This window comes from Balaenoptera borealis, assembly GCF_965194805.1.
Source record: "Balaenoptera borealis genome assembly, chromosome: 17".
In the NCBI taxonomy this organism is placed as follows: Eukaryota; Metazoa; Chordata; class Mammalia; order Artiodactyla; family Balaenopteridae; genus Balaenoptera; species Balaenoptera borealis.
This window is the reverse complement of record NC_138876.1, coordinates 40,819,478-40,891,566: the sequence shown is the minus strand read 5'-3', so window position 1 is coordinate 40,891,566 and position 72,089 is coordinate 40,819,478. Positions and strand designations below refer to the sequence as shown.

Genomic DNA, 72,089 nt, shown 5'->3' with positions numbered 1-72,089 from the left:
ACACAAATGCTGAGCTATTTCATTGCTGGTACTTCTGAGTCATCTTGCTGACTTTCTGTGTATATTTTCTACCACCATTCTGTAATCGCATTCTTTCGTTCAGTGTATACAGGTGAGGATTATGTTCTTACCTTCTCCTACATTCTTCTGTGAGATCACAACAGCAACAACAAAAAAAGGCAGATATGGTTTTCTTTGATATTTTATGGAGATTTAAAAAACTAACCTTGACACTAAGGCTTCAACTTAGATCTGAAATTACAAGTAAGTTAATGCAAATGCTCTTCTGAGATTTGTAACAAGCAAAAGTGTATATCAAGACAGTCTTGGACTTCCCTGGTGGCGCAGTGGTTAAGAATCCGCCTGCCAATGCAGGGGACACAGGTTCGAGCCCTGGTCTGGAAAGATCCCACATGCCACGGAGCAACTAAGCCTGAGCACCACAACTACTGAAGCCTGTGTGCCTAGAGCCCGTGCTCCACAACAAGAGAAACCACCACAATGAGAAGCCTGTGCATTGCAACGAAGAGCAGCCCCCGCTCCCTGCAACTAGAGAAAGCCTGTGCTCAGCAACAGAGACCCAAAGCAGCCAAAAATAAATAAATTAAAAAAAAAAGACAGTCTTGCATTTGATGGACCTTATGAAGTTGTGTACCCATCTTGCCAAATTGCTGTCTTCAAAAATTCATTTTTACGTTTAATGGATCTGCTTTATCCATCATTACCACAGAAATCTAAAAAGTTCTCCTTGAACACCTTAATATTTGTCAACACCAAGAAGGAGAGAGGAAAAAAATATGACCCAAGAAAAGATGGATTTGTATGATGGAGAAGACCACAAACCATGTGTTTCATTCACTGCATTATCTCTGGAAGGTCTCCCTTGGCAACTTTTATTTTGTTACATCATTCTATCTTGGAGGCTTCTCTCTCTCCTTTTTTAAAAAATATTTATTTATTTATTTGGCTGCACTGGGTCTTAGCTGTGGCATGCCTGATCTTTAGTTGCGTCTTGCGGGATCTTTTAGTTGCTGCATACAGGCTCTTAGTTGTGGCATGTGGGATCTGGTTCCCTGACTAGGGATCGAACCTGGGCCCACTGCATTGGGAGCGCAGAGTCTTAACTGCTGGACCACCAGGGAAGTCCCTTGGAGGCTTCTCTAGTTGCTCAAATGTAGTGAGAAAACAGAATTATATATATGAAGGGAAGGGAGAATATGGCTCCCCGAATTAAAAAATGTTCCTCCATTTCCCCTTTTTATGTTACCCTGAAGCCTCTCCAGTTGACTCAGCCACATTGGTTGCAGCTGTGTTGCATGTACTCAGACTTACCCATTCAAATGACCACGGCAGGAAGTTAGAAGCACACCTTTGACTCCAGTGGAGTTTTTCTATTCGCATGCTCTCCATACGGAGGAGTCATCAGGCCTCGGGTGAGGTCTTCACAAGACGCCAAGGTTTCTTCTCAGCGGCGCCCGACCTGATTGCTCAGCAGATATTTTTGAGAAAAGCTGGGAGCTCAGAGAGCTGCCCATGGTCATTTGTCGAGCCAAGTGCCCTAAAATTGCAGATGCCAACCAGTCAACCCTTAAGGACGGGCACTTCTCCACAGCTGGAAATCTGGAATGTTCTCAGTTTTAAAAATGTTTTCTAGATGGTGCAGATGGTGATTTTGTTCGTCAGCTAGCCAGGTTGTGCTTTTTATGGTGATTACGCTTAATACATTTTGAGCTCAGTTTAACCATAATTTGAAGTAAAAATACATGTATTTTAGTGACTCAAGGTGGCTGGGTCATAGTGTTGGTACTATTAATTAGGAGTCTCTTGGTTGAAAGCAACAGAAAATCCAGCTTCCACTGACTTAAACAATGAAGGGAACTCAACCCACCTAAAAAGGCCAGAGGTTGTTCAAGCTGTAGGTAAGGCTTGTCGGCGTCAAGGTCTCATTTCTTTTCCTCTCTCTGTTCTGGCTTCCACTCTGTGAGCTGCATCCTATGGCAGACTTCCTTTATGGTCCCAAGATGGATACCAAAAGTCCTGAGGTTATATGATTCCTTGTTCATGTCCACAGGAGAAAGAACATCTCTTTTTTCAATTGTTAAATAAAATCCTGGGCTTCATTCTTTTAAAAATTTTTTTTAATTTTTATTTTTTGAATTTTACTTATTTTTTTTTATACAGCAGTTTCTTATTAATTATCTATTTTATACATATCAGTGTATATATGTCAATCCCAATCTCCCAATTCATCCCACCATCACCACCCCCCCTCACTTTCCCCCCTTGGTGTCCATATGTTTGTTCTCTACATCTGTGTCTCTATTTCTGCCTTGCAAGCCGGTTCATCTGTACCATTTTTCTAGATTCCACACATACGCATTAATACACGATATCTGTTTTTCTCTTTCTGACTTACTTCACTCTGGATGGGTCTCTAGATGCATTTACAAATGACCCAATTTTGTTCCTTTTTATGGCTGAGTGATATTCCATTGTATATACGTACCACAGCTTCTTTATCCATTTGTCTGTTGATGGGCATTTAGGTTGCTTCCATAACCTGGCTATTGTAAATAGTGCTGCATTGAACATTGGGGTGCATGTGTCTTTTTGAATTATGGTTTTCTCTGGGTATATGCCCGGAAGTGGGATTGCTGGGTCATATGGTACTTCTATTTTTAGTTTTTAAAGAAACCTCCATACTGTTCTCCATAGCAGCTTATCAATTTACATTCCCACCAACAGGGCAAGAGGGTTCCCTTTTCTCCACACCCTCTCCAGCATTTGTTGTTTGTAGATTTTCTGATGATGCTGGGCTTCATTCTGATGGGACCAATTACTGTATTTAGGAGTATGGGATAACCTGGTTGGTAAAAACCTCCTTGGAGCTGAGGGAGGGTTAATCCCATCCAAAACATTTTGTTGAGAGTGGGGTAGAAATGGTTATGCAAAACAAAACTGGGATGTTGTTTTACCAAAAGAAGAGTGCATGGATGCAAAGAGGGAAAATAACCAGTATCCTCTATTGAGTGTGTTGGGAGGAAAACTGTAAGTTCTCCAGAAAGGGACGCTGAGGAGTGATAGTGAGGGGCTCTGTTAAGGAGTCTGAACTTGACATCTTTTAAAGGGTTGTAATCAGTAATTGTTATCCAACATCCACGGAAAGCTCTTCAGGGGCATTTAATGTCCAATTATCTTTTTAAAAATAAAGCTTTTCTGGGACTTCCCTGGTGGTCCAGTGGTTAAGAATCTGCCTTCCAATGCAGGGGATACGGGTTCGATCCCTGGTTGGGGACCTAAGATCCCACATGCCCTGGGGCAGCTAAGCCTGTGTGCCGCAACTACTACTGAGCCTGAGCACCCTAGAGCCCGATCGCCACAACTAGAGAGAAGCCTGCACTCTGCAAGAAGAGCCTGCGCACTGTAACGAAAGATCCTGCATGCTGCAACAAAGATGCTGAGGGCCGCAACTAAGACCCCAAGCAGCCAAAAAAAAAGAAAAGAAAAGATATTCAGTATTTTCCAGATCAAAACATCCTTTCCAACCCTTAAAGAGTTTTGACTCCAGCTTAGAAACAGTCCTCTGCACTAAGTCCTATGGTCCCTGGCTGTGAGCCTATATCTCTTACCTCTGTTCCTTGTTTCTTGGCTGCTTTGGCCACCTTGCCACTCAGTTTCATTTCCAAATTTGGACTTCCTTATGCATGAGTCATAATGCAGTAAGCAATGATTGTATGTGCTGAGGCCCAGCTGCAGTGGAGCAAGAAGTTTGGACCTTTTCTCTTGGTCCAGCCACCTTGCCTCTCTTCTAGAACCAGGTGCCCTGTTCCACCTGGCCTGCCTATCCCAGTGCCCACCAGGCCTGGTGGCTGAGCTTGAGCTAAGAAGTAAAGAAACCTGTGGGTAGGTGTGAGCAGAAGTAGGGGCTGGAGAAGAGTGTTGGGGGTGGTTCCATACAGAGTCAGAGGGAGACCAGGTGAGGAGTGCAGTTTGGTGGTTGCAGCTGAATGACCACTCATTACATAGGATTTGTGCTGCTTATGAACATTCCTTGTTTGTTCTCAATTTCAAGCGTACAGAGAGGCACAAATATGGAGGAAGTCTCTTTGCAAGATCTGGCCAGGGATCTGTGAGTCAGGCATGTCAAAGTTTAATATACTATTTCCTGCCTTTTCACATAAGTGGTAAAAATTTGTATTTTATTAAAAATTTCAATAGCAACAACATTTTCCACTACAACTATTACCACCACATCCACTGTTTACTGAGCATGTGCTATTTGCTATGTGCTTTACTTATGTTACCCCTAATCTTTATAATTCTAGGGAGCAGGGATTATTTTTCCAATTTTACTAATAAGAAAATTGAGGTGCAGAACAGTTAAACTATTTACACAAGGTTATACAGCTAATAATTTGCAGAATCAGATTTTGAACTCAGGTCTATCTGGCTCCAAACTGTAAAAGTTTTAATTTTTATTTGAAAATGAATTTTTAATGAAATCATGCTTAAATTTCTTCTCTTTACATAAAAGTATGGACAACCTATTTATACCAGTATTCTAGAAAAATATATTGCTTTAAAAAATAAATTCCTTTGGGACTTCCCTCGTGGTGCAGTGGTTAAGAATCTACCTGCCAATGCAGGGGTCACAAGTTCGATCCGTGTTCTGGGAAGATCCCACATGTCTCAGAGCAACTAAGTCCGTGTGCCATAACTACTGAGTCTGCGCTCTAGAGCCCATGAGCCACAACTACTGAGCAAGCCCGCAGGCCCATGCTCCGCAACAAGAGAAGCTAGCTCAATGAGAAGCCCTCACACCACAACGAAGGGTAGTCCCTGCTCGCCTCAACTAGAGAAAGCCTGTGCACAGCAACGAAGACCCAATGCAGCCAAAAATAAATAAATAAAATAAATAAATTAAAAAAAAATTCCCTGATAATATGTGGATTTAAAGTTTCTGTTCAATTTCATTTAATCTGGCACCAATTTTGAAAACCTTAATACAGTGTTCTAACTTTGCAGGTTGTATACTTATTTTGAGCTAGTTTTATAGATGGTAAGCTTACTCAATAACTGCTTGTTGAGGTTAATGTTTTGTCATTTACAGAAGTTAATGTTGAGAAATAAGGCATTTGTTGTATAATTTCCTACCACTGGCAGAGAAGGTAATATGCAAATCACTTAGGGATTTTCTACCAAAGAAAGCAGCCATTGTGTCTTTTTGTGTATGAGTATTTGAATATGATTCACGCTTCATTGAAAAACTTACCCATGACTATGCCTTGAATGTTTTTTACAAAAATAAAACAATATGTACTTATTATAGAAGATTGGTAAATTACAGAGAAGAAAAATAATCATGCATAATCCTACCAAAGATAGATACATATTTTATATGGCTTTTTTATACAAAAATTTAAAAATTTTACATTGTAATTCACTCATATACCTGGAATTTATTTTAGTACAGGGTGTTAAGCCTTATGTTTCTAATAAGACACAGATGAGCATAAAACTATTTCCTTAGTTTCCAATATGATAAATAAATGATGTCCCTGTTAGAAATATGTAAACTTAGTTTGAATTGAGGCAAATCCCTGATCAATTTTTATCCATTGTTGGGAAAAGTTACAGGATTCTTGAAGTGTACTAGGTTTATATGATAAAGTTTCCAAGATCAAGATCAAATTTCTGCCAAGAAAACTTAATTTTTAAAAATATGGATAAACTTCTCTGTTCAGATTTAAATGTCATTTTTTGATGGTAAGATAAGATAACTTGACAGATGGTTAAAAGAGCAGTAGTCTGAGAAATACAATTTACAATAAATCTTTCAAGAAATAAATTTAAATGCCTGCCAAAAAGCTTCTCAAGTAAGTCCCCAAGGGGCTTCCCTGGTGGCGCGGTGGTTCAGAGTCTGCCTGCCAATGCAGGGCACGCGGGTTCGCGCCCTGGTCTGGGAGGATCCCACATGCCGCGGAGCGGCTAGGCCCGTGAGCCACAACTACTGAGCCTGCGCGTCTGGAGCCTGTGCTCCGCAACAGGAGAGGCTGCGATAGTGAGAGGCCCGCGCACCGCGATGAAGAGTGGCTCCCGCTCGCCGCAACTAGAGAAAGCCGTCGCACAGAAACGAAGACCCAACACAGCCGAAAATAAATAAATAAATTTATTAAAAAAAAAAAAAAAAAAAAAAAGTCCCCAAGCTTAAATTCCAATCTCTCCAAGGAATATATGCAGTAACTTTTTTTTTTAATTTGGATAGATTTTATCTTTTAGAGCAGTTTTAGGTTCACAGCAAAATTGAGGGGAAAGTACAGAGTTCCCATATACCTCCTTCCCCCCCAATATGCACAACCTCACCTACTATCAACATCCTCCACAGATTGTTACAATTGATGAACCTACATTGGCATGTCAATATTATCTAAAGTCTATAGTTCACATCAGGGTTCATTCATGGTGTTGTACGGTATATATTTTGCCAAATGTATAATGGCATGTAGCCCACCATCATCCTATCACACAGAATAGTTTCACTGTGCTAAAAAGCCTCTGTGCTCAGCCCTGCCTCCTGCCAACACCTGGCAACCACTGACCATTTTACTGTCTTGCAGTATTTTTAAGGGATACTTCTATGTCATTTAATTGGGAAACTTTTCTTTCTTTCTTTTAATTTTAATTTTTAACTTTTTAAAAAACTTTTTATTGTGAAATAATTATAGACTCAGAAGAAGTTGCAAAAATAGTACATAGAGTTCCATGTGTCCTTCACTCAGCTTCCTCCAATGCTGACATGTCATATAACTAACTGCAGTACAATATCAAAACCGAGAAACTGACATTGTCTAACACCATTAAGTAGCTTATAGGTTACAAGAGGTCTTACTCAATCTTCACCATTTTTTACATGCGTTCGTGTGTGTGTGTGTGTGTGTGTGTGTGTGTGTGTGTGTGTGTGTAGTTCTATGCAATTTTATCCCTTCTATAGATTCATGTAACCACCACAACAATCAGGGCATAGAACTCTTTCAACACGACAAAGGAACTCCCTCCTACTACCCTTTTATATATGAACCCCTTCCACCCTTTCCCTGTCCCATGGCAATCACCAATCTCTTTCCGAATCTGTAGTTTTGTCATTTCAAGAATGTTATATAGAATCATCCAGTATGTAACTTTTTGTGGTTTACATTTTTCACTAAGCATAACGCATTTGAGATCCAGTTTTTTGCCTCATTAATAGTTTACTCGTTTTCATTGCTGAGTACTATTCCATTGTATGAATATTCCAGAGTCTCACCCCCTGAAGGACATGTGGGTTGTCTCTTTTATTTTTCTCTCTTGCTTTTACAACTAAGGCTGCTATGGACATTTATGTACAGATTTTTCTGTAAACATAAATTTTCATTTTTCTGGGATAAATGCCCTGGAGTATAGTTGCTGGGCTGTATGATAGGCGCATATTTTGTTTTGTAAGTAACTGACAGATACTTTTCCAGAGTGACTATACCATTTTACATTCACACCAGTAATGTATGAGAGATCCAGTTTCTCTCCATCCTCACCAGCAATTGGTATTATTGCTCTTTTTTTTTTTTTAACATCTTTATTGGAGCATAATTGCTTTACAGTGTTGTGTTAGTTTCTGCTGTATAAAAAAGTGAATCCGCTCTACATATACATATATGCCCATATCCCCTCCCTCTTGTGTCTCCCTCCCACCCTCCCAATCCCACCCCTCTAGGTGGTCACAAAGCACCGAGCTGATCTCCCTGTGCCATGCAGCTGCTTCCCACTAGCTATCTATTTTACATTTGGTAGTGTATATATGTCAATGCTACTCTCTCACTTCGTCCCATCTTACTCTTCCCCCTCCCCATGTCCTCAGGTCCATTCTCTATGTCTGTGTCTTTATTCCTGTCCTGCCCCTAGGTTCGTTAGAACTTTTTTTTTTTTTAGATTCCATATATATGTGTTAGCATACAGTATTTGTTTTTCTCCTTCTGACTTACTTCACTCTGTATGACAGACTCTAAGTCTATCCACCTCACTACAAATAACTCAGTTTCATTTCTTTTTATGGCTGAGTAATATTCCATTGTATATATGTGCCACATCTTCTTTATCCATTTATCTGTTGATGGACACTTAAGTTGCTTCCATGTCCTGGCTATTGTAAATAGTGCTGCATTGAACATTGTGGTACATGACACTTTGAATTATGGTTTTCTCAGGGTATATGCCCAGTAGTGGGATTGCTGGGTCGTATGGTAGTTCTATTTTTAGTTTTTTAAGGAACCTCCATACTGTTCTCCATAGTGGCTGTATCAATTTACATTCCCACCAACAGTGCGAGAGAGTTCCCTTTTCTCCACACCCTCTCCAGCATTTATTGTTTCTAGATTTTTTGATGATGACCATTCTGACAGGTGTGAGATGATATCTCACTGTAGTTTTGACTTGCATTTCTCTAATGATTAGTGATGCTGAGCATATTTTCATGTGTTTGTTGGCAATCGGCATATCTTCTTTGGAGAAATATCTATTAGGTCTTCTGCCCATCTTTGGATTGGGTTGTTTTTTGGATATTGAGCTGCATGAGCTGCTTGTATATTTTGGAGATTAATCCTTTGTCTCTTGCTTTGTTTGCAAATATTTTCTCCCATTCTGAGGGTTGTCTTTTCATCTTGTTTATGGTTTCCTTTGCTGTGCAAAAGCTTTTCAGTTTCATTAGGTCCCATTTGTTTATTTTTGTTTTTATTTCCATTTCTCTAGAAGGTGGATCAAAAAGGATCTTGCTGTGATTTATGTCATAGAGTGTTCTGCCTATGTTTTCCTCTAAGAGTTTTATAGTGTCTGGCCTTACATTTAGGTCTTTAATCCATTTTGAGTTTATTTTTGTGTGTGGTGTTAGGGAATGTTCTAATTTCATTCTTTTACATGTAGCTGTCCAGTTTTCCCAGCACCACTTATTGAAGAGGTTGTCTTTTCTCCATTGTATATTCTTGCCTCCTTTATCAAAGATAAGGTGACCATAGGTGCTTGGGGTTTATCTCTGGGCTTTCTATGTTGTTCCATTGATCTATATTTCTGTTTTTGTGTCAGTACCATACTGTCTTGATTACTGTAGCTTTGTAGTATAGTCTGAAGACCAGGAGGCTGATTCCTCCAGCTCCGTTTTTCTTTCTCAAGGTTGTTTTGGCTATTCAGGGTCTTTTGTGTTTCCATACAAATTGTGCATTTTTTTGTTCTACTTCTGTGAAAAATGCCATTGGTAGTTTGATAGGCATTGCATTGAATCTGTAGATTGCTTTGAGTAGTAGAGTAATTTTCACAATGTTGTTTCTTCCAGTCCAAGAACATGGTATATCTCTCCATCTGTTTCTATCATCTTTAATTTCTTTCATCAGTGTCTTATAGTTTTCTGCAAACAGGTCTTTTGTCTCCTTAGGTAGGTTAATTCCTAGGTATTTTATTCTTTTTGTTGCAATGGTACATGGAAGTGTTTCCTTAATTTCTCTTTCAGATTTTTCATCATTAGTGTATAGGAATGCAAGAGAGTTCTGTGCATTAATTTTGTATCCTGTTACTCTACCAAATTCATTGATTAGCTCTAGTAGTTTTCTGGTAGCATCTTTAGGGTTCTCTATGTATAGTATCATGTCAGCTGCAAACAGTGACAGTTTTACTTCTTCTTTTCTGATTTGGATTCCTTTTATTTCTTTTTCTTCTCTGATTGCTGCAGCTAAAACTTCCAAAACTATGTTGAGTTATAGTGGTGAGAGTGGGCAACCTTATCTTGTTCCTGATCTTAGAGGAAATGGTTTCAGTTTTTCACCATTGAGAACGATGTTGGGTGTGTGTTTGTATATATGGCCTTTATTATGTTAAGGTAGGTTCTCCCTATGCCTACTTTCTGGAGAGTTTTTTTTTTATCATAAATGGGTGTTGAATTTTGTCAAAAGCTTTTTCTGCATCTATTGAGATTATCATATGGTTTTTATCCTTCAATTTGTTAATGTGGTGTATCACATTGATTTGCATATTTGCAGAATCCTTGCATTCCTGGGATAAACACCACTTGATCATGGTGTATGATCCTTTTAACATTCTGTCGGATTCTGTTTGCTAGTATTTTGTTGAGGATTTTTGCATCTATGTTCATCAGAGATATTGGCCTGTAGTTTTCTTTCTTTGTGACATCTCTGTCTGGTTTTGGTATCAGGGTGATGGTGGCCTCGTAGAATGAGTTTTGGAGTGTTGTTCCCTCTGCTATATTTTGGAAGAGTTTGAGAAGGATAGGTGTTAGCTCTTCTCTAAATGTTTGACAGTATTCGCCTGTGAAGCCATCTGGTCCTTGGCTTTTGTTTGTTGGAAGATTTTTATCACAGTTTCAATTTCAGTGCCTGTGACTGGTCTGTTTATATTTTCTATTTCTTCCTGGTTCAGTCTCGGAAGGTTGTGCTTTTTTAACAATTTGTCCATTTCTTCCAGGTTGTCCATTTTATTGGCAAATAGTTACTTGTAGTAATCTCTCATGATCCTTTGTATTTCTGCAGTGTCAGTTGTTACTTCTTTTTCATTTCTAATTCTATTGATTTGAGTCTTCCCTTTTTTCTTGATGAGTCTGGCTAATGTTTTATCAATTTTGTTTATCTTCTCAAAGAACCAGCTTTTAGTTTTATTGGTCTTTGCTATTGTTTCCTTCATTTCTTTTTCATTTATTTCTTACCTGATCTTTATGATTTCTTTCCTTCTGCTAACTTTGGGGTTTTTTTTTTTTTTTTTTAAACTTTGGGTTTATTTATTTATTTATTTATTTATGGCTGTGTTGGGTCTTCGTCTCTGTGCGAGGGCCTTCTCTAGCTGCGGCAAGCGGTGGCCACTCTTCATCACGGTGCTCGGGCCTCTCACTATCTCGGCCTCTCTTGTTGCAGAGCACAGGCTCCAGACGCGCAGGCTCAGTAATTGTGGCTCACGGGCCTAGTTGCTCCACGGCATGTGGGATCTTCCCAGACCAGGGCTCGAACCTGTGTCCCCTGCATTGGCAGGCAGATTCTCAACCACTGCGCCACCAGGGAAGCCCCAACTTTGGGGGGTTTTTTTGTGCTTCTTTCTCTAGTTGCTTTAGGTGTAAGGTTAGGTTGTTTATTTGAGATGTTTCTTGTTTCTTGAGGTAGGATTGTATTGCTATAAACTTCCTTCTTAGAACTGCTTTTGCTGCATCCCATAGGTTTTGGGTCGTTGTGTTTTCATTGTCATTTGTTTCTAGGTATTTTTTGATTTCCTCTTTGATTTATTCAGTGATCTCTTGGTTATTTAGTAGTGTATTGTTTAGCCTCCTTGTGTTTGTATTTTTCACAGATTTTTTCCTGTAATTGATATCTAGTCTCATAGCATTATGGTAAGAAAAGATAGATACGATTTCAATTTTCTTAAATTTACCAGGACGTGATTTGTGACCCAAGATATGATCTATCTTGGAGAATGTTCCATGAGCACTTGAGAAGAAAGTGTGTTCTGCTGTTTTTGGATGGAATGTCCTTTAAATATCAATTAAGTCCATCTGTTTAATGTGTCATTTAAAGCTTGTGTTTCTTTACTTATTTTCATTTTGGATGATCTGTCCATTGGTGAAAGTGGGGTGTTAAAAGTCCCCTACTATTGGACGTCCCTGGGGGTGCAGTGGTTAAGAATCCACCTGCCAATGCAGCAGACATGGGTTCAAGCCCTGGTCCGGGAAGATCCCACATGCCACGTAGCAACTAAGCCTGTGTGCCACAACTACTGAGTCTGCACTCTAGAGCCCATGAGCCACAACTACTGAGCCTGCGTGCTGCAACTACTGAAGCCTGTGCACCTAGAGCCTGTGCTCCGCAACAAGAGAAGCCACTGCAATGAGAAGCCCACGCACTGCAAGGAAAAGTAGCCCCCGCTCACCACAACTAGAGAAAGCCCACTCGCGGCAATGAAGACCAACGGAGCCAAAAATAAATAAATAAATAAAATTAAAAAAAAAAAAGATCACTTCTGTAAAAAAAAAAAAAAAAAAGTCCCCTACTATGATTGTGTTACTGTTGATTTCCCCTTTTATGGTTGTTAGCATTTGCCTTATGTATTGAGGTGCTCCTATGTTGGGTGCATAAATATTTACAATTGTTATATCTTCTTCTTGGATTGATCCCTTGATCGTTATGTAGTGTCCTTCTTTGTCTCTTGTAATAGTGTTTATTTTAAAGTCTATTTTGTCTGATATGAGTATAGCTCCTCCAGCTTTCTTTTGATTTCCATTTGCATGGAATATCTTTTTCCATCCCTTCACTTTCAGTCTGTATGTGTCCCTAGGTCTGAAGTGGGTCTCTTGTAGACAGCATATGTACAGGATTTGTTTTTGTACCCATTCAGCCAGTCTATGTCTTTTGGTTGGAGCATTTAATCCATTTACATTTAAGGTAATTATTGATATGTATGTTACTGTTACCATTTTCTTAATTGTTTTGTGTTTGTTATTGTAGGTCTTTTCCTTCTCTTGTGTTTCCTGCCTAGAGAAGTTCCTTTAGCATTTGTTGTAAAGCTGGTTTGGTGGTGCTGACTTCTCTTAACTTTTGCTTATCTGTCAAGGTTTTAATTTCTTCCATCAAATCTGAATGAGATCCTTGCTGGGTAGAGTAATCTTGGTTGTAGGTTTTTCCCTTTCTTCACTTTAAATATGTCCTGCCACTCCCTTCTGGCTTGCAGAGTTTCTGCTGAAAAATCAGCTGTTGACATTATGGGGATTCCCTTTTATGTTATTTGTTGCTTTTCCCTTGCTGCTTGTAATATTTTTTCTTTGTATTTAATTTTTGATAGTTTGATTAATTTGTGTCTCGGCGTGTTTCTCTTTGGGTTTATCCTGTATGGGACTCTCCGCGCTTCCTGGACTTGATTATTTCCTTTCCCATGTTAGGGAAGTTTTTGACTATAATCTCTTCAAATATTTTCTCAGACCCTTTCTTTTTCTCTTCTTCTTTTAGGACCCTTATAATTCGAATGTTGGTGCATTTAACATTGTCCCAGAGGTCTCTGAGACTTTCCTCAATTCTTTTCATCCTTTTTTCTTTATTCTGCTCCCTGGCAGTTATTTCCACCATTTTATCTTCCAGCTCACTTATTCGTTCTGCCTCACTTATTCTGTTATTGATTCCTTGTAGAGTATTTTTCATTTCAGTAATTGTGTTGTTCATCACTGTCTGTTTGCTCTTTAGTTCTTCTAGATCCTTGTTAAATGTTTCTTCTATTTTCTCCATTATGTTTCCGAGATTTGGGATCATCTTTACTATCATTACCCTGAATTCCTTTTTAGGTAGGTTGCCTATTTCATCTTCATGTATTTGGTCTTGTTGGTTTTTACTTTGCTCCTTCATCTGTAACATTTTTTTTGCCGTTTCCTTTTTTTTTGATGGGTGGTGGTGTATTCTTGTCTTACTGGTTGTTTGGCCTGAGACATCCAGCACTGGAATTTGCAGGCAGTTGGATAGGGCTGGGTCTTGGTGCTGATATCAGGACCTCCAGGAGGCCTTACTCCAATTGATATTCCCTGGGGTCTGAGGTTCTGGGTTCAGTGGTTTGGACTCGGAGATTCCACCACAGGAGCTTGGGCCCAACCTCTGGCTTGGGAACCAAAATACCACAAGCTTCGTGGTGCAGTTAAAAAAAAAAAAGAAGGAAGAAAGAAAGAAAAAAGAGCAGTACAATATCAAAGAATAAAAAGTAAAATAAAATTAGAAAGATAAAAAATATATTAGTAAAAATGAAACTATAAATGAAACAACTGCAACAAGGTAAAATAAAACCACAACAGAAAAGAGAAAAAAAAAAAAGGGTGGGGGTAACAAGCCAAAAGGAGAGATCACTAACAAAGTATAAAGAATAAAATAAAATTAGAAAAATAAAAGATTTATTAGGAAAAATAAAAATATAAAAGAATCAACAACAATGAATCAACAAGATAAAACAGAATCCCAATCTAAAGGAGGAAAAAAGAAAAGGGAAAAAAAAAAAAAAAAGGCCTTGGGTATGGGGGCAGAGTTTAGGCAGGGGTGGGGAGTGGGGGGGGTGGAACTTAGGCAGGGGCGGGGTTTAGGGTGGGGCGGGACCTAGGCGGGTTGAGGGGGGGATGTTCAAGCGTGGGGCGGGGCCTCTGCCTAGGACCTGTGCAGAAGGGGAGAGGCAGCGAGTGGGAAGGAGGGCCTCTGGAGTGTAGAGTTCCCGAGTTAGGAGGTAGGGCCCTGAGTGAGGGTGTTTGGGTTCGGTTTAGGCTCAGCTCATTGGAGGGGGTCTCCAAGTGTAGAGGTGGGGCCCTGGGTGGGGTGTAGGGGCGGGGCTTGGGCTCTGCACGGCAGGAGGGAGGCTCTGAGGGCAGAGGATTAGGCCCGGGAGCCCAACAGGCTTCCTGGTGCCTAAGTGGACAGGGTAAGCACTGGCCCCGTTCCCTTCGTTCCTTTGTGCCCCCACCACCGACTCCCCCAGGGTCTCCCCCGTCTCTGCTGGACCCCTAACCATGGGTGGGTCCCGCTGGGTGTAGGAACTCCTTCCCTCCCCCAGTCACCCCTCAGGGGTGCTGGCCCAGGAGGTCCGGGCTTTACTTTTGCTCTCCCTTCCCTCCCTCCCACTCCCTCAGGATCCTCGGGGCTGGAGGGGGCCTCGGTGGGCAGGAGATCAGGCCCAGGATCTCAGCAGGTTCCTGGGGGTCCAAGTGGGAGGGGGAAACCTGGCCACGCTCCCTTTTGATCCTCTGCCCTCCCAGTGGTTCCCCAATTTCCCCCTTTGGGCGTGGGATCCCTTCCCCTCCCCCAGTTGCCCCTCAGGGACACCAGTCCCGTCCCGCCTCCACTTCTCCTCCCCCTTCACTCCCCCCACGCCCCACGTCCTACCCGGTCGCTGGGGGTTCCTCCCGTCCCCTTAGGTGTCCGTGGTCCCCCACCGGTGCCTGGTAGGTGCCCTAGTTGTGAGGAGACATGAATTCTGCATCCTCCTAGTACACCATCTTCTCTTTCTTCTTTTTAAAATATGGAAGACTTAATGAATTTGCATGTCATCCTTGTGCAGGGGCCATACCCATCTTCTCTGTATTGTTCTAATTTTGGTATATGTGCTGCCAAAGCAAGCAGGGGAAACTTCTAAATGATCTTCTAGAAGCCGACCATAAGGCTCTTTGTTAAAACAACATAGAATTGTTAAAACAACATAGAACTGTATTTCCATGAGTACTGGGGACTTCCTTCTTCAAAGCAAAAAGTGTGCAATGCTGCAGTTTGGGGATGTGGTTATAATTTGGATTATTCTCTTTACATGATGAATTTTTATAAGGGATATAAGATCTGTGCCCATTTCGTCCAGGATCTGCAGCAAATATATTGTCCCAATCTAGTTCGTAGGACACAGTGGCCAGCAAAGCCACAAATGTCCCATGTTTAAATGTTTAGAATGACACCCTGTGTATGATAGGTTATTTTCCCATAGCCAGGGAGCATTTGTCTTCTGCAAGAAGAGTAAATTCACTTTTTGTTCACAGAAGAATTAGAAAAAAACATCAAATGTATTGTTTTTTAATTGTAGCTGTCAGGCTGGGCCTATTTTGAGACTGGATATTTAAGACAACTATCCTAGTTTGTCTTGCATTATTCACTATAGTTTATTTAATGCTTCATTATATATATTACCTTTTTTGGGGGGGGTAAATAACGTCAAACTTACATTTTTCAAGAATAGAAATAGTACCTATATATTCATATACTTTTTAAAAAATTTTATTGATTGATTGATTGATTTTTGGCTGCATTGGGTCTTTGTTGCTGTGAGCAGGCTTTCTCTAGTTGCAGCCAGCGGGGGCCACACTTCGTTGCGGTGTGTGGGCTTCTGATTGCTGTGGCTTCTCTTGTTGCAGAGCACGGGCTCTAGGTGCGTGGGCTTCAGTAGTTGCAGCACGTGGGCTCGGTAGTTGTGGCTCACGGGCCCAGTTGCTCCGCAGCATGTGGGATCTTCCCGGACCAGGGATCGAACCCATGTCCCCTGCATTGGCAGGCAGATTCTTAACCACTGCGCCACCAGGGAAGTCCGTATTCATACTCTTTATACAAATTCGCCTACTAACGTTTCACCCCGTTTGCTTTATCATTTATATAGGTGGTTTCTCTCTTTCATATTTAATATTTACATTATATGTTATATATTAAAAATGTTTCTGAATCATTTGAGGATAAATTATATACATCATGGCCCTTTACCCCTAAGTACTTCAGTGTGTATATCCTAGAAATGGGGATATTCTCTTATATAACCAGAACAATAAATAACTTTGATACAACACTTTCATCTAATTTTCTGTTCACATTCCAATTTTGTCAATTGACCCAATAATATCCTTTGCAGCACTTTCCCGTTTTATTACAGGACCCAGTATAGGGTCAGTTACAGTCATCCCTCCATATCCGTAGTGGGGATTGGTTTCAGAAAGCCCTCCCTCTCCCACGTCCTCCTCCCCCACCTTTCTGCCCACGGATACCAAAATCTGCAGGTGCTCAAGTCCCTTGTATAAAATGGCATAGTACTGTCAGACCCCCTATATCCTCAGATTCTGCATCTGAGGATCTAGAGGGTGGGCTGTATTGAATTTAGTTGTTATGTCTCGTTTGCCTCTTTTAATCTGGAACGTTTCCACTGCCCTTTTTCAGAATTCAGCCCCCCCCACACACCCTTTTAAAAACAGAATGTCATTTTTTTTCAGGTTTGTCTGATATTTTCCCAGAAGTCTAGGAAAACAGCTCCCTGTTATTTGAGCTGCCTGAAGGTGTACTGGAGAGAAATGATTTCTCCTTTTCTTCTGCCTTTCATATCTCACATATGTGTTTCCACTGGCAGAATTTAACCTGGGACCATTCAGGGAAAAGTTCTCTGGAAAATAGAGTTCTAGGCTTTCTCCCCATCTGCAGAGGCGAATGTAGAAAGGGGTGGCAATAATGCTGAGCTGACTGACCACTGACGAGCTGGGACAACCTCCTGTCCTGTTAGGATCTGGGGATAGAAAGAACAAGACCATGAGCTCCCTGCCTTCATGGAGTTTACAGTGTCCAGACAGACCTCTGAGTACTGAGAGGGAAACACACAGGGCTGTGACGGAGAATAACGGGCACTCTCTCAGGGCACAGAGGCCTGACAGATATCACGGAGCCACAGCTATGCAAAGGGCAGGGCGGGCTGGGCTTGGGGCTGTCTAGATAGAGAAGTAGCCTGGGCAGTGGGCCTCCACAGTGGAAAAGAGCATGACATATTTTCAAAATGACAGAAGGTCAACATCACTGGAATTTGGTGGAGTGTGGCATCATCTTAAGGTGGAGAGAATGACAGAAGCTGGGTTCTGCTAGGCCTTAAAGGACCTGGTGATGGGCTGGCATTTTGCTCTAAGTGAAGTAGAAATGTTACTACCCCATATGGCACCTTTGGGCAAATTAGAAAAAGGTATCCACTCCTCAAGGCATTTCCAGCTTGTTGGAAAATTGTTGTAAAATACTTTTATTACAACAAGGCACTTCACTGACACCTGCCAAAGAATATCTGTGATAAATGTAAAGTTCACAGTGTTTCACTGTGAGAGGCACCCTTCTATAAGGTTGTTCTACTACAACCTGTACCACTGTATATGGCAGCCTCAGTGGGGAGTGACACAAGCCTTTATTGTCCCTGTGTGGAGCGGACACAAGGAGAAGTGAAGAGATCAGATGAAGTGTTCTGGAGGTAGATCCTACAATATTTTGGAGGCAAAGGGATTGGATAAAGAAGCTGGGAAAGAGTTTGAGGTGGTGATGACTCATCAGGTTTGTGGATGGCAGTGCCATTTCACTGAGATGGGCATGACTGGGAGAAGACCAGGGTCTGTCCATGGGTTGTGGGTGAGGAGGACAAAGAAATCAAGCAGTAACTGAAATCCAGGTATTTGCCATCTTTCTCTGAATGCTCTGTTTTCAACTAAAAGTTAACCAAACTCTTGTCTTTTCTAAGATACATATCCTTGAAAAACTTACTCACTAGAGTCAAGGACAATAACAAGATCTTTGCCTTTCAGGCTTGTATGGATAGAATTGGGTTAAACTCAAATTTTACTAACATTTTCAAGTTCCTCTATGTTTTAGGCACTCTGCCAAAGACTTTACACACCTTATCTCATTTCCTCTGTTCAGCAATCCATGAGGTAGTTCCTATTTTTATTTTCACTTTGTAGAGAGCTGAGGCTCGGAGAGAGATCTTATCACTTGATTTGAACATGGTACCACAGTTACAGGTTTGAGTCAGGAGTTGATCCTACTGCCTGAGTCCCTTGTTTTTTTCAGCTTTGTCAGTGTTATGCAGTAGAACTTTCTGCAGTGATGGAAATATTTTATATCTGAACTGTTCATTAGTCATGTGTCCTTTAAGAACTTGAAATGTGGTTGGTATGACTGAGGAACTAAAATTTTAATTTATGTAACTACATATGGCTGGTGGCTACTGTATTTGTCAATAGGCTCCAAATTGGGATGCACACAGACCAAGGAGGGTACAGAATATGCAGAGTACAGAAAGAAAACATACAGACACATACACATGTATGTTTTAAATTATTATTTCTGATATTTTTTGAATATGTTTTTAATGTACCTAACATATTAGGCATATCATAAAAATTAATAAACAGAAACCTCAATTAATATAGAGTCAGGAGACCAGAAGAGGGAGCTCTTAAGCCCTATGACAGTAGCAGAGACCAAAAGGAAGAAAGATTTTCTCTTCTTGCCTGGCAAGAGCTCAGCCAATGAGAGGTTGTCACAACTCTACCAATGAAAAGCCACTGTACTTGGAACTCTCAATTCCTCCAATGGACTCTTTGTTTACTCTAGCCCTCCGAAGTTCCTCTTCCCCTCATTAAAAGAGTTCTCCTCTCCTTACTGGGGGTGTGTGTGGGGGGGTAGACTTGCAGGTGCCTTGCCATGGTAGCATACCCTGAACTGCAATTATTTTTATTGGAGAAATAACTGGCAATCTATTTGTTTTACATCAACATTATAATAGACATGTGTGTATATACATATATGCACACATGTTATATATATTAGTTTATACATAATTAAATATATATATATTTATTTAACACTTATATAGCCCTTACCATCTACCAGGCACTATGCTTTACAAATATTAACTCATTTAATCTTCATAATGACACTGTGGGGTAGATACTTTAATTATCCTCATTTTACAAATGAAGAAACTAAGGCAAAATTTGGATGTGGCCAAGGACACAGGTAGCTGGCAGCAAAGCCAAAATTTGAATAGTCATTTTGGCTTCTAAAAGTCCATGCCTTTTAGGATAAGCTAAATACGTATATTGGGAGGTGGGAGAGGCCAAACACTTTTACTGATAGGTGAGTGATGAAAAATGTTTGGTGACTATTGCTCCAGACTAGACCTTTGACAACCAGTCAGACATAGCAATTCCTAATCTCACACTTTAAAGGGATTTTGGAGACGATCAAGTCCATCCTTTTTTCCACTGACAGTTGCTGTTCTGTACAGAGAGGTGGATGAGGCTAAATGAAGTTGGGAGACGATTGAGATGAGAGTCCTGGGGACATTTGTTCTTGTCTACAGAGACACTATAGCTAACACATGTAAAGATTTCTGTGATGGTGATTTTGTTTTCCTATTTTAAAAAATATCCTTGCCAGTTCTGTTCTAGTTACTAATTTTTAAAAAACATTTGTTTGTTTCTGAGATATTGACCAGGGGAAGATGGGAGGCTGCAGACCTGGAGAGGGTAGAATCCCAGACCAAAAGAAAGTTGGTTGGAACCAAGACCTGCTTATGTTCCCTAGGTGGGTGCTGGCGGCTCTAATTCAAGAACAATGAAAGGTAAAAAAAAAAAAGGTATTATTTCAAAATCTTGAAATAATAGATCAATGGGAAAGAAAATGTACCCAAATCTAATTTCCGCCTGTACACATTTTGTTTGAAGTGAATATGCTGTCCCCTCCCCCCACCATTCCTTGTCTACTTTAGGCATCTTTAATATCTCTCCACGTACTCACCAGCGCGCTTAGCTGTGGTATAAATGAAGAAGGGCAGGTTTAACCTTATATACTATCATTACTGTTTCCAGGTGTGTGAAGTAGGTAGATGAGGCTTGCGGCGTCACAGAAAAGTTTTGGAAAGACCGGGGTTCTAAGTCCAGGAATAAAGGCATCACTTAAAAGGCTGTGCAGAGTACGTGGGGTATGTGTTGCAGCCGCAGCTCCCTGTTTCAAGTGGTAGGGTTTTTAGGGAAAGCAAGTGGAAGATGTGACGGGGAAGGAACGCCGTGCTAAGTGGTAGTAGCAAACAAATGTCTGCCCCGACGCTTTAAATCCAAAGCTTTTATTTCCAGGCTGCGGGAAGTTCTTGAATTCCCCGCGGAGGCCCGTTCGGTGGTGGGGGAGAGAGGGGCCCAGCTTTCCTTCCATTCGTCCAGCTTCGCTAAGACCTTCTTGGTGAGATGAACAATCCTTTCTAAGAGTTTGCGCGCGCGAGGCAACCCAGGTAAGGCGTCGCACGTGCACTCAATCAGCTCCAGGACCCACGACCCCACTCGGCGCGGAGGAGCCAACCCCACGCCCCGGCTGCCCAGGTGGGTGTGGCCTCCGCGGTGGCCCCGCCCCCTCGAGCACGTCGCGCGGGGCCGCCCGGGCGGGGCGAGGGAACAGGCAAGAAAGGGCGGAGAGCGAGCGGTGTGAGTGTGCTCGTGCCCGCGCTCGCGCCTGGCGTGTGGGTGGCGGCGCGCCCGTGCGCGCGCAGGGGAGAGGCCAGCTCCGGCGGGCGTTGTGGGTTTCGACCGGAGGGGCGGGAGGGTCACCTGAGTCCGGATCGCGCCGGCTGCGCGGGGCCGCTGGCTGCACACCCTGGGAGGCTGGGGCGGGGGAGCGAGCAGAGTCTGCGCTCGGCGCCCGGGACGAGGAAGAGTCGGATCTTCTCTACAGCCGCCTTCTGCGGCCGGCCGGGTAGGTGAAGCCCGGGTTGGTTGTCCGGCGGCCCCTGGCGGGCCGGGAGAGGAGAAGCGAAACTTTCTGGGCGCTTCCCACCGCGGTCCCCGGGCCGTCGGCGGCGCGGGGAGGTGTTGTCGTCTCGGGCGGCGGCGACCGACGCCATGTTGGGGTCTATGAGAAACGGGGCGCTCCCGGGCCGCTCCCCTCCCGCTGGGGGAGCCGCGGCCGCCCGCCGGGCTTGAGGGCAGCCGGCAGGGCCGCGCCGGTGCTCGTCCAGTCCGCGGGGCCGCGGGGAGGGGGCCGGGCAGACGCGCGAAGGGGGCCCCGAGATCGGGCGAGAAGTGAGGCGTGAGGACTGGGGTCCAGTCGTGGCCACCGGCGTCTTAGGGTGCCAACATCTTTCTATCCAAAAAGTTTGCAGGGTCTGGGCATCAGGGATGTTGTAACTTGAACAACATATTTTTATGTGATTTCGGGCAAAAAATGGCACCGCAGAATTTGCTCTGATAGAAGCGCTGGCTCTAACGCCTTACTTATTTGGAGTCTTTTAAAGTCGTATGGTCTTTTGACGAATTTAGTTTTCCTTTAAAATTTTTATTGAAGGCCGGGAGCTTGCTGTTCATGTGTCTTGAATACCCCTGCGCGCTCTTAGTACATTGTAGCAGTAACTTGTGAGAGTGCGGTGGGAATAAATGGGTGGTATTAAGGTTACAGATAACCAAGCCTTTCTCTGTAATTCATAGACTCACAAAGTGTGTAAGCTGATAAATACCTTCTTTGTTGTGTTTTAGTACGTTACTGAAAAAATTCAGTAAAGACAGACACGAACGTTCACTGAGAGACTTAAAGGCATGTGTTGTTCTCTTAGGAATAAGGTGAAGTGATCTTGACATTGCGAAGTTGTTTCCTTCACTTTAGTTCCTTAAAGGTGCATGCCTACCTTGTTTTGAGCATTTACATTTTTCTGTACTCACGGGGTAGAGGTTAATTCAGTATTAACGAAGGCTTCTATTTTAAATCGTTTCGGGTCCTCACAGCGTTGGAGGTGAATGGTATTAAGTTACTTATTTGAAAAGCACATGTAATCGCCTCAAAAAATAAAACTGGTGTACTGACCAAGGAAGGCATCAAAAAAGATTCAGCTTGAATCACCCTAGTAAATGAATGTAAATTACTAGTTTTAATAAAAGCATCTGAGCTTCCAAATTCTGTTAATTGTACTGAAAGCACTCTTAACCACAAATAAGATAAACCCTTCAACATGTCTTGGAGAATTTCTCTTCTTGAACTATAGATAAAAATATAGCTTCCGCTCAGATTTGATTGCTAATTTTCTTAGGGTTTTTTTTGTTTGTTTGTTTTGCTTCATTGTCAGGTAATTGCCATTATACATATTTATTTTTCTGGATGTAAGAGTTACCGAGAATGAGGTGATTTAACTAACTTCACAAATTTAGTAGCCAAGCTGGTATTTAACTGAGGTCTTATGACTGAAGCCTTCTCATTTTTTTAAATAGCATAACTTTGCAGGATACATAACTCATTCCTGTGGTGCAATCTGTGTCCACCTTGGTTCCTCTGTCGTAGCTGCTCTTTCTGATTTTAATTTAGTTCCTCAGCATATATATTTCCTAGGAAATTTCCTGATTTACAAGGAAATTTTTCCTCTTAAATATACTCTTTGAAGCTTTTTTGCCCTGTTCTCCTTATCCCACCCCACTTTTCTCCCCAAGAATAATTCACTTATCTATCCCATTGCATCTCAGTAAATATAACATTTATCTGTCATGGCACCTCCTTGACAGCAGGCATCACATGAGGTCTAACTTGCCTCTTCATCCCCAGTGTCCCAAGAATATAGCAGATGTTCAGGAAAGGTTGGAATGGATGAATGCACATATGTTTCTTGTAAATATACTTCATGAATTTCTTGTTAAATTGCACTTTGCATGGGCATAAGTAGTTAAATCTTCTCTAATTGTTTTTGGGAGGGGGGGATTTACCTTGGTAACTCAATTAATTTTGGACTGGGGATACAGAACTTGAATGTTAAGAAATTTCCAAGTAGATAATGGACTGAAGTATAATCAACAAAAAAGCAGCAGCTGTGGGTCAACAAAAGGATAATAATCATACTTTTAAAGTGCGACTGTATTTAGTATTTGCACTGAATGGAAATAGAGTTAATGCCTGAAAATTTTGAAGGTCGTATTTATACATTTAAGCTCTTTGATAGAGCAACTCTCATTTCTCTACCAATTATTGTTTTGCTAGAATTGTCTTAGAATTTTGTTTTAGAATGCCTTGCTTATTGGAAAACATATAACAATTGCTTTTCTATTGATAAGTTTATCTTTGAGAACCAGCTTTGTACCACCAGCTGCATGCTTAATAGCAAGGTGTATGCTGGCTTAATAAAATAGGCTTTGTAGATATACTCTCACAGTGCTGTTTTAAGTTGCAAAACTTAAACTAGGTGGTGTTCTGTAATTGTGTAATGAAATTACTGTAGAATTTGGGGTTAATTCCCTGCCCCCATAGCTTTGTCTCCAATCACTCCATAAACTACAAACTATGTGCTCAGTTTGGGAGGTCCTGGGAAGAGAATATAGAAGGCATTCAAGTAGTTGCTGTGAGTGCTAGAGAAAGCAAGTTGTATGTTGGGTGGATTGGAACAAAACCAAACCAAACCTGAATTCTAGGTCTGCTCCATTCTAGCTTGTGACTCTTGAACAAGTCAGTTCACTTCTTTAAGCTTCACTGGACTCACTTGTGAAATGGACACAGAAGTATTTGCCTAACAGTGTTGTGAAGATTTACTACGATGTTTGTGGAAGTGCCTGGTTGCGGGGTATTCAGTAAGTTAATTAGCAAATGAGCAGAGTGGCAGTGAATTATAGAATTTTAAAAGGGAAGCAACCTTTACGAATACGTAGTTCAGTTCTCAACTTTGGTGCACATTAGAATTCCTTGAGGAGCTTCTGAACCCCACCCTTGAACAAATCAATCACAATTACTGCATTTGGAGTCAAAGCATAGGTAGCTTTGCCAGTTTTTTGTTTGTTTGTTTGTTTTAATGTGCGGTCAGGGTTGAGAACCATTAATTTAATTCAACCCCCCCATCTCCTCATTTCTCTTCATTTTGTTGTTGAATAAAGTGCAGAGAGAGGTTAAGTGCCAGCCAGATTCCTGTCAGGTTAGAAAGAATGAATTTGCATTAGAGGAAAGTGACGTGCACAGAAGTTAAAGTAACAGTTACCTTCATTTCAGACCAGAAAGGCCACATTTGGAACTACAGTTCAGTAAGTCCGATGGCGACCGTCTCCACTCTACATTAACAACCTACATGGATGCCTGTGTTATTTAACCTTATCATCGTTTAGACCTCAGGTCTTAATCTGTGACCAGAGGTGATTCAAGGGCCTGTTTTCCATCATACCTGATGAACCAGCTCGTTGTTCTCATCGTCACCTGCAGTCCCTCCCACGCTGTTAGTTTTCTCATTTTTTTTCCAGTCTGAACTCTGTAGTTCATATACTGTGAACCCACTAGTACCACATAGTCGTCCTCTCCTCGACCTTTGCTGTATATAACTGGTCAGTTCTCAACTTATAAATATCACCTTTTACTTTTTCTACTTTTGTCCCTGCCTAGCACTCCTGAAAAAAGTCACATCTATGGTGACTTAAATATTTGTTTTCCAGCTGCCTGTGTACTAGTTCCTTTCTAATCCTTTCTCATCCCATAGTTGACTCATTTTCTCTATTGCCTTTTCACTCTTAGGTTGCTAACCCCAATCTTGAAATGCTTGACTCTTAACAGATGACCTTGCTTCCTTCTATGGATTTTATGATGTGAATTTTCTGTTTTCTTCTTTGCATCAACTTTTTAAATCCCTTTTTCCTTTCCATTTCCATAAGTGGAACTATCCTTAATTCTTTATATTTGTTTCCTTTAAACAGTGGTTGGGGAAAAAAATAAAAAAGATTTTTGTATTCTTTGGCTATATTTTTATTAATTATACCTATAACTTTGTGTTTATTATATTTTTCTAAACATTCTTTGCATTTTGTTAGTTTAAAAACTTTTTTCTTTGTCTATGAGAGAATGTGTTCAATATAAAATAATTAGGCAATATCAAAATATTTCACCCTAGTACTTAGAGATAACCGGTACTAAATTTTTAGTGGGTGTCTTTCCAGACTTTAAAAAAAAAATTTTTATATTGCATGTGCTGTTTAGAAGCTTTTATTTAATAAATTGCCTTATTTAACAATTTTCCACATTAAATATTAATCTGTGTTCTCCAAAAAGCTATCTAAAAATCCATTATATGGATATGCCCTAATTTGCTTCACTAATGTCCTGTTGTTGAACATTTAGATTGATTCTGACTTTTCAACATTATAGACAAAGCTACAGTGAACGTCTTCATATGAACAACTTTGTACACTGGTCTAATTATTTTTTGCATATATACTTGGAAGTAGAATTGTTGTGTAAACTTTTTAAAGTGCTTATATTGCCAGAAATGGCATTTAGAAAAGTTATTCCAGTGTATACTTTCAAGAATATGAGTGCTTATTTTTTCCACATCTTAGAGAGGTGAATAATACATCATTTAAATTTTATTTCTTTGATTAGCACTGAGAGCCAACATTTTTCCATTTACTGGTCGTTTCCATTTGTTCCTTTGGAAATTGCCATTTGTGTCTTACCCATTTTTCTTTTGGGATATTTTCCTTTTATCTCATTGATTTACAGGAGCCCTTTATATATTAAAAATGTTGACCCTTTGTCATATTGTGCAACTATTTTTCTTTAACTTTAAGGCTTTTTTCCTCTTAGTGTTGAGTTTAAAATTTTTACGTGGTAAAATGTTTTCTTTTATGATATTTGGCTTTTTTTTATGTTATATTTAGCCATTCCTGTCTAGGGCTAGAAATTTAAGTTCTGTTTGTCACTATTAGAGTTGATGCCAGAGGGAAAACTTTACAGTACAGCCTCCCTTCCCTGCAACCCCAAGAGTTTGTTTCTCAGGATAAATTTCTGTGATTAAAAGTTCCAGGGTCAAAGGGCAGTGCTTTCTGAAATATTACTGTACATTACCTTAGTCCTCGATTTTTCCCCCACGTTTCACTGCTTATTGTGACCTTTTGGCACAATGAGGTCATTTAGTCTCTGAGACTTGTGAGACATGTGAAAGCGTGTTGAAAAGGTGCTTTGTGCTTTCTTGTCTCCCCTTTTCTCTTCTCTTGCTTCTCCTGCTTTCTAAACTAGGCATTCCCCAAAGTTTAGTCCTCTGCCCTCTCCTCTCTTCCGCAGCATCCGTGATCATCTCTTCACAGATAACTCTGAAACCTCTTTCTGTCCTGGAGCTCCCTGCTCATCTTGGGGTTTCTATTTGTCTGACAGATGTTTGTCTTGTGGATACCTTGAAGATACTTCAAGATAAGTATGTCCCAGACTGATTTCTTCCCCTCCTGAAACAAAACTAGCATTTGATCTACCCAATGGATTATGCCTAAACCTTTGAAGTCATCTTATACTCACTTTCAAACCCATTCAGTTGGTTCCTAAATCCTTTCTGCCTTACCTCAGTAATCTCTCTTACTTCCATCTTCCCCTTTTTATTTCTGCTGTCAAATTTGTGGCTTAGGCTTTTGTTACCTCTCACTTAGAGACTACTGTAATACACTCCTGCTTTTTTTGCCTTCAGTTTTGCTTCTTTGGTAGTCTCTCTAGTTCATCCTGTGTTCTGCTTCTGTGTACTTATTAATATTTTCCTATTTTCCTTGGTCTTCCCATTGCCTGTACAATAAAGTCTAAACTGTTCAGTGTGATGCTTACTTTCCTCTGCATTTTGGCTCTTCCCTATCTTGCCAGGTTTCTAGTTTACCACTATACATTCTCCAGGCCCTACCTCCTTCAGCCTGGACTCAATTATCTCCTCTCTGGGGAATATATTGTATTTGTACACCATCATCTCCTTTCTCTCTCCCTCACCCCTAAATAGTTTGACCTACTACTCTTGCTCTAAGGCCCAGCTTGAATTTCTAGTCATTTAAGAGTTGTTCCTAAATATTCCCCCTGGTCAAAATTACCTCCCAACTACACTCTTTGGTCTTATTCATCACTCTTTTTATTTTTTTAGTTAAAAAAAAATTTATGTTTTTGGTTTGTTTCTCCTCTGCTCCTTAAGATTTTGAGTGCACAGATTGAGGTAATCATATTCCTCAGTTCATAGCATACTGTATGAGTACCAAACACTTTCTTGTTTTGTTTTGTGTTTCCTTCCTTATCAGTTACTTCCATTATCCTCTTTCCTATAGAAACACACCCTAATGTATAATACATGAATTATATATACTTGTGTATATAAACTCGGATATATGGCTGTCCTCCTTCACAAAGATTGTTAGTTTTGAGTACTTCTATCTTTGCACAGAGTAAGTAGTCAGTAAATGTTTGCTACTTGAAATTCATTGAAAATTATTGATTTTACTAGCTTCCATATTGCTTAGACTAAAAACCCAGGGATTTAATTTCAATTTTACTCTTCCACATCTAGTTTAGTTATGGCAATCCTGAACATTACCGATTCTTTCTTTTCCTGTTGCAAACTTCAGACTCTCACCAAGTTTCCCTTTTACTTTTGCAGTAATTTTTCAACTGGGTCCTTTCAGTCTCTCCCTCCTGAAATCTTTCACTGTTTCCACAGTTATCTTAGAAGAATCCAGATCAAATCAGGCCACTCCTTCCCAGAGCTTCAAAAAGAACTCTCAGGAACCAAGAAGATCTCGTCTTATTTTTTTCTCGCCTGTTTTTCTACTAAATATCTCTTCTCCAGCCTCTTCCGCAGCTGTACATGTAACTTTTTAAAAACACATTTTTCCTTGCAGAGCTTTATGCCTTTACGTATCATGTTTTTGCCTCTTGAAGTTCACAACCTGTTTTCAGTGTTTTTTTCAGTGTATTTTTCAGAACCTGTTTCAAGTGTTCAACTGCTGCGTTCTTCCTTACCGCTTTAACGTTTTTATTATAGTATTTATTTCATTGTGCTTTTTATTAAAACCTTGTGGGAACATGTCTTAATTCCCAGTGTCTGGTTCATTCTTGTTTTCCCTTTAACGCAAAGCATAAAGTCTTGAACGTAGTGAGTAGATTGTAACTGCTTTGAAAAATACTAAAGAAAATTTGTTAGGGATGTGATGGGTACCAGCTTTATTTTTCAAATATTATACAATGATTTAACAGCTGTCAGCACTGTACAGCTGCCCCTGTACAAATACTTTTTGAATTGATGACTTTTTTATCTGAATATTGTTGATGATGAAAATACGCATACACCATCATTTTTTATTTGCTAACTAAACAGCTGTGCTTTTCGGCAAGAGAAGAAATCATTTTTATATATTATCTTGAGATTGAGATTTTAAAAACAGGATCTGCTATGCTCAATACTTAGAATTCACAGTTAGATACTATAGTTAAATAGACGAGAACATTTGCTTGTAAATTTAAAATCTGTGGGCCTAGTGAAGGGTGTGGTTCCTGTTTTGTGTGAAAATTAGTACTATGGATGTCAAAAATGAAGTCTTTGGTTTTCATAAAACTCTAGGTCAAGAAGCTGCTGCTGCTTTTAACTGCTCAGTGCACAGTGATGGCATGTATATGCAAGCAATTTTGTAGGTGCTATTGGGAATACAAAGTTGTAGGAAATGATCTTCCTTTTTTCAGGAACCTCCAAATCTGTTGGGAATAAGCAGGTATACAAGTCTTTATAAAACGTAATAGAGGGCTTCCCTGGTGGCAAGTGGTTAAGAATCCGCCTGCCAATGCAGGGGACACGGGTTCGAGCCCTGGTCTGGGAAGATCCCACATGCCGCAGAGCAACTAAGCCCATCCGCCACAACTACTGAAGCCTGCGTGCCACAACTACTGAAGCCCACGCGCCTAGAGCCCGTGCTCCACAACAAGAGAAGCCTGCGCACCACAGCGAAGGGTAGCCTCCAACTAGAAAATGCCCGTGTGCAGCAACGAAGACCCAATGCAGCCAAAAAAACAAAAACAAAAACAAAAACAACATAATAGAATATAAGTGCCATAAATGGTACAGGTAAATGGTATGAGGATTTAAACGTAAACAATATGTGGCTATGAGGTTACTGAACTGACTGGTAAGATTTCAGAACAGCAAGTGGGGAAGGGCATACTGAGCTCAGGTAGAGGAGAGGAAGCTCAGAGCATAACCTGGGAATAGCTAGTAGTCTGGTTTGACTGTAACAAAGAGAACATACAGAAAGAGGTAAAACTGAAAAGATAGACTGGGCAGGCTGGGGCTTGACTGAAGGGCTTTGAATACCAGGTTAAGGATTTTGGAATAGTTCAGTTGGCCAGGGAACCTTTGGTTGTTGAATAGAGAGTTACCTGAGCATAGCTGTAGTTAAAGTATATTAATCTTGCCTTGTGTGTTATGGTTTAAATGCTGAAGACTAGAGGACTTGTTTCAAGCTTGAGGTCCGTATTCTTTCCCTTTCTAAAGACCTTTTTTTAACTCCCAATGTGACTGTTCTGGCTTTCTAAATTAATTTTTAAAAATCTTCAACTGTGGCGTAGCCATTCTTTGTATACCATGGTGAGTTTCTCTATCAAGCCTAACCTATTTGAAACTGCCTTTACTTACACCCTAAATTAGTCATTGCTTTACTTTTCACTTCCTTTTAGTGTTTGAAGAATTATTTTCAGCATACGTTCTACTTATTACCATGTGTTTTAAGATTTTTGTGTCATCAGTGGCTTTCTCCAAATAGCTAATAAGGTCCACATGAGTGAAATATTTCTGGAATATTTATTTCTGAAGGTAGCAAAGTATAATGGAAAGAACATGCATTTTTTACAAAAACTGACTGTGCGACTGGGAAAATTCCTTAACTAGTCCATGACTCAATTTACTTTTTTGTAAAATGGATATGATTATCCGTTTTAACAAAATTGAGATTATTAAATGAAATAGAAAAATGTGGACGTGCCTAGCACATGTAGGTGTTGAGTAAATGCTTTTTCTTTTTCCTTTCTTGGTTAAGCCTGTAGTGTAGTGCATTTGAGTCTACTTTTCAGTAATAGGCAAATTTAGTGCCTACAAGAGATTTAAAACAAATTACTATGGTTCTCTGTAAATATGATTCAAAGTTTAGAAGTTTCAGTTCATATCAATCCACCTTTATGAGTTTAAAATTAATATAAAAGGTTGTTCCTTTTTTCTTACCTAAGAAATGAATGTTTCCTTGATCACTACTAATTTCTGCAATACATATTGTATAATTGGTTTGCCACAGAGGCAGAAATGCTAGTGGAAAGGGGAGGGAAAAACTGTCCCTTCTTATTGATAGAATCAGTAAAATTTACTAAAATTCCAAATGTAATTTGCTAAATGTTCAAGTATTTCTTCTTTGCTTTATTATCCTAGTAGTTTACTGAAAGTCTTTAGAATTTCCTAGAATTTCCTGATTATTATTATGCTTACTAAATTATAGAACTTTTGAAAGTAAAAACTGCTCTGTCCTTTGCATATGGTAGGTGCTTAGAATAATTGTTCATTTGACTTAGGTGCATTAGGAGAGAGGGGTAGTTCTAATACCTACACATTTGCCCAGGGAGGATGTACCTCTGATAGTTTCTTGCTGCTTTTTAAAAAAATCTCTTTTTTCCCCACTTTCTTGTTTGTCTCTCCTTTTTTTCCTTTTACAGTTTCTGTAGTCTTAATTCAGCAGTAACACATATTTTGAAATCTCAGTTGATATTAACACATAGTCAAAAGTTTGATTAAAAATTAATTTTTAGTCTTAGTAAACCAGAAGTATGGCCCATCTACTATCAGAGTTCATTATTTTAAAGACAAGAAAGGGCTTTGCAGATTATTTTATTCAAGGTGGTAGCTGGTGTGTGTGTGTGTGTGTGTGTGTGTGTGTGTGTGTGTGTGTGTGTGTGTGTGTGTGTGTGTGTGTGTGTGTGTGTGTGTGTGTGTGTAGAGCAGTTAGGTAGCTTGTGTGAAATCTCTTATTTTGTGCCAGAGCTGAGATTAGAATCCAGGTCTTTTGGTTCATAGTTTATTGTTTTTTTCCAGTATAATGCACAGTTGAATACTGAAGCTCACTGATATCAGATGTCTTGGGTACGTGTAAGAAATTAATTAGGTGATTTTTTTGTTTTAAACTCACCTGCAGGGATGAGATAGAAGTATTGGTTTTCAGTAAGAAGAACTGGGCCATAGTATTCTGTGACAGTTGGGCTGTCTTCTCAATTGTAAATAGCATTCTGACTCTTTTTTTAAAGAAGAGTTTTTGCCTCTTCTAGTATTACATTTTTAACAGGTGGTATACACTCCATTGAAGAACATATTAACTTTAGAAACAAGATGTTACCAAAAGACTCGTGTGGAACTTGGACGATGCAAATGTAGTTCTTGTCTACAGTTGTGAAGGAGATAACTTGAAGCTTGGATGGTTTAATTTTTTAAAATTGGTATATAAAGCTGTCTTTATAAAAGTTAAGAGGGTTTCTTTGTTTTGTTTTTAGTATGCTTTTCCTGTGGTTCTTACATTTTAAACTGTGAATTAAGGCTGCCAGACACCTTTTGTTGGAAAAGAAGACAGAAAATCAGTTGGAAAGCTGTTGGATGTGTACAGTTCTCTGCAGTGGCTGGATGGGGAATGAAACTAACAGATATATTAGTAGTTTTCTTATCAGTAGTAGTAATGAATTAGAAAATACAATGTGGAAAAGAGACTAGATTCAAAATAGCAACAAGAAGTATGAGATACTTGAGAATCTAAGTAATGTAACAATCTTGTGAGAAGAAATGTACAAAATTACTGGGCCATTAAACAAGATTTAAAACCTTGGGAAGAGATAGTATCAACCTGCTAGGAACATATGAATTCACCAAAATTTCAGTGGATTTGGTCTCTATTTTTTTCATTTATTTATTGTAATTGGAAATGGTTCTAAACCTTAGCTGCACAGTGGAATTACCTGAGGAACTTAAAGTGTCCCAGTACCCAGACCAGACCAGTAAAATCAGAACATCCTGCGGGGAGGGATCTAGATATCAGTATTTCTTAACCTTTAATATCTATCATCACAACCTATTGGTCTCAGTTTTGTATTTTGAGTTTCTATTGATTTTTTTTAAATTAATTAATTTATTTATTTTTGGCTGTGTTGCGTCTTCGTTTCTGTGAGGGCTTTCTCTAGTTGTGGCAAGCGGGGGGGCCACTCTTCATCGCGGTGCGCGGGCCTCTCACTATCGCGGCCTCTCTTGTTGTGGAGCACAGGCTCCAGACGCGCAGGCTCAGTCGTTGTGGCTCACGGGCCTAGTTGCTCCGCGGCATGTGGGATCCTCCCAGACCAGGGCTCGAACCCGTGTCCCCTGCATTAGCAGGCAGATTCTCAACCACTGCGCCACCAGGGAAGCCCTCTATTGATATTTTAAGCAGTTCTAATTATTTGTAGTGATTGACATTTTTTAAATTTTATTATTTCTTAGAGATTTTCGAAACCAAAAGGAAATTTACGTATTAAAAAACATAGCTTGTTATTACCGTATGGGTTCGTTGGACATGTATAAATCTAAGATATAGGATTTTAGTGAGTGATCTTGTTTTTCCTGTATCTTGAAGCATTTTACTATTTTATTATCTTAGGAATTATTTAACCAAAAAGAAGAAAATAGAAGTGATGTAATTGCCTGGACGGATGATGCAGTGATAAAAAAAATCACCACTATTGCACCATTTTTCAGTTTTATTATTACATTAACCAAAGTCTAGACTAGTTTTACCAGGTGCATGGTACTGACAAAAGAATTATAAAACAGGTTAATGGATTAGGCCAGACAGCCCAGAAGCAGTGTTATAATACTATATAAAAATTTAATATAATAGAGTGTCATAAAGCAGTAGATTAGATTATTAATACTAGTAAATAATAGCTACCACATGTGGACTACTTGCTGAACATTTTGTATGCATTATCTCATTTAATCCTCCCCCGATATAGCTGCTATTATTATTTCCATTTATAAGTGAGGAAATCTGAGGTCACACAGTATTTGGTGATTCTGGATCAGTTAGCTCCTTTAGAATGCAAATATTTGAAAATGAAAAAGGGTTTTTACCTATGACAGAATAAATTTCAGGTGGGTAAAAGAATTAAATGTAAAACATAAACCATAGAGAATAATAAATAGGTGCATCCGATAACTGGATAAGGGAAGCTTAGGAGTCAGTCATGGGAAAAAATCACAAAGGAAAATATCTGTAAGTGTAACTACTTAAGAAATAAAACTCCCTTTGTGTCAAACACCATAAACAAAGTTACAGCTTAATATACTAGGAAAAGCAATGAAATAAATGGGTTAGTAGACTTTATGTGTAATATACTCATATAGATTAATAACCTCTAAATATATGAGTGTAGAAATACAAGTTAGTAAACACATTAGAAAGTAGCTGGTCTCAAGAGGTAGCTATGAAATAAAATATTCAGTTAAATTGAAAGTACTGTTCTTTCCTGTTTTAGGACCTTTGTCCATAGTATTAGTTCCTTTGCAAGGCTGACTCCTCATCCTTTAAGACCCAGTGTGGAGCACCACCTCAGTGCAGTCTTTTTGAACTACTCAGTAAATGAGTTTTTCCCTATATCTTGGCACACTGCTGATTTCCTTCATTGCACTTCACCTTTTGGAATCACCTATTGGTTTATTTACTTATTGTGTTTCTCCCTCATTATACTCTGAGCTCTGAGAGGAAAAGGATAATGTCTGGAGTTCAGAAAGTGTTCAATAAAGTTATTGAATAAATAAACATAATGAATAAAAGAGAAGTAAAAAAATGAATAAAATGAGATACCATTTAAAAAAATCTACTCTATTTGCTGAAATTTTTAAAGAAAAATATTCTGTGTGAAACAAGATGGGATGGAGATAGTCATGGTGCTACTTGGTAAATTGGTGTTAACCTTTCAGAATGGAAATTTTGTAAAAGGTAGCAAGAGCTTTAAACATTAGTGCCTTTTGACCCAGTAATTTTACTTCTTGGAATCTATCCTAAAGAAGTCATCTCTGCCAGAAGATGGGGAAGCATTCTTCCTAGCTCTTACTGTATTCACTGATATTCCTTCCTAAGAAAAGTAGACAGAAGTCCAATTGGGCCACATTTTATAGTTGTCTTCTGCTTCTTTTCATGCAGATATGCAAGGGACTCACTCCTTGGCTAGCCCCGGTATTCTTGTATTCTAATACTCTCACAAAAGTCTTTGAGAGTTCTTACTGCTTGGGGCACCTCACTGTACAGGTAGTAGATTTGGATTTGGACTTTGGAGGAAGGTAAAGGGTCCTGTTTAGGCCTTGGGCTAAAGGGTAATGCCTTAAATACAGTTTATTAAGAGCCTTGCTTTGGGGTATCTGGAAGTAATCCAGCTAATGGTGGTACTTTGATTTCATTTTCGATAATCTCCCTTCTCCCTTCTCCCTTAAATCATGATGACCTATCCTTTCAGGTTATTTGCTCAAATTAGTATTCTTTTATCTTCAGTATTTTTAAGGTTTGCGGTGAAGGTCCAGAGGTTAGCAATAGCTTTCTTAGTTCTTATAGAGTCAGTGGAGCCTTAAGGAATAATCAGTGTGCCATGATACACTGGTAACAGCGCGGAGGAATCAGCTTTGAGCCTCAGTTCTGTGACAGCCTTGGGCATGGTACTTAACTCCTTTATGTCAGTTTGCTCATCTATAAACTGGAGCTAATAGTGCATATCTATCATAAGGTTGCCCTGGGTAGGAAATACAGTAATAACATGTGAAGTGCTCAGCTCTTGCTTGGGCTCCCAGTGAGTAGAGTTAATTCCAGGCTGTTTTGCCTGAATCTCTCTATTTGTGCCTTAGTTTCTCCTTCAGCTCACATTTCAGCTAATAGTACTAGATCCTTCTTTGGGAGATAAAAACTTCACAGCAGTTTGAGACAGTTAAAATCAGAAGATAATAAATGTGAAAAGCACTGCACAAATTTGTGGTGGTATTAATTCCAGTATTAGCAATAATAGGAAACCTGTTTGCATTGTATATGAGCTGATTAATAACTGTATAATGAGTAGAATCAGTAATTGATTCAGCTGGGAATAAATAGATACTTTCAGTTTTCCACAGGTGCCAACCTCTTTCTTGCCTTAGGACCTTTGTAGTTATTCCTTTTGTCTGGAATATTCTCCCTCATCCTCGTCCCTCAGGTATGCATATCTAGTTCTGCCCTATCAGCTGAAAAGATACCACTTTAGATACCCTGACCATCCAGTCTGAGTAGACTGAGTAGTCCCAGTGGATTTTTTAAAAAATCACTTTAAAAAATTACAATGTTAATTATTACTTGGGTCTTGATTTTTTTTTCTTTTTGCCTTCTCGCCAACTAGGATGTAAGCCTTGAAGAGCAGGGACCTTGCCTGTGTTGTTTATTATTTTTTCCTGTACCCAGATCAGTGCCTAACAAACACTTGTTGAATGTTTGACTATCATGTAAAGTATGAAAGATTATCCATAATTGTACTTCCCAGAGATAAATAACCATTATTGGTATTATGGTATATAGTTTTCTAATTTTACATACTTAATAGTGTCTAATATTATGCGCTTATACCATATTTCATTGAGTCTAAAGATGAACGTGTTTTACTGTATTTTATGTCTCTAAAATTGGGATGTCGTATAATCAAGAGTTTGCCATGATTTAATTGGCAGCATTTTTCTTTCTCAGTAGCACATAAAATGAGGCTGTGTCTTAAAATCAATAGCATCTTAGATTTGATGAAATTTGGTATATATTTGAAACAAAAATGAGATCATTACGTTCAACTCTCCCCACCTAGATATCAATATTTTGAGCATTTTCCCATATCACTGTATTTAGATCTATCACATTCTTAACAGATATCTAGCATATTATTAAGGGTGTATCATAAATTGTTCAACCAGTTCCTCTTGATGAACATTTGGAGCTTTTCCAGTGTTTTTTTCTGTTACAAACAGTGCTGCGTTGAATATACTTGTACATATCTTTTGAGTGCCTGGGTCAGTGGGTACACATATTTTCTATAGTGTGTGAGGGTACCTGTTTCCCTATATCTTCAGTATTACTGCATCTTAAGAAATTTTTAAAATTTTTGTTAATCTGATGAATGAAAACATATCCTAATGTTTTATTCATTTATTTAATTATGAATGAGGTTGAGCCTCTTTTCATGTTTACTTTTTTTATTTTCTCTTCTGTGATGCACTTGTGCATAGGGCAGTAGACTTTTAATTGGCTGGCAGATTTGCCCTAATTAGAAAGAGAGGCCATCACAGTTTGAAGCCATGTGTTGTCATATTCATTTTTGGGAACAACTTTCAGGGCAGAGTCCACCCTTGTGGAAGGCAAGAGGGCTTTATAAGGACCCAGGATTAGGGGAGAGACAGAATTCAGGAATAATCAGAATTGTCATATCCTTTATAATGGAGGCCAAGAAGGGTTACAGTGTCATCAGTTTGTGAGCTGAATACTGGAACTTAACTATGCTCTCACTCTTTAAATGCTCCTCTCCTTTCTAATGTGATTTGGTTATAGTGTGGTATTGTTAGGTTAGTGGTCTGAAATAGGCACAACTCTGGGACTTGAGTGAAGTCAATATTGGATCTAGAGATTAAATCTTCGATCATTTAAGACTAGGTTAATGTGGGTTTTTTGCACATCGCCAAGATGTTCTTGTCAACATTTTTGAGCACTTTGACTATGCCAGGCAGTGTGCGTTTCAAAGATAGATATCAGATGGTCTCTGCCTTTTGGGTTCCATTGCAGCCTGTGGAGAAGACAGATTTCAATCCTTTGGTAAGAGTGAGTCCAGAAGGTACAGGGAATATGAAGAGCACAGAGGAAGGTGTTTAGTCTAACAGAGTTTAAGGAAGACTTCTTGGAGTAGGTATGATAAACTAAACTGAGTCTTGAAGGATGATAAGAGTCAGCTGAGGGTAGTAAGTAGTAAAGGATGCAAGAGCATGAGAGAAGATGTGTATGGTTGAAATGGACTACAAGTGGTAGGGTTTTCTTAGAACATAACATTTGAGGTAAAGAGTGACTTATGATGAGTCTGGGAAGATGAGCAAGAAGCAGATAATGAAGGGCCTTAAATGCCATGTTAAAGATTCTGCATTTTATAGGTTAAGGGGAATAATTTTGAGTAATGGTATGGTCAAATTTGCATTTGAGAGATCACTGCCTGAAGATTGATTTAAGGGGCAAGACCTAAGGCAGTGAGGTGTGTTGGGAAACCATTCTGGTAATCCAGGTGAGAGGATTGAGGCTTTAGCTCAATGGTAAGAGAGCCGACTGGAAAAATCATAGTTGTTTCTCTTATATAATATTTGGCCCTCTTGTTCAGAATTCCTCAGAGATTAAGTTTCATGAAGCTGATGGCTTATATTCATTTTCTAATTATTTGTTGTTTTATGTCTGTAAGAAGTTTATACTATTATAAATACCTGCTAATGATACTATATGGAGATGGTTAATACGTGTTTTTGATGATTATAAAAATTGGGAGATGTTAGCTCTTTTGGTATACTTAGTGATTATCTTAGAGGGAAACAATTGGGGAATTTTGCCTTTGGGTAGAAGTAATGATTTGTTAGATTAAATTCAGATTGTATAATTTTTTTAACTTATATGAATTTATAATTTCTATGAGCTAATTTCTCTCTCTCTTTTTTTAAAGGCTATTAGCAAAAGATGGTGGATCGCTTGGCAAACAGTGAAGCAAATACTAGACGTATAAATATAGTAGAAAACTGTTTTGGAGCAGCTGGCCAACCCTTAACTATACCTGGACGGGTTCTTATTGGAGAAGGAGTATTGACTAAGTTGTGCAGAAAAAAGCCTAAAGCAAGGCAGTTTTTCTTATTTAATGATATTCTTGTATATGGCAATATTGTCATCCAGAAGAAAAAATATAACAAACAACATATTATTCCCCTGGAAAATGTCACAATTGATTCTATCAAAGATGAGGGAGACTTGAGGAATGGATGGCTGATCAAGACACCAACTAAATCGTTTGCAGTTTATGCTGCCACTGCCACTGAGAAATCGGAATGGATGAATCACATAAATAAATGTGTTACTGATTTACTCTCCAAAAGTGGGAAGACACCCAGTAATGAACATGCTGCTGTCTGGGTTCCTGACTCTGAGGCAACTGTGTGTATGCGCTGCCAGAGAGCAAAATTCACACCTGTTAATCGTCGTCACCACTGCCGCAAATGTGGTTTTGTTGTCTGTGGGCCCTGCTCTGAAAAGAGATTTCTTCTTCCCAGCCAGTCCTCTAAGCCTGTGAGGATTTGTGACTTCTGCTATGACCTGCTTTCTACTGGGGACATGGCCACGTGCCAGCCTACTAGATCGGACTCTTATAGTCAGTCATTGAAATCTCCTTTAAATGATGTATCTGACGATGATGACGATGATGATAGCAGTGACTAAGGGCATATTTTGAAATATTTAATCGGATGTGACTATCTGAGAAATCAGCTCTGGGGGGAATGTAAAATCCTGAGCTTTCTGTCAGTTTTGCTCTAGCCATGAATTTGCCTGAGAAACTTATAACCTATGTGCCTCAATATATTCTATAGAAAATAGGTCCTGTTACCATCCCCCAACCCCAACTGCTGCTGCCACTCTGCTCACCTCCCCCAGCTCCCTGTTCTTCTACAGGGATAGACTGTTGCCAATATATCAGATAAAGTTTTGGTTTCTTATTCTTGTTTTAATTCTAGACTATTTTCTTGAATGGTTGGGAAAAGATGTTTATTTAACATATGTACTACACTGTTGTTTAGTATATGTTCTGTTATATGGAAAAACTAAAAGCAAAGAATGATGGAAAAAGGAGTATGATGTGGTCAGTTAATAATGTTATTCGCTTTTTTCTAACCATCCTATCTAAAGGTTAAGACACCAGTAACAGAAATACATGCTTTGGAAATACTTTGTTTGGCTTTTTCGTATACCAGGTGGTGCCTTATCATAATAACACTGTTGCATGTAATAAGCCCCTTCTCACTTTTTAGTTTGTTTTAAAAATACACTGGTGCTCTTTGAGGTGTAAAATGAATGTTATAAATGGGTGTAATTAGAAAATACTTCTCATTTGACAGCTACAAATAACTAAATTTAGAGGTTCTTTATTCTATATGAATAAATATTTTTCCATAAAATAGTTGTGATTACTGTATATTTTTACTTTTTGTAGGTACCAAATTATTGTCATTCTGAGGAATTTGGTTTGAAATTTATCAAATACAAATTGTCATTGCATTATTGCTACTTTTAGTAAGACATATTTTTAGGTATAAATTCATCTGCTTTAACATTGTTTCTAGAATGAAAAATCTTATACAACTTCTTGAAATTAAACAGTCTCTTTAAAAAAAATCTCATGCTAGAGCACAGATCTACTTAGGTTGAAGATTTGGAAGAAATAATATATGAGAATGGTCAAGAGAGACCAGTTAAGTTTGACTAGACTTCATATCTGTGGAAGTATTTTCTATTTCAGTGTGAAACTATCTTGAATTTACAAATATAGTGTTATATTTTATAAAGTTTTGTAAAGTCCCAAACAATATTTCTATTTTTGTAAAACAGTTGTATGTTTAATCTGTTTCTGAAATCATTTTGCTATCTATGGAAATAGAGTAGCAATTGATCTTTCTAAATTGTGAACTTTATTGAGTCAGTCTAGATTGCTTTTAAGAAGAGGTAATTTTTCACTCTTTGCTTTTGAGGCAGCCATTAGGTTGAAAGAATACTTATCATATAAAACTTGATGCATTTTGCACTACTCTCCATTTGTATGCTGCAAATAACTATAGTCTTTCAAATATGAAAAATCAGTCTGAAGTTTGTTTTAAATTCTAAATTCTTTTGTTTTAAAATCTTTAAATCTGGATATTGCAAATGTCATGAGAGGTTTGATTTAATAACTTGTGATGGAGGATTCTTTGGTTTGGTGAAGGCACTAGCTTTACTTTTAAATTGTGCAAGCACCTGAGATACATCGATCTCCCTGTAGGAAATGTGAAAGAAAGGCACAACAGGTTTTTTTTTTGTTGTTGTTTTAATATCATATGGACTTTTGTTTCTAAGCAATATTTACATATAATCAATAAACATATCCAAAAAGGACCATGAAATCTGAGAAGTGCTAATGGAGACTTGCTCGTACATAGGAACCTAGCAAATTCAGGAACCAAGGGGAAATGTTCTGAGATGACATTTATGTTGTCAACCTCTATTGACTCTGTTTTTACAATAAAAAATATTTTACAACTTACCTTCTGTGCATATTGTGACTTGAAGATTTTTTACCCCTTGCTAAGGTTAATGGAGATGTTATGCATATTTTACCTCATTTCAACAGCTGTGAGTGCCTTCTACGTGCCAGGCATTGTTCTGGGCACTAGGAGTAGAGCAGTGAACAGAAATTGCCTCTTTTTCATGGAGTTTACCTGCAAATAGAGTCCAAGCTGCGTTTTCTTCCAGAATTTTTTCTGTAATTTTTAAAGCTTTTATAAATCTTATATATGAACCTGAAATGATTGTGGTGCCAATTTCTCATGCTGTTCTCTTGAATGAAATTTACTTGGACTGTACTGGACCCCCAGTACATTAACCAAATTGGTAACTATTGGCATAAAGGAAGTAAAAATTTGTAGATGCCAAGGAAAAATATTAAATTGAATACACCTTAATACAGGAATTCATGCCTTTGGGTCAAGTGCCTACAATGGCCAGTTTTATATAAAGTCATTTGTTTATATATCTTTGTCACTTTTATGCTGAAATTTTTTTCTTTTTTTTGGCCGCACTGCATGCAGCATGTGAGATCTTAGTTCCCCAACTAGGGATCGAACCTGTGCCCCCTGCAGTGGAAGCACAGAGTCTTAACCACTGTGCTGGGAAGTCCCTGAAATTCTTATAAATGGGTAGTACTGAATTGTATACCTATGATTTTTGAAACATTCAAAAATGTACTTGAGCTGTAATCTTTCTCTTGGATATGCTAATTTGTTCTCAAATATATGTTGTAGCTTTATACAGTATAGTAGCAATTATCTACAAATCCACGTGATTGCTATACATTAGAAGATAAATAAAATTGAATAGTAAAGTCTAGGATGAAAATACCTGAAACAGTGTTTATTTTATTGATAGTAACTTTAAAGTTTTTATTTAAGAGCTAAATTATTTTCAATTCATTCAACATTTATTAAGTATCTGTTATGTTAGGCTCCATAATATTGGTGTTGGTTGTTTTAAACTTTTTAAGGGTCATTTCTATAAAGGTTATTGTCAATGGCATTCTCTTAAAGTAAATTTCTTAAAAATTACTTTGTATTTGGCATCTGAAGTAATTGAAAAATTTCTTTGCAACAGTACACTTAGTATACCAAATTTCAACTCTAGAAAGTAGAATTTTAAGCCATTTAACCAACAGTATTGCTCTTTGCATCCACTCTAAATGTAGTATTTGGCAAAAACAGAAATTGGCAAAGGTAGAATTGCTTGGCTTGATAATCCTCTTTTTAATTGATCAGTAATAGAAAGGTTGAGGAAGTTGGTTGATAATATTGCTAACATGATCTTCACCATCCAAACCATTGTTATATTTAATTATGTTAGTTAAAATGATTGCTGTAAAGCTTTGATGGTATTATCTAACAGTTTATCAAGAAAAAAGGAGTAGTCAGTATCACTTTAAACAGATTTTGCTCCTGTCAGCTTAATGTTTAGAGGAAATAATATGCTTTACTCTTCTTTATTTTTAGCTTTATTGAGATATAATTCACTTACCATACAGTTCACCCATTTAAGGTATACAATTAAGAAAATAAGATAAAATTATACAATTCAATGGCTTTGGTATATTCTTGAAACCATCACCACTGTTTCCAAAACATTGTCATCACTTCAGAAGTAGCCCTGCACTCATTAGCAACCACTCCCCAATCCCCTAGCCCTAGGCAACCACTAATCTACTTTCTGTCTATAGATTTGCCTTATCTGGACATTTGACAAATGAAGTCATACATTATGTGGTCTTTGGTGACCTGCTTTTTTTCACTTAGTATGTTTTTAAGGTTCATGTTGTATCATGCATGAGTACTTACTCCTTTTTGTTGCCAATTAATATTGTATGGATGACCTACAGTTTATTGATTTATCAGTTGACATTTGGGTTGTTTCCACCTTTGGGCTATTGTGAATAATCTTGTGACAAACATTTGTGTACAGGTTTTTGCGTAGACATGTTTTTATTTCTCTTGAGTACATACCTAGAAATGGAGCAGTCGCTTACATGTTACCTCAATGTTTAACCTTTTGAGGAACTGCCAAACTGTTTTCCAAAGTGGCTGTACCATTTTACTTTCCCACCATCAATGTAGCCAATTTCTCCACATCTTCCCCAACACTTATTGTCTTTGATTATAGCTTGTGAAGTATCCCATGGTTTTGATTTGCATTTTCCTAATGGCTAATGACGTTGACGACCTTTTCATGTGCTTATTGGCCATTTACATGTCTTTTTTGGCGATGTGTCTGTTAATGATCCTTTGCTGACTTTTAAATTAGGTGTTTTTTTGTCATTGAGTTGTAAGAGTTATATAATCTGGATATAAGACTTTATCAGATAATTGATTTGCAAATATTTTCCCTCATTCTGTGAATCGTCTTTTCACTTTCTTGATGGTATTGTTTGAAGCACAAAAGTTTAATTTTGATGAAGTCCAATTTATTAATTTTTTGTTGATTGTGCTTTTAGTGTCATATCTAAGACACTAGATAATGCCTAACTCAAGATCATGAAGATTTACTCCTGTGTTTCCTTCTAACTCTTGAGTGTGATGAGGACTCTTGGTTACTGATACACAGAAACTTATCCTTAATATTTCCCCAGAATTAGAGTTGGGAGCTATTTCCTAATGAATTAGATAATTCATTAGAATTCTTTAGCGAATTTCCAGTCAAGTAAAACAGCAATATGTTTGCATTAGCCTTTTCTTTCAAGTCAGTAGGGTAAAACTATTGGATATACTGCAGGCAGGCTCAGAAAACAAACATTCTTTCATACGCTGAAGACATGGTTTATTGTTGCTGGCAGCTGACTTCGTATAATTTTGCTTTGAAGTCCAAGTTACTGTCAGAAAGAATGACTCAAACTATTCTGACTTAAGATAAACTGTTAAAAAAGTAATAGGGTAAAATTGTAAAGTCTAGACTTTTTTATCTAGATCATGCTTTTATTTATTTAGGCTGTGCCGGGTCTTAGTTGTGGCACGTGGGATCTTCATTGCGGCATGTGGGATCCTTTTTAGTTGCGGCATGCATGCGGGATCTAGTTCCCCGACCAGGGATTGAACCCGGGCCCCCTGCATTGGGAGTGCGGCATCCTACCCATTGGACCAACAGGGAAGTCCGTAGATCATGCTTTCTTATAGGAATATCCTAATGACTTGAAGAAACGAAAATTCCAGAGTTACTTTGGCAAACTTTTTACTCCATAAACATCATCACATCTTACCAGGTGGTGCTCAATTTCAATATGTCACATTAGGGTACTTGAAGATCTATCATATAGATACTGTATTCCTCATCAAACTTTCATTTATTTCTTTTATGGACTCATGGTTTCCTACTTAAGCGGTTCTCAAACTTGAGTGTGCATGAGAATCCTATGGAGGGCTTATTAAAACATAGACTGCTGGGCCCTGTCTCCAGAGTTCCTGATTCTGTAGGTCTGGAGTGGGACCCAAGAATTTGCATTTCTAACAAATTTCCAGGCGATGCTGTTGTTACTGGCCCAGGGACCATACTTTATTACCCATTATTATCATAATTTATTCTGATGCTCAAATAGTCCCTAATTTGGCCAGTGGCAAGCTGGCTTCTGTGGCCTATTGACAAATCTTCACTATTTGAACCCTTTTAAACTTTTTTGCTACAGGATGTTCTAGACTCATCTTCAACTTTCCCTTCCCCAACCCAGGATTTGGCCATTTCTCCAAAGAGCCCTTTTAGTGGAGAGTGATACTTAGAAGCCAAGATTTGGGCATGAGTTGTACTTGTTGCTTTGGGGAATGTACCAGTCCCAGGCCCTTTCAGTGGACAAATCTAGTGTGTGTATACACACGCACTCTTACATCTAAACTTCTACATCTGTCTCTATGTGGAGATCCATGACTTCATACTGAATTGATACCTCCAATTCTAACACTATGAGTTTCCTCTCTTCTCGGACAGTGAAAGACTGGGTCTCATTAACTTTAATATATTTAAATTATTTGATCAGTCTCCCAGTATGTCACCTATCTCATCATCACAGCTGCCTCTCTCCCACATGGATACCCTGTAACCCCGCTCAGCCTCTGATACTTCATACCAGGCTGCTTTTATCATCGATGGCCCCCGTATCCCACTCCAACAGCCACTGCTGAGCCTTGCCCCATGTGCGAACATCCTTCCCACCCTGTTTGGTCTCTCACAACTCGTTCTGGGCTGCCCTCACATATGGATGCCCTCCACACCTGGGCTCCAGCGTTCAACAGTGGACCACTTCTCTGCGGGGGTGCCCTCCTCACCCTGCCTAGTGCTGACATCCCACTCTGAGCCACCCACAGACAAGGACACTTCACCCTGTGTGGTCTCTGACTCTCCTCACTGGGTCATTCCCATGTCTGACCTGAGCGCTCTTCTCATCCTGCTTGGACACCAGGCCCCAAGCCTTACCCCTGTGTGAATGTCCTCCCTCCTCACCGTGCTTGGGATATGAACAACGCACCTCTCTTCTCTGCTTGGGCTCTGACTGACCACCCATGCCAAGCTGCTCCCCTCATGTGGACACCTTGCCCTCTTTGGGCTCTGACTCACTGCACCAGGCTGCCTACCCTCCTCACCCCATCACCACCCTCCCCAACACACTCTCCTCTCCGGCTCTGACCCCTCCACCCCCCACCAGGCTGCTCCTCTGCACAGACCCCCCCCCCCCTTGCTCTGGTGCACCTGATGACTTAGGACTGAGTTGCTCAGAAGGAGAAGGCACGGGCTTATTCGCATGATATAACTCCTAGAAAAAGAAGAAAGGTGGGGTGGTGGAGAAACAAAAAGAAAGAGAAAGAGAAAGCAAGCAAGCGAGCAGGGGAATATCTTTAAAACACACTCACCTGATGGCATGTACAAATAAGAGAGAGAAAACTGGAGCTCGGAGCTGCTCTGGCTGAAGGGAGGTTTGGAGGGCCAAGAACCAGGACAGACCCTGGCTTGTCCTCCCTCCACCTTCCTAAGACCCCAGGGGATTTGAAAAGCACAGCTTTAAACCAAGTCAGCTGACATTTGCAGGTTGCCCAAGATAACCCAAGTGGTTTCCAGTTGTTTTTATTTAATGATGATTGACAAGTAAAGGTGTAAAGTTATTTTCAGGGCTTTAGTTTAACTTATAAATAAATCACAAATCAACCTGTTTTAACAGTGGTGTGACCCTAACATAGAGTATACTTGAGGGAGGAGACCTAGGAACTCAATTTCAATGAGAAATCCATGAATGGAATTTATTGAATAGTTTTTTAAATATAAATGTATTTATTTATTTATGGCTGCATTGGGTCTTCGTTGTTGTGCACGGGCTCTCTAGTTGTGGCGAGCGGGGGCTACTCTTCGTTGTGGTGTGCGGGCTTCTCATTGTGGTGGCTTCTCTTGCTGCAGAGCACGGGCTCTAGGCGCACGGGCTTCAGTAGTTGTGGCTCACGGGCTCAGGAGTTGTGGCTCACGGGCTCTAGAGCACAGGCTCAGTAGTTGTGGTGCATGGGCTTCGCTGCCCTGCAGCATGTGAGATCTTCCCGGACCAGGGCTCGAATCCATGTCCCTTGCATTGGCAGGCGGATTCTTAACCACTGCACCACCGGGGAAGTCCCGAATTTATTGAATTTTAAGAGAGTTTTAGTGAAAGGAACCAGAGGAATGGGTTTGAAGTGCACAATTCTCCAGAAATTATTTGAAAATGTATTTCTGTGATATAAAAAATAAGTGGCCACTATTATATGCAATTCTACATTTATATGTGAGCCAGTATGGTAAACCATGATATATTTCAGAAAAATATGTAAGATTCACATGAACAAACGTAATGTTACTAATTAAATGAAAATAATTATACAGAGTAATATATCATCGAGAAATAGAAAAAGCAGAGCAAACTGCCAGAGCAAGGTTAATGAGTTTAAAAGAGATTATATTTTTTGAATACCTGGCTTTTTTGAAACCAATTTACTTTTAACTTGGTATAGTAAAGCATATTTTGGTGTGTAATGACTCCCAATCTCATAGGCTTCTATCTTTTAAAAGCATTTCTTGGGGATATTTTAACTAAATCTCTGAGCATAGAAACTGAAACCTGCACTAATGAAGGTCAAGTTTTTACTTGTTGCTTTGTGTGAATAAAAGAGTGAAAAGCATGTTTGATGTATAAACACAAATAAATGCCTTATAAAGTTTTACTGATTTCCTAAAATTTATTTTCCATAAAGGGAAGTTGTTAATGGTAACACTGTTAAGCTTACAGTCATAATTTGACATTTTACATCTAGTGGTTTAGAAAATAGTTTCTGTGATTTTCGAATATTTCACAGTAGCGTTTAAGGTCTTAAATGCAGAAAGAATGACAAAATGTTAAAAGTAGCTTTTGCTTGGCCAGTTGCTTAGGTGCCAAATTATCTTAATTCCAGCCAAAGCACGTTGTAGAGTCTAGGCTGAAAGGTATAAACTAATATAATTCCTTATTTTCATTGGGAGTCTCCCTTCTATGTAATATCTCTTTTTTTCTAAGCTCATGAGGTATATGTATGAATAATTCAATTTGATTTCCCTCTACATTAAAAGCTGTGTTAAATCAACTGTATCTCAATTAAAAAAATATAGAATAAAATTTTAAAAAATTAAAAAATAAAAATAAAAAGCTGTGCTATGTGTGTTTTAGGCAAGGTTTACCTGGACTGTTAAAATTGGCCCTCTCTGGTTGTGGGCCCTCATTTGGAGGCCCAGTTGACCTCATTGCCTAGGGTGGAAACTAGAACTGCCTTTAAATCATAACTGGTAATTTATTTCATCCTTAGGCATACTATTCTATTCGTAACATCAACAATAATAATAGTTATCCCATTAATAATGATAAACAACTATCATTTGATTTACTCTATGACAGGCCCTGTTCTAAGTACATCTATTAAGTCAGTTAATTCTCACATCAATCCTCTGAAGTAGGAAGAGTATTATTAGCCTTAATCTAGAGGGGTAGCAAGGTCGGTCACACATTTAGTAAGTGGCAGGCCCAGGATGTGAACCCAGGTGGCCTGGCTCAGAGTTCCTGTTCCTGTGTCTCACCTAAAGAGGCTACCCAAAGTTGAGGCGGTTTCTGTGTGCATTTGAGGGAACTACTGATGAATTTTGCACATGGGCAACACTGGCACATTCCCCCTCTTCTATAAGCCTCAGTTCAGACGTCCTCATCTGTCTTCCTCATTTCATTGTTGATTTTCTGGGGCTTCTGTAACACTTTTGCATCCACCATGTTTACCCTACTAAATGTGACTTTCTGAGGGAAAGGATCTCATATTGTTATTTTAGAAACTGTGATATTCATTCAGTCAAACACATTTATTCTTTTATTCGTTTATCCATTTAGTGGCAGGAATTTAGCTACTCCTCCAAAATCTCCATTATTTTCCACACCAAATCACTCCAAGTCAACATGATCTAAGTAGAAACAATGTGCTTGCTGTGTAGACCAGCTTTAAGGCACAACCATTCCTTCCAACCCTAGACTGAGCCCTATCAACTCCTTCCATATAGAAATGATGGCGCTACCACTACATTCTGTGACTTTAGTTGACTACCCTGCACTGCACAATGCCTGGCTCATTCATTCACCTGAGTCAACTAGCAAGTGTCTCACTGAGCAAATACACTTTCCACCAGGCAGTTTTAGGCTCTGGGATTATAGCAGTGATCAAAGCAGTCTGAAGCTCCTGTCCTCATGAAGCTTATGTTCTAGTGTATAATACAATGGCAGGTAGGGTAAGTGCTGTGATGAAAATGGGGTTAGGGGCTTCCCTGGTGGCGCAGTGGTTGAGAATCCGCCTGCCAATGCAGGGGACACGGGTTCGAGCCCTGGTCTGGGAAGATCCCACATGCCACGGAGCAACTGGGCCCGTGAGCCACAATTACTGAGCCTGCGCGTCTGGAGCCTGTGCTCCGCAACAAGAGAGGCCGCAATGATGAGAGGCCCGCGCACCGCGATGAAGAGTGGCCCCCACTTGCCACAACTAGAGAAAGCCCTCGCACAGAAACGAAGACTCAACACAGTCATAAATAAATAAATAAATAAAAGAACGGGAATTTCAAAAAAAAAAAAAAGAAAAACCCAAACGAGCTTTTAAAAAAAAAAAATGGGGTTAGATGAGAGGGCTTGAAAGTGGTGGAAGGAGCTTTTTGAATCTCTACTGTGTACATAATGGTTGCTTCCTAAGTGCTGGAATGAATGAAAATTAAAGCTCAGGATAGAAATTTAGTTTACTGTCCTAAACTAGAATCAACTATTAGGTTCTAACTCCATTCTGAAGGATGAACATTTGTTTAAGTAACTCATGCTTAAAAATAAAGTTGGCCTCTAGACCTAGAGGAAGCTAGGCCCTGCTAGGAAATATTTGACTTGGATGCAAGAACTTGCCCTCTTACTGAATTCAAACAGAATGACAGTTTTCAGGGCCAAGTTTACAAGCATCTTTTAATTATTGAATTTGTTAATATTTCCCTTTGGGGACTACCGAAGAAAGATTTATCTTGCTGTGGGATGACGAAGAGAAAAAGGCTCTTTTGAGTGAATAAATTAGGCATGCCAGCAGCGGTGATAATTGGAATGCTAGCAAAATGTAGCTCAGTCAGGGCTTATTCTCATTTCAAGCCATTCTGTGTCCTAGTCTGTCATCAGATGAGTGGCTTTGAAGTCTGCTCTCCGGCTGCTTTGTTTGGCTTTGGAGGATAGCCACTAATTAGGACGTTATGTATTTAAAGAATGTAGCTCTTTCCAAGCCTTTGCCGGTTCTTAGAACAGCGAGCTTTGGAAGGAAAGATTGGGATTTGCTTCCTGGTGCTGGAAGTTTGGAGGAAACCCAGCTCAAGTGTGACCACTTCTGAGACACTCTCCCAGCACTGTCCTCTTCACCCTTCGCCTTCTCCACACCTCCCATTAGAACTGTATTCATCCGCTAGTCTATTCTGCTCCTGTTGTCTTAGAGTTGCTTTATTTGTGCCTGTTTCTTGGGCTTGTTTGGGGACCGTTCGGGGCAGGAGGGCACCTTGTTCATCCTTTTGTCCCCAGTGTCTCACACCATGCCTGATATACAGTAAGCGCGCAATAATTGCTTGTTGAATTCAATGTGATACAAGTCTCCCCTGGAGCATCCCCTCTAAAGAGAAAGTAAATGTCTCCTGAGGCTGCACACAGACATCGTTTTCTTTAAGCAAGTGTTGGAAGCTTAAGAAGCACTGCTGCCTGTTGACCATTTAATTCATCCAGTGTCCACTGGACCATCCTCTCTTAGGAGAAAGGTAAATGTCTTCTGAGTGTGCCAGGGAACACCAGGCTCTTCCTGCCCAACAGGCTGGCTCTGCGGGCATGACAGCAGAGGTGGCTGGCCCGGCTTGTGTTCCCAGTGCCAGAAGGACAAGCACACGTGGTACTGCCCTTGGAAAGGCGTCTGTGCCACTTCACAGTCTGTGCTCCGCCTTGGCTGAGCAAGGGCCTTTTCCTGATTTTCACATTTCTGCAAAAGAAGGTTCCATAGGTTTTTCCTTTTGCAAGTGAGCTTCGGAAATAGAATCTGCTGTAGCAAAGGTGAAGAATGTTTCTTCTACTTATCAACACCTCTTTCCTAATCTCTTATTTAGGTTACTCAAATCCTTTCTCAGACCAGTCTAAGAATAAATACTAAGCTTCAGGCAGACTTCCAATGGACTTCCACTGCCTCTCAGGAGGAAAAGCCTTTCTAGTAACTTTTCTTTGGGAACAATTTGAATCTGTTTATCTAAATTTAGAGGATTCACTGCTATATTTTCCTGTGAAATGAGAGGCCAAAAGCTCCCTCTTTATTGAAGCCTATGGCTGGATTTAGGTCAGCAGAGACCAAGACTGTGATCAACTGGTAACTTCAAAAGATATGGCACATTATAGGGATGTATGGTGAGAAATGCCATGTTCTTCCAGGGACAACTAAAATTTTAGTCAGTGTTCCATTGTGGGCTCTATGGCTGAAGAAAAATTCAAGATCTTAGACATTTTTCACAAAACGTTGAAGTGATCAGAGTTTGAAAAATAGGAGTTTTAAAACGTATTATCACTCTCGTTTTTAATGGCAAAAAAGAAAGTTGAGAACTGACTTTTTAATAGGATTCCTTAAAAGAAAACTTCATAGACAAAATGAGGATATAGTACATTTCAATAAAGAGAATTATATAATATTTAGAAATGTATGGCACATGCATGGAATAATCTCTGTAAGGGATGTCATCTATTAAGTCAATTCTAGGGAAAATCTCTGGTGCTTCAGCTATTGATTAATGTTGCCTATTGTTTACATGTCATAAATTACAAATATTTTCTCTCAGCATTAGCCCATCACTGAGCTGGATGGGTACAAAAATTCCCATATTGGAGAGGCAATGTGGGTGGAAAGGAGATGAGCTTTAGTTTCCATCAGAACCAGGATTACATTCCAGCCCATTGCCTTATAGGACCTTGTGGGTTATATAGGTTATATAATCTCTCTAGTCTTCTTCTGAGAGTTGGGGACAATAATACCTTGCAGAATTGTTGGGTAGGTTCAATGAGAGTCCACAAAGCTTCCACCTGTGCTTGACACACAATAACTGTTTGAAATATTGTGGCTGTCATGATTTTGGAAACATCTTATTGTAAAAATGCTGTTAATATGCATCAGGAGCAAATTTTGTTTTGGTCTTTGGACTAGATTTTATACCTATATTTGTGTCAAGATAATTCTCTAGTTCCAAAAATTAAATATTAGATTTAATTTTGTATAGTCTCCTTGTAAAAAGAAATTTCAAAGCAAATGACTTGGCACTTAGGTAGAAAAAGAAATTAATTGCCAGAAATAGCCAAGCAGCGTACATGAGATTATCAAGGGAGAGTGGGAAGAATCCAGCAGGCACTCAAAACACTGACGCTTAAGGGAAAGGTGAAAGACATTCTGGAAAGGAGATTTAGGGGAGGGAAAATAGAGTGTTCCTGAAGCCAAGGGAGGAGAGTACCCTATGGATAAGAGAGTGAGGATATTTCTAAGACAGTAACAGATATGATGTGTCATGGAGTTTGGTTTTGCTAGGGAAGGAAGTAGAAACAGGAGGGGGTTGATAGAGAAGGAGAAAGAGGAATCAAGATACTGAAGGTCTTGCTGAAATAAAATACAGATGTGGTGATGGTAACTGGAATGAAAATGGTATCTTGTGATCAGAGTAAGCTATAGGATTTAAGATTTCATAGGTAGAGCAATTCGGGGTGATGACAAGGTCCAGCGGGTGGCCAAGGGAAGGGTGGCTTTAGTGGCATTGAGTGGATGCTCTTTTGAAATCAAAGAACTAAGATACTGAAGCTACCCAGGATAATGGTAGGACTAGGGGTGGAAAGGAAGATTGAGCAAGGTGCCAAAGGCTCCTTGAATGAGGAAGAAGAATGACTGGGGGTTGGAATTTGACATTGACAGAGGGGAGTATAGGGCTAGTTTCGCATCAGCCTGAATGGGGAGGGGAATTGTCATTTGGAGCTGACATTGGCGTTCTCCTCCCACCTCTTGGGTCCAGTCTGGATGAATGGCATCTCCTTGGGAAGGCTACAGGGGAGGAGTGGTGTCCTTGCAGGGATGAGCTGGGATTCATTTAACCCGAAGAGGTGGAGGGGAAGAACCATTGTGACATGACTGTGGGTGACAGCAACTTTATCATGGAATGAAGTTCTAGAGGGCTCAGGGAAAGGTTACGGAGAGAAGGGAGCAGGAGTAGGAGGTGGTCAAAGGCAGGGAAGCTCAGAGCTCTTTGGGGGTTAGAGTGTAGCAAGAAGATGACAAGGGGCTCCCATTTTGGCCACTGGCCAAAGATAAGAAAAACCTGGTGCTTGGCTGGCTGCAAGTGTTCCAAAGAATGAATCCAGAAGTCCCCTAGTAGATGGGAGGGGCATGAGGGCTTAGGTCTTTCTGGAAGAAAACAGCCTTCCTTTGAGGGGGGAAGGAAGACTTTCCCACAGAGGGAAGGGCATGGTCAGAGGTCCAGAGAAGAGGGAGTTTCATGCTACCAGCGATCATGATTAAGTAGTTGGGTGGGGCTGGGACGCAGTATTTGTGGAAGAGTGACTGAGTATCTGGTGGTGTCAGACTGCAAGGGGCCTTGCAGCACCTGCTCAAGTGTTTATAAGCAGGGCTGTGCCACAATCTGGTACGTGGTGCCAGTGAGCAGAGAGGAGAGTGGGCTGAATGCAGAGGGAGGGAGGCAGAGAGAGAGGGGAGGGGGAGAGAGATGAGACTTTCAGAACATCGAGGTTCTGACTCTTGCTGCACTGATTCCCACGCCCAACAGGAACATGTAAATATTAACATAGACACAAAGGAACAGGTCTTCTTTTTGTACATTTTGCTTTTTTAGGACCTGATGTGAACAGTAGAGATAGTCGCTGTTTGTTATCCTTCCTTCTTATAAATGGTGATCATCAACTGTGATAAATCTCTTGTAATTGAATCTAAGACCCTGAACTCACTTAGACACCCAAAATGTGCACATCATTGGTGTTGCCGTGACTTCACCACCTGACAGTCCTCAAATGAGACATTGTTATTTTTGATTAATAAACTTATTCATGCCTGGACTTCTTTAATTAAAAATCCTGGTGATGGGCTTCCCTGGTGGTGCAGTGGTTAAGAATCCACCTGCCAGTGCAGGGGATACGGGTTTGGGCCCTGGTCCAGGAAGATCCCACATGCCGCGGAGTAACTAAGCCCATGCGCCACAACTACTGAGCCTGCGCTCTAGAGCCCGCTAGCCACAACTACTGAAGCTCGCGTGCCTAGAGCCCGTGCTCCGCAACAAGAGAAGCCACCGCAATGGGAAGCCTGTTCACCGCGATGAGGAGTAGCCCCTGCTTACCGCAGCTAAAGAAAGTCCGCGCGCAGCAACGAAGACCCAACGCAGCCAAAAATAAATAAATAAATACAAATAAATTTATATATATATATAAAAAAACCTGGTGATAAGGAATTCAGAAACACAAGGACAGACTAGAGAAATAAAAGGCAACTGAAACAAAAATCTAAGTAGGGACCCAAGGTAGGATTTGGGGCTCTGAAGTGCTATAGAGATTGATGCATTATGCGGTGATTACTAGATGTGAGTCTCAGAGTTGTCCACCATTTGGATGTTTAAACATCCTGAATTTCCTCTGGGTTTCTTTGTGACTGTTCAACAATTAAACATTAACTCATCACTACTTTATTCTTTTTGCTCTTTTGAAATAATAACAACAGAGAGTCTACAGAGATTGGGAAGTTCAGTCATATTTTAGGTAAAGGACAGATTGTTGTCTGACCTCCTTATCATCAGCTTGTCCTAAGATGTTCCCTGGGAGTCCCATGCAGTGACAGAGAGTGTTTTTCTTGCTCTCTTTTGTGAGATATGACTTCCTTAGCCTGCATATGGTGTATGGGATAGAGGCTGTGTACATGTGTGTGCAAGTGTGTGTGTTCCTATGAGTGAGAGTGAACTGGTCAGTCTTGGGTGGGTTTATACGTTGCTCAGAATTTGAGATTTATTCTTTTTAACTCCAGTTTCTACCTGCTGTGAAGCGGTAGGTGAGCAGGAAAATGGAATTTTGTAGCTGGAGAGGTTCAGGTCATCTGACTCACTCTATCTGTCCAGCTGAGGAATCTGGGCCCCAGGCTTGTGACTTGCCCGAGGTCATGTAGAGCAGTGAGACAGAGGCCTGTGGAGAACCCAATTTCCTAGTTTCGTGGTGGCCATTTGCTAGTTGGGACGATTGAGGCACCAGTGTAATTTTGATTTCAAAAATGCTGAAATGAAGATGTGTCATTCATTTAAAATGATGTTTTAGGGCTTCCCTGGTGGCACAGTGGTTGAGAATCTGCCTGCCAATGCAGGGGACACGGGTTCGAGCCCTGGTTTGGGAAGATCCCACATGCCGCGGAGCAGCTGGGCCCGTGAGCCACAATTACTGAGCCTGCGCATCTGGAGCCTGTGCTCCGCAACAAGAGAGGCCGCGATAGTGAGAGGCCCGTGCACCGCGATGAAGAGTGGCCCCCGCTTGCCGCAACTAGAGAAAGCCCTCGCACAGAAACGAAGACCCAACACAGCCAAAAATAAATAAATAAATAAAGCATGACACAAAATTAAGAAAAAAAAAAAAAGGTAAATTAAAAAAAAAATGATGTTTTAATGAAGAGAACAGAGAGGGAGAGCTCATTGTTGATATTGGGGGTGGCCTCTCTTAATGGCACCTCTTAAGAGATGCCAGTCTCTTAATCTCACAGTTCTGGATGGTTCTAGGGTTTGGATGCGGTTGGGTGGGGAGTAGAAGGACAGTGGCCCATCAAGTCTGTCCGTACATGGGGGTTACTTTCTACACTAGCACATGAAGTAAACATCCAGCAAAGTTAAGGCTTCTGAAAATCCTTTAGGAAGAGACAGGCTCTCAGTAAGACAAACACAGCTCGAGTTTCCTCCAGCATTGGCTGTTTCTTCACTTAAGCACCAGATGAAGCCACTGGCTTACACTTGGGGCCATGGTGTACCCCGAACACATATCTTTAGACGTTGAGCAGTGAGATGCTCCCACACAAGCGGCCCGGGGCTCCGAGCCTGACGGATAAGGTACAGCAGCTTCAGGTCCTAGGGAGGGAGGGCACACAGCAGCATCTACACTAATCAAAGACGAAAAACTAAAGGTTTTTTACTTAACCACACACTTGAATTTAAGTAATTTAAAAGTATATTTGCACATTTGATGCCACCGTAGACTATCATTTTGTTGAAACCAATTCATTCCAAAATGAAAGTCACATAAATTAAATTGTCCCACTCTTTAATATATTTCTTCCTCTCTTTTCTTATGTTCTCCCTTTCCCCCCTTCACTTTTTTTCTCCAAACTTAACCCCCAGGCAGAATTCTTTTACTCCTCTTTACCCCCAAAATTGTACCCACTTTCTATGTCCCTCTTTTTCCTCTCTTATCTCTTCTCTCCTCCAAACTTGTTAATTACAGCTTGTTTATCTTTTAGATGTAAGGGTAAGTTTTTTTTTTAATTAAAAATTTTTTATGTGTTTAATTTGTTCCTTTTTAGGCAAAAAAATATTGGGTGACTTCCCGCTCCTTTATTTTTTACTCTTCAGTTAATGCTAATTTCCTAGCTGGTCATTTATTGGCTGTGTGACTGGACACAATTTTCTTAACCTGCTTAAGCCTGTCTCCTCTTCTGTGAAGTAAGGATAATAATAGCACTTTCCGGACAGAGTTGTTTTTAAGTTCATGCAAAAAGGTGCTTAGTTTAGGGTACAGCAAATGTTTAATTAATACTAACTACTAAGATTATCGGTTTCTTAATTTAATACTTGTATTTTAAATAGCATGCAAATACCTGCTGCCTAAGGATAAAGAATATTTTTATTGTTCATTTTAATTTTACTTTGTTTCATCCCCCCCAGTATATGTGAATAAGGTTGGCTATGAAAACTATTTTGAATAGGGAGATCTCCTCATAGCTTTTTATTTTTTTAGTTTTTAATGGACTTTATTTTTGGGGTTCACAGAAACACTGAGGGAAAGTACAGTGAGTTCCTATGTGCCCCATTCTCCCCACCATACACATCCTCTCTCACCATCAACATCTGGCTCCAAAGTGGTATCTTTGTTACAGTCGATGAAACCACATTTGCCTTTTATTTTTTTAACTACTGTACTTGTAAGTATAAATTGTTTCTTAAGGCGGTCATTTCTGGTTCTGTGAGCCATCCTAAAGACTCCCTTTATCAGTCATTTAAGGGAAAGGTAGCGGGTCCATGGGGCCCAGCTGCACATTAACCTTTTATTAACTATTCAAGATGCAGGAACTCCTTGGAATTGGATGGACTGGTAAGAATAGTGCAACCAGTGTACCCTGTCTGACTGCCCCTTTTCTTTTCTCTTCTACTTTGTGAAGTTCTTTAAGGGCCTCAAAATGCCCAAACCCAACAATGGGTGGGAGACAAAGCCAGCTTCAGAGATGCCAGTGTTTAACGCTGAAGAGACGTGGACAGAATCCGCCAACAAATAACAACACCAGAGTCCATTCATACTGAGATCCGAGTGGGAGAGGTGAATGGGTAACAGGTGTCCCCACCAGCCCTCTTCGTTCTGCATGAGAGCACAGCAGAAGCCGGGCTGGGGTGGCGAGCACCCCAGCCTCCAATTACTGTCTCCTCAGCCAGGCTACCCCGTCCCACTACTCTTGCCAACCCGCGGGGACACACTTGGAGAACCAAGCGGGAAGATCTGGCTAAACGTTAACTTTCAGGTTAAGCTCCGTCCAAATTAAAGAGGGGACACGTGGCCCTGTGTCTGGGTGGTTAGCGTATTTGAGGCTGATTTCTTCTTTGCAAGGTCACCACGGTTTAGTTACAGAAGTGATGATATAATTTCTTCTTCCCAAACCAGAGGATGTCTTAAAAATTAATAGAAGTGGAATTTGAACCTGGGGTGTGAAAATGACTCAAGAAAAGGGTCCCTAGAGCCTCCTGATAATCTTTATCTATTGATTTACTAAAAGAGGGAGACAAACATCATACAAGCAAGGTATAAAGAGAAAATCTGCATTTTTTTCTAAACCTTTCCATCTTAATGTCTATTGTCGAATACTATAGTTGTCAAGAAATGCATTATAAGTTCCTTTTTAAAAAGTGATCAGAAGTTAGTAAGCAATTCTCTTGGAGAGTAAACTGAATGGTTTCTGGAGATGTTTAAAAAGATAGACTGAGAAGTACAGTGTTCTGGAAAGTTTGGTGTTGGTCTGTGTTCAGCTGGCAGAGTAAAACCCTGGGGGAATACACTTCACCCTCTGGCTTTCACTTAGGCAAATTGGACGTCTGATTTACAGGCTGGTGGGTGAGGGGGATCCCCACCACTTTTGGCTTAAGTTATGGCGCCTAATCAACTGGCTTATTTAATCATAAATATGAAAGGTTTGACTGAAAACCTGGTTTAAATGTGGGCTACTGAACTTTCCTGAGGTTACGGGAACTCATCATTTGTCCAGCCCTTACATTCAGGGAAACTCTCTTTTAATGAACCTCATTTCACATTTGCAAGGACTAGACCAGCTTGGCTGGAAGAGACAGGAAGCTCCCTGTGCAGGTGTCCTGCCTAAGGTTGGGGGAGAGGGGTCCCACATGAGCAGAACCCCATTCCTCCTCAGAAAAGCTTTCCACCCTCCCACTGCCAGCACCTGCGATCTCCCCATCAGCTCTCTCAGCTTTCTCCTGTGATATTTTCTCTGTTCTTCACTATTGCAGTAAATGGCTGTAAAATGTTCAACATTAACACCTAGAGTGGCGCCCTCAATCCAATCCTTCCTGCCCCTTCCCTGGTTTATTTTTCCTCTCTTAGCACTTAACTACCCTCCAACACTCTATTTTGTTTACACATTTTGTTTATTGTCTCTCCTGCTGGAAGTCAGCTTCTTGAGGTCAGGGCTTTTTGTTTATTTTTTACTGTTTTATCTCCATCACCTAAAACAGTGCCTGGCACATAGTAGCTGTTCAGTAAACATCTGTGGCATGAAAGAATAACAGCAGGCCCTACGGCTCAAGCCCACTTCATACCTCTTAGTACACTTCCTCAGAATTGCTAACTACAGGCTTCCTTGGTTTTGTGGCAGAGTTAAAGGTGAAGGGAAAGGTCTCATCAGGGCAGGCTCCGTGGCTGTGCTCTGTGCCATCACAGGGACCTGTGCTCAGAAGGGGCCTGTGCTTTAAGGCTCTGCCATCACTGTCTCAAAATTCTTAACAATTTTTTCTTTGAACTTGTGCCTTGTAAGGGAAGATTGAGATATGTTTTTTGTTTGTTTGTTTTCCTGCAGTAACTTAGTCCTACTTTATTTACCCAAATGCAATTTTAGGCTTGTTGCTGGAACAAATATATTGACCTACTCAGCACTCAGAGGAGGAGGAGAAACACCAGAAAGATTTGGGGCTGAACCCTGTTCATACTTCTGTTGCTTCTTCTTCTGCTGTGACCTGCCCTGGGCACCAGGCTGCCCTGGTGACCCCGCTAAGGTCCCTCTCCCCTCAGTCCCTGCCTGGAGAGAAAAAGGGATGATAGAAGTCCTTCAGATATAGATCCTCGCGCCAAAACCAAGTGGTGAAGTCGCATCTCTGGTACCCAGTCGCAAAGCCTTGCCAACCGAGGTTGCACGTGCTCTTTCCGGAGCTCCGGCCAAGCTCCCTTTGCACAGCGGTCACAGCAGGAGCGGTTGCCGGAGCGGCAGACACTTGGGAGTGAGGCTTGTTTTATCTCTGAGCTGCAATTATCACGAGATCTGTCACTGTCGAGCTGCTTCCTCTCTTTCATCCTGACTTAGTGTGTTCCATGTTGGTGCCACCGTCCTCCATCATCTGCTGGAGCCTGAGGCAGAAATGCCCACTCTGGCTTTGGGAGTCATTCCAGAACGTGCGGCCCAGGATCCTTGTACGTTGGAGGTGGAGGATTTCCTGGCACATGTGTTGCGGGGAGGAGGACATGGCGACCCCAGGCTGCTGAGACCCCTCCGTACGACCCAGGCTGCCTGCCCCCACCAGCCAGCTGGAGGGACAGCAAGCAAAGCACCATCCTTTGGGGGTGAAGCCAGGGCACGGCTCCCCCTGCTGCGGCCTTATTTGGGGCTTACTGGCCACAGCATAGCCTGGGCTGCTCCCACGGATTCGCTCAGGTACATGCCAGCACCCCTGGCACTTCCCTTTGCTCGTTTGGCCTCTTGGGGACGTTCTTAAATCCACTCACGAAGTCGGGCAGCATCAGCAGAGGAAGTAGCAATGATTCCCTTAGAATGACACAGTTTTGGTGGAGAAAGGCGATATCATCTGACTTTCCCAAGGGAAACTTTTCACAGGAAAAAGTTTGAAAACTCTCCCTAAAAATCTCAGAATTGGCAGTGGAGGTTTTCACTGGGAAGTGACGTGGTGTCATAAACAGGAATAGTGAGGCTGCTGGTCCCACACTGACTGCTGATCTGGGGCTCTCTGTCCCTGTGTTAACTTACCTGTGACCCAGGGAGGGCAGGCAGCCTGATGGTTAAGAGCATGGGTTTTGAAGTGAGACTGATCTGGTGTTAAGACTTGGTTCCAACAGTCTATGAACTTGCAGAGTAACTTGACCTTGTTAAAGCCTCAGTTCCTTCATTCATAAATTGGGGACATAATAATTTGCATGAATTTGCATTTACTTAACTTCCTCAAGTCCTTGGTTTCCTTAGCTGTAAACTGGGGATAACAATTTTTCCTAAACTCAGAGGGTTGTTGTGAGGATAAATGATATAAGTTTTTTGAAGCTCTTAGTCCAGTCGTGGGCATACAGTAGTCACTCACAAAATTGAAGCTGTTTTTATTAGGAATGATAGTACCTGCCTTGATTCCATTGTAAGCAGTTCTTTGGATCAAATGAAGCAAGGTTTTCAAAAGCACTTGGGAAACTGGAGATGGACACAAATACAAGATAACTGTTTGGAAACTGAATTCCTCTGCTGACTGAATGATTAATTTTTCTCCCTTAACAGTCAGTGTAGCTGACTGATTTGTGGCTGATGAAACGTCCTCAGGGGCTTCCCTTGTGGCGCAGTGGTTAAGAATCCACCTGCCAATGCAGGGGACATGGGTTCGAACCCTGGTCTGGGAAGATTCCACGTGCTGTGGAGCAACTAAGCCCGTGTGCCACTGCTACTGAAGCCTACGCTCTAGAGCCCGTGAGCCACAACTACTGAGCCTGCGCAGCACAACTACTGAAGCCTGAATGCCTAGAGCCTGTGATCTGCAACAAGAGAAGCCACTACAATGAGAAGCCCGTGCACTGCAACGAAGAGAAGCCCCCGCTTGCCACAACCGGAGGAAGCCCGCATGCAGCAACGAAGACCCAATACAGCCAAAAAATGAATAAATGAAATAAATAAATTTAAAAAAAATTATGAAAAGAAACGTCCTCAGGAGCCAGAAGATCTGCCGGTCCAGGCCTTGCTCTTGCCTTCAGTCGAGGGCTAACCTGATCAACCGCATGAAGGCACTATGCAACTTTTACTTTTTAAGATTCACAACTCGGGGAATTGGTTTTTTTTTTTTTTGCAAGATGATGTAAATATTTTATTCTCTTTTTGAAAACCCTCACCATTTGTCCCTTCACCACTAATCTTTGAGCAGCCTGATGATTAATGGGTCTCCAACGTTCGGCTTTTACGTAAGGAGTAAGAGCCGAACCTCCGCTTCCCAGGGCGAGGCTGTTTAGCGTGGCAACGTGGCTTATCTGCTCGCATGTTTCCTGTGGAAGTTCGGCAGTGCTTTGTGGAATCGTTTTTCCTGAGCAGTTGCAAGATAGCCTGTTTTCCAATAAACCTAGAGTAAGCATCTAGTTATCTATTGCCATGTAATCAACTGTCGCCCACTCTGTGACTCAGAGTGCTGTGTTCTGCTTGTTTGTGTAGCCCTGTCTGTTCTGCAGGGCCTCGTCTGGGAAGACGCAACGGCCAGAGGTGGCTACACGGTGGGTGAGGTGAGGCATCTTCCCTCAGAAATTCCAGCATGTTTTTTTTAAAAACAGTTCAAGAAAGTTAGTCAAAGTGGGTGCAGTGCTTAGGAATCTTTGGAAGAAAGATACCAATATGCACGCACTGGTGCCTCCTGTGAGACTACAAGTGCGGTTTGTGAGGCTGCAGGCTGTTTAAAATCCCTCTTGTCCCACTGAAACTAAGATGCTAACTTCCTAAAGGAGAAAGACTTCCTCGTTTTGCTGAGATCCCTGGACAAATCGTTTGCTTTCATAGAAGTAGAGGCATAACTCATACCTGACTCCAGTTACCAAAACTGGATGTGCACAGCTGACAGCCTTCTCTAATTAGACCCTAGTTAATAACCACAGAATTTCCTATTCATTTTATCCTGAGAAGAGTTTAGATCTGTTTGCACTGGTTTATAATAATTTGAGAAGTCCTGAGTTCGTAACAGTTAAAGTAATTATGTAAATATGTATATTTGTATATTTTGGTCAGCAGGGTCGGGGGCATGGACAGAGAGGGATAGACAGATTCAGAGCAGGATAGAGAAGATAAAAATCATGTCTCATTCCCTCTCACAGAGATAACTGCTAATATAGTTCCACCCACTCTCTTTTAGTGGCATATATTTAAACCATTTTGTTATACAAGTGATGCTCAATTATTACAGAATATTAAAGGGAAAAACCTTATAATGCCCCCATTTAGATAACCAGTGTTACCATTATGATGTCCTTTGTTTTCTGCCCTGCATATACGGTCAAACACTGAATATGCATTGCAGCATAAACATTTTCCCAAACAAAAAAACAGCACAAACTTTAATCGCACAAGACGGAAATGATAGCACACAGGACACACACATATCTTGCATTTCAATCTCATTTATAAACACGGATGAAAAATATCAAATAAAACATTTGGCATGAGATCCATCAATCTACTTTAAGGAATGTACCATGACCAAGTGAATTTCATTTCAGGAATGCAGAGATAACAAAATATTAGGAAATCTGTTAGTATAAGCAATCTTATGTGAAAACTTCATATGATCATTTTGATACTGAAAAGCCATATTCATCATGTGATTTTGAAAAATCTCAAACTAATAATAATACGCTTGATTAGACACAGTCCTGTTAGAGTCATAGAGAGACAAATGTCACCCTTTTCTCCTTGTTTAAAAGTGCTTGTCAATACAGTGAGTAAGATCATGAAGCAAGATGTCTAAATATTGGCGAGAAGAAGGAAAAATTGTCTTCATTTGAAGATGATATGATTGCTCACTAATTGAATCATTAAAAAGCTTGTGGAAGTAATAGAGTTCCCTGTAGTGTACAAGTACAAAGTAAATATATATAAAATTAATGGTTTCTTATATCTCAGCAACAACCAGTTAGAAAATGTAATGGAAAAGATATTCCACTTACAAGAGTATAAAGAAAATTAAATACCTAGGAGTACATGTAACCAAAAACAAAACCAAAACAAAATAGAATAGAATCTTTATGAAACTCTCCTGAGAGAAATAATGTTTGAATACACGAAAAGACAAATCATGTTATTGGATGGTGTATTAGTTTTCTAGGGCCGCCATAACAAATTACCACAAACTGAGTGACCAAGAACTTTACTGTCACGGTTCTGGAGGCTAGAATTCTGGATTCAAAGTGTCAGCAGACTCTCTGAAGGCTCTAGAAGAGAATCTACTTAATGCTTGTCTCTTACGATCAGGTGTTGCTGGAATTCTTGGCATTCCTTGGCTTGTAGACACATCACTCCAATCTCTGCCTATGGCATTAATAGCATTCTCCTTGTGTTTCTGTCTCTGTGTCTCTGCTTCTCTTCTTCTAAGGACACTCGTCACATTGAATTAGGGCCCATTCTAATGACTTCAACTTGACTATATCTGAAAAGACCGTATTTCCAAATAGTGTCATATTCACAGTTTCCAGGGGTTAGGACTTCAGCATATCTTTTTGAGGGGACACAATTCAACCCATAACACTTGAGAAGACACAATGTGAAAAAGATTCACATTCTCAAACCAATCAGAAATCCTACACAATCTCAATAAAAACCCCAAAGTGATTCCAAATGAATTCTGAAACTCACAGGGGGGAGGGGAGCGATATGAAAATAGCCAGGACAATTCTGAAGAAGGCAAGTCGCAGGGAAGTACTTGCCCACTAAGTATTAGATGTATTACAAAGCTATAGCAACTGTGTATGATACCAATGCAGGAACAGACAGATCAATGAAACAAGACAGTAGAGACCCAACAGAGTGAGTCTGTGTGTGTGTGTGTGTGTGTGTGTGTGTGTGTGTGTGTGTGTGTGTGTGTGTGATATGGGCTGAATTATGTCTCTCCAACATTCATATGTTGAAGTATTAACCCCCAGTACCTCAGAATGTGACAGCATTTGAGATATCGGAGGGTCTTTAAAGAGGTGATTAAGTTAATATGAGGCCATCAGGTTGGCTTTACTCCAATATGACTGGTGTCAATGTAAGAAGAGCAGATTAGGACACAGACATTATGCACAGAGGGAACACCACGTGAAGGCACAGGGAGACAGCCATCTACAGCCAAGGAGAGAGGCCTCAGAAGAAACCACTGCTGCTGACCCCTTGATCTCAGACTTATAGCTTCAGAACTGTGAGAAAATAAATTTCTGTTGTTTACGCCATTCCATCTGCCATTTTGTTACAGCAGCCCTAGCAAACTAATGCCGTGTTTATATGTATATGATGAAGCCGGCATTTTAAATCTCTGACAACTATCTAGCAGGAAAACCATAAAGCTTGATCCTTACTTCATTTTTTACACCAAAATAAATTGTAAATAATAAAAAATTCAAAGATTAGAAATGAACCATAAAATACCAAAATATGGGTAACTATTTTTATAGTCCTGAAGTGCAGAACGTAAGATACCAAAGGGAAACGATAAAGGAATATTTTATAGATTCAGGTACATACAATGAAAAAAAACACACTTTGAAGATTAAGAGTAATAAAGTTGAAATACAAGTGACAAACTAACGAAATATGTTTGCAACATATATGACACTGAGTTAACATCTCTAATATACAAAGGACATTTACAAATTAATTTTTATAAGGCAAGGTCTTTTAAAAATGAGCAAATGGCATAAACAGCAGTTCACAAAAGACGAAAAGCAAATGAGAAATAAATATATGAAAATGTGTTCATTCTCACTCATAATTAGAAGAATACCAGTCAAAACAATAAAGATAGCCCATGTTTGGTGGCAACTGGTGGTGATTATAAAGATGGACAGTATCAGGTGGTGGGGCAATGGGCTTTCAGAAACTCTTGCTGGGGGTGTATTGGTTCAGACTTTCTGGAGTCAGCTTGACATTATGTGTTACCATTAGAACAGGCATACTTTTTGACCCAGTTTCTGATTGTATCCTAAGGAGATAATTGGACATGTGTACAAAGGTGATTGCATGAGTGTGCTACTTGTGATGATTGTAACAGCAAAAATGTAGGAAACGTCCATCAGCAGGAAATCAGTTATCCAAATAACAGGCAAGCCATATTCTGAAATACAATATGGCCATTAAAAACAATGGCCCCAAAATGTCTGTATTTATTATTCTGTAAAAATGTCTATTAGACACTCAGTGGAATAAGCAATTTGAAAAAAATGGATATCATGATTCCATTTTGTAAAATTATATGCCCAGAAAGATGTCTGGAAGATAATTTGTTGGACTATTGATAGTGATTGCCTGTTGATGATGGAATTTGGAGTAATTGTCATATTTTTCTTTATATTTCTTAATGTTGTTTGGAATTACAATGAACACAGACTATTTTTATCATCAGAACAGATGAATAAAGATGTTTTCCTTTGGGGAAAACTATTCATAAATATTTTTAATGATTGTAAAATAATAATGGGTCCCCTATTGTTAGGCATTTACATTTTTCTAAAGTTTCAGTGTTACAAATAGCGCTGTGATGAACATTTTTGTGCACAAATGTTCATATTTCAGATTATTTCTTTTCTTGGAATGGAATTACTAGATCAAAGATATGAACATTTTTAAGGCTCTAGATACATAGTGTCAAATCATTTCTGAGAAAGACCATATCAGTTTACATGGCTTTGATCATCACATCCTTATCAATATTGAGTGTTATCACTCTGGACAATACTGGCTAAATTAATGGGAGGAAATGATATTTCATTGCTGTTTTTATTTGAATTTCATTTATACAGATTTATTAGTTACTAAAGAAGATACTACTTTTATAATTCTTTAGTCATGTCACATGAAGTTTTCTATTGAGGTCTTGCTGCTAATCTTTTAACTATTAGACATGTAGTAACATTTTGTCATATTAATAGTAATATTTTAAAAATTTGAGTTAATGTTAAGATTTCTGCCATGAGTTTTAAGTTGTTTAGTGGTTAAATTAATTGATCATTTCCTTTGTAATTTCTTTTGTTGCTGTTATGCTTATGTAGTCTTTCCCTACCCAGATATAAGATAAAATATCTATATTTTTTAATATTTTGTGTCTTAATTTTTTTTTACATTTTAACTTAAAAGTTTTTTGAGTGTGAATGACATGGTGTTCTAAATATTTTTCCAAGTTTCCATTTCCTCATAACCTTAACTTAAAAAAAAAATTTAAATTGACTTTATTTTTTAGAGCAGTTTTGGGTTCACAGCAAAATTGAGCAGAAAGTACAGAGAGTTCCCATACTTCCCCCTGTCCCCCCAACCCTGCTACCCCCAGAGTGGTACATTTGTTACAATCGATGAACCTACATTGATACAACATTATCACCCAAAGTCCATAGTTTATATGAGGGTTCATTTTTGGTGTTGCACATTCTATGGGTTTGACAAATGTATAATGGCATGTGTCCGCCATTATAGTATCCTACAGAATAGTTTCACTGCCCTGAAATCCTCTGTGCTCCAGCTACTCATCCCTCCCCATCCCCAACCCCTGGCAACCACTGATCTTACTTCTTAGTTTTGCCTTTTCCAAGATGTCATCATAAGTTGGAATCCTATACTATAGCTGGAATCATACAGTTTGTAGCCTTTTCATATTGGCTTCTTTCAGTTAGTAATATGCATTTAACTTTCCTCCATATTTTTTTCATGGCTTGATAGCTTATTTCTTTTCAGTGTTGAATAATATTTCATTGTATTGACATACCAGTTTATCTATCCATTCACCTACTGCAGGAAATCTTGGTTGCTTCCAAGTTTTGGCAATTACAAATAAGGCCGCTATAAATATTCATGTGCAGGTTTTGGTATCGACATAAGTTTTCATTTCATTGGCTAAGTACCAAGGAGCGCAATTGCTGGATCTTAAGGTAAGAGTATGTCTAGTTTTGTAAGAAAGCACCATCTTCCGAAATGACTGTATTAATTTGCAGTCCCACCAAAAGTGAAGAGAGTTCTCATTGCTCTACGTCCTTGCGAGCATTTGGTGCTGTCAGTGTTCTGGATTTCGGCCATTCTGATAGGTGTATAGTGATATCTCATTACTGTTTGAATTTTCATTTCCCTAATGACATATGATGTTGAGCATCTTTTAATATGCTTACTCGCCATCTGTATATCTTCTATCTTCTGTGATGAAGTGTCTGTTCACATCTTTAGCCTATATTTAAATCAAGTTGCTCATTTTCTTATTGTTGAGTTTTAAGAGTTATTTGTATATTTTGGATACCAATCCTTCATCAGATATGTCTTTTACAAATATTTTCTTCCACCCTGTGGCTTGTCTTTTCATTCTCTTGACAGTGTTTTTTTCACAGTGCAATTTTTAATTTTAGTGAAGTCCAACTCATCAGTTAGATATTTCATGGGCTGTGCCTTTGGAGTGGTGTCTAAAAAGTCATCACCATACCCAAGGTCACCTAGATTTTCTTTTCCTTTTAAATATTTATTTATTTTTTGGCTGCATTGGGTCTTCGTTGCTGTGCACGGGCTTTCTCTAGTTGTGGTGAGCGGGGGCTACTCTTCATTGGGGTGCTCAGGCTCCTCATTGCGATGGTTTCTCTTGCTGTGGATCACAGGATCTAGGTGTGCAGGCTTCAGTAGTTGTGGCTTGTGTGCTCTAGAGCACAGGCTCAGTAGTTGGGGTGCACTGGGCTTAGTTGCTCCGTGGTATGTGGGATCTCCCTGTCCCTTGCATTGGCAGGCGGATTCTTAACTACTGCACCACCAGGGAAGTCCCTAGATTTTCTTCTATGTTATCTTCTAGGAATTTTATAGTTACATTTTATGATCCATTTTGAATTGTGAAGAATGTAAGGTCTTTGTCTAGATTTATTTATTTATTTATTTTGCATGTGGATGTCTGGCTGTTGCAACACTATTTGTTGAAAAGACTGTCTTTTCTCCACTGTACTGCTCCTCACAAGTTTTCGTTAAGTAATCTATCCTTTTGCCTTGTATTTGAGGTGTGTCCTTTGTCAGATTCTTTATATAAGGTACATTTCTGGATTCTTAATTCTGCTCTGTTAATGTGTTTGCCTATAACTTGCATATACTTGCTATTTTAATTTAATAAGAAGTGTTAAAACGAAGATGCACCAGTCCCCAATTATTACTATTTTTCCCTTTAAATCTTTTGGTTTCACCCAAAACTCCTGTTTGATTTTTGAATGTAGTTAATGAATCCATAAATTAATTTGGGAAGATTGGCACATTGGCTTCTCATTTTTAGGAAACTGGTAGTCTCTCAGTCATACTGTTTTTTGTTCATTAATTGAATTAGGCCAAAGGGCATGGAGCTGAAAGTGACCTTAACAGAAATGTGCAAACCAGACCATGACAGGCACTCCCTAAGGTGGCTTATGGAAGGAAGTGGCCAGAAATTGTGAGGATCACAGAGGCATTCCCAGGGAATTTATCAACCAGAGGCATTATGAGGCCCAGACTTTGTTTTGAAGTCTATAATTTTATTTGCTAAATCTAGCACCCTATCCCTAACAAATGTCAGTTCCCTTCCCTTCCTACCATCTGTAAGCCTGGATTTGTAACCCTGACTACATCCCAGGTCTCTGTGAGGCTCTCATTTATTCCCACAAACGGATTCAACCAACAAAGCCTTGTTGGGCAGGTACGGGAGGTGCACAAAGACAGAGCAAGAGTGGTTAACCAAGATTTCTGGCTTGGACTTGTATTATGAAATGGCCTAAAAAAGGTCAAGTGCTGTTCAGACACGAGCTGTTGGTGTCATGGTGGCCACTGAGTTTCCGGGGCCTCCTTTTGGACTGGAAACGCCAGAAGAATGGCATTTGATCTCTTTCAGGAGCTTAATGTGGTATCTGTCACCTCCCCCTGGTTCTCTAGGAAGCCCGTCGGTGCAGAGAAGGAGCTGGGTCACACTCAGGTCATGTCGGGGCGAAGCCAGGATTAGCAGCTCCAGCCCCCCGGCGGTACATCCCCATGCCCTCCCGGGCTCGGCTCACACCTGTCCATGAATCAGAGCTTTGTGCTGGCTCCCCTGATGGCAGGAGCCTTCCTGCCTGTCCCACAGAGGAGATTCCTTTCTGGACTCTTCAGAACTATAAAGGGAGAGGACAGATGGCTGCTTGGCCCACACCTTCAGATTCCCCTGGCTACTTACTTGCTCTGCTTCACTCCCCACCCATCCCCACCCCACCCCACAGCAGGGAGAGGGGCTGCAGAGCCCACATGTTTTGCTGTCCAGCCAGCACCTTCCAGGTCTTGCCACTCCTGCCGAAGCCAAAAGAGGCCCCACCCAACCCCGGAGTGGGGTCCCTGCCCAGGGTGGGGAGAGTGATGACTCACCCACCAGAGTTGGGGGACAGTGAGATGTGAGCAGATCAGTGTGGTGTGCTTTCCTTCTGCCTTTTTGGGATGCTTGGGGTGGAGGTAAGGCAAGGCCATCAGTCCTCTTAGGGAGGGGAGAAGCTTCTCAGAATCTTGTGTCGGGTCAGGTGACTTGCAGGTCATGGGTGGAGCAGGTCTCACCTGAGCGGAGAGCAGAGGCCCCGTAGTGTAGCCCTGGGTCAGCTCTGGTGCAGACTTTGTCAGCTCACATTAATGGTTCTTTGTGCCCTGATTCCTTCTCTGCAAATTAGGTTTTTTAAAAAAATTTTTAATTTATTTTTGGCTGCGTTGGGACTTCGTTGCGGTACATGGGCTTCTCATTGCGGTGGCTTCTCTTGTTGCGGAGCACAGGTTCTAGGCACGCAGGCTTCAGTAGTTGTGGCGTGCAGGTTCCGTAGTTGTGGCTCACGGGCTCTAGAGCGTAGGCTCAGTAGTTGTGGTACACGGACTTAGTTGCTCTGCGGCATGTGGGATCTTCCCGGGCCAGGGTTGGACCCATGCCCCTGCATTGGCAGGCGGATTCTTAACCACTGCACCACCAGGGAAGTTCCTGCAAATTAGGTTTAATAAACTGCCAATCTCATGGGGTTGCTGTGAGACATTATAAGATGCAACTGAAGTGCTTAGTCCAACACCTTGTATTAATACGAGGAGGGAAAGGCTGCTCTGAGCTTGGGTTGAAATGGTTTCTCTGGAGTAAACTGAAAAGATTTCCATGACACCTTGCTTTGTGCAGATGTGCTGGGCAGGGGGTAGGGGGTGGGCAGGTGGCAGTCTTCTACTCTCCTCCCCTCTCCCTGGTCTCCAGTAAGGGGTGTGTGTGTGGAGAGGGTGAGATTAGCTCACGGACTCACAGCAAAGCCACCTGATCTTTATAAACTGAAAACCTGTCTCTTCAGAATTCCAACCAGCAGGCACACCCGGAAACCGATGCCAGAGGAATTTTGTCACACCCAGGATGGGCCACTAATTAATGATGTTTCTGTCTTTAATCCCAGATGGGTTTGCATCTGTATGATGTAGGGACTGAGGCAGGAGATGGATGGGCCCCAGGCTGGGCAGCTGGAGTTGTCCCCTGTGGACGGATACTCTAAAATAGCAGGAGGGAGGAGAAGCTGAGCCCTGCCCAGATAAAAGACCACATGTTCCTCATTCTCAAAGTCAAGGAGACCTTCCTGACTACACATGCACAGAAAGGTTCCTTGAAGGTCAAAGAGGGAGGAGGCGTCACCTCATAGCAGGTGATGTCAACCTACCCTTAGGCCTCTTCACTAGAATCCATCTTGGCTGAGAGATGTGATCACACACAGGGGAGGACCCTGAGATAAACCAAATACGGACTCAGAACCAGGCAAAGCAAGATGATTGGTCAAAGGAAACCTGGAAGAAATGCCCCATAAAAGTGATTCAAACTACCATGAGGGCGTGACTCTCTTTCTGAGCCCGCCCGTGTGTCTATCCATGTGTACCCCTTTTCCTCCTAACACTTTACTTGCTTCACTACTTTCTGTCTCTATGTGGAAATTCATTTCGACACAGCTGACAGGTCAGGGCCTTGTCACTGGCCGCTGGTCCCTGGTGGTCTGGTGATTAGGATTCAGTACTCTCGCTGCTGCAGCCTGACTTCAGTCTCTGGCCGGGAACCAAAATCCTGCTTCAAGCCGCTGCAGGCCGAGGCCACCCGGGATCAGGACTAAATGGTAAATACACCCACTGATACATAGACACAAAGAAAAGGTGTCTGACACGAGGGCATCTTAGAGGAGGAAAGAGGGAAATACCATTTATTGGGTCCCAGGTGCCCTGCAAACATTACTTCATTTACTCTTCAAAAGAATCCTAGATCATAGATAGCTTTTATCAGTTTATAGAAATGGGGGTCCAGAGGTTAAGCAGGAACCCCAACGTCACACAACTTGTAAGTGGGAGAGTCAGCATTCACACCCACGACTCACTCCGCAGCCACCTTCCGGCTCTATCAGGGAGTGTTCCGAACCACCACTCTGGCCCCGTGTCCGCGGCGGAGGACACACTTTCTCACCAAAATCCAGGGCAGCCTCGGTGCTCTTCTGCATAGAGTCGGTCACCCTGGATCTGCAGGGTGGGCGTGCAAACCAAGCCTGTGGGCTATCCCAGCACCATTCCAGCTGCCTTCCCATTGGCCATCATGGGCTCTTTGTGCCGACTCAGGTGTGTCTTAGGGCCCAGCTCCCCCTGCAGAATGCTGACGTTGGGCTCAGGTAGGCAGTGCCAGGTGTATGACAGGCTTCCTGGGAAGGTTTATCATTGATGTGGAGCATTTTTTCATTAGCGGTGCATACATTTGAGTCAATCATTCCCCTCTCCTCTGTCAAACGTTAGTTCCTCTGGGATAGGTGACACCCATACTTTACTGCAAATTTATTTTCTGGAACATTTTTTTCTTTGTCCAGAAGGATAGGCTAGACTTTTCCAGTTGTCTGGGGATGTTGGCTGAAATCCAAAGCCTAGAACAATAGGTGATCTCCCTTGCCCCCCTCCCCAACTTCCCCACCCCCTCACCTCCACCAACCCACACATTTTAAAGAGAGGTGCTAGACCATCCATGAAGACCTTGCTAAGAAGTATCCAAACCGGTCCCGCAACTTCTGGTCTTAGCACATCACCCACCTCCAGCCTAGATTTAAGAAAAGTCTAAAGAATGTTCAGAGAGCTGAGGATTTCTTTAATGAGAAAGAATGTGCAGCCATACCCCATGTGGCTTCATTAAACTATTTCTTGGGCATGGCATAATTTCCATAGTTTGTTGGGCCAGGGCTGGAACGTTTCCTTGGGGTCCGAGGTGATATGACTGACACCTTGGGAGATAGCTAGGCTCGAGGGTCCCCACCCAAGATTTCTGCCTGCTCAGGAAGGGACACCCCAGTACAAAGTGCCTCTGTGGGCTGAACTTTCAAGCAGGAGCTAAGGGATGTTTGTAGAAAGTTAGCTGGAGAGGGCATCACCCATGTCGCCTGGATCAGAGAATCAGGCAGTGCTGGGGGATCCTCAGCAAGGGGTCTTCAAGAACCCACTCAAGGCCCCCTTGAGGAATAGGGGAAAAGTCTGCCTGTAGACAATTGGTAAATAACAGCCCCCCAAAGATGTCCATGTCCTAATCTCCAGAACCTGTGACTACGTCGCCTGAATTACAAAAAGGACTTCGCAGATGTGATTAA

The 72,089-nt window shown here is 40.6% G+C and overlaps 1 protein-coding gene and 1 long non-coding RNA gene across 6 annotated transcripts in view; both read left to right on the top strand.

Annotated features, from left to right (window-relative positions):
* Positions 1-20,163: 20,163 nt before the first annotated feature.
* Positions 20,164-40,445, top strand: PLEKHF2 (pleckstrin homology and FYVE domain containing 2). 2 transcript variants are annotated; one of them, XM_082364454.1, is made up of 2 exons: positions 20,164-20,286; positions 37,830-40,445. In XM_082364454.1, the coding sequence occupies exon 2, from the start codon at positions 37,844-37,846 to the stop codon at positions 38,591-38,593; it is 750 nt and encodes a 249-aa protein (XP_082220580.1). In that variant the 5' UTR covers positions 20,164-20,286; positions 37,830-37,843; the 3' UTR covers positions 38,594-40,445. The 2 variants fall into 2 exon arrangements, with proteins under 2 accessions (XP_082220580.1, XP_082220579.1); XM_082364453.1 differs by lacking the exon at positions 20,164-20,286 and adding an exon at positions 20,754-21,047.
* Positions 40,446-68,637: 28,192 nt separating this feature from the next.
* Positions 68,638-72,089, top strand: part of LOC309614660 — a 13,463-nt gene continuing 10,011 nt past the window's right edge. For 2 of the 4 annotated variants that reach the window (XR_014236332.1, XR_014236333.1), the window contains exon 1: positions 70,602-72,089. This exon is cut by the window's right edge. This is a non-coding gene — a long non-coding RNA (uncharacterized lncRNA). The other 2 variants (XR_014236330.1, XR_014236331.1) reach the window with 2 other exon arrangements.

Coding starts and splice junctions, on each gene's coding strand:
- PLEKHF2 (XM_082364454.1), top strand. CDS start 37,844: ATGGTGGATCGCTTGGCAAACAGTGAAGCAAATACTAGACGTATAAAT.